We start from the raw sequence: 72,089 nt of genomic DNA, 5'->3' as shown, positions 1-72,089 counted from the left end.
TTATAGAAGCATGGTCTCAAACTCAAATCTGATTCCAAATACAGAGATGACCTGCTAGTTGTGCAGACAATCTTCACAATTTCAACAAGAGTGACAGGCTTAAGAAGAGATAAAATTCAACTAAACCACAAAATTAAACCTCGCTTATCTTGACGGCACCATTCATAATGTTCAATTAGAAAAAAGACCTTGTCTCTTTTTCCTAATGCAATTTTTTAAACGATTTTATTTATTTATCTTTAGAGGGGAAGAGGAGAGAATGAGAGAAATATCAATGTATGGTTGCCTCTCATGAGTCCCCTGCTGGGAACTGCCCGGCAACCCAGGCATGTGCCCTGACTGGGGATGGAACCGCGATCCTCTGGTTCACAGGCCCGCGCTCAATACATTGAGCTACACCAGCCAGGCCTAACGCAATTTTTATATGCTTCAGTCTTACTCTAAAACTGATCTTCCATCTCACTTCCAATGATATAAATGGTATATGAACAGCAACATAGTGTCTATCAACCTAGCCCCCAACCAATTTTTGAGAAACTACTCATTTTCCAGAATCCAAAGCATCCTTACAACTACACTGTATTCTGCATTAGATTTCTATGACTTCAGAGTGATAGTACCTGGGGCAAGCATGTTCAATTCTCCAGTGAGCCCTCCAGGTTTCTCCTGCCTCATTGAGGATGCCCAGGACATATCACTGTCATTAACTGCTCATTTCTGCTTCCTTTTTGCCCAGTGTGGAAGGTCAGAATCCCTACTCGTATTGTAGCTCAGTTCAGGAAATTAGAGATTTCCCCCTCCCCTCTTCTGAGGTAGCTCTGTAGATGTGTTCATATTACCATTCTAATCGGTAAATCACATTCTGTAGTGCTAATGATGATGCCATCAGGAAACAGAACCCCTTAATCCACTGACCATCCTACTCTGTTGGAGATGCACATGGAGGAAGACGTGAAAGGTGGAAGATCATATCATATAGTCATCAAGATCAACTGAATCAACTCAACAGGTCAGCAGAGTAACAGGCTTCACCACCACATCACCCACGTATCCAGTGAGGGTGTATAATGGATCATCTTGGGTCTCCAGAAACCACTTTTCTTCTAAGGAAAAAATGATGCCTGCCTTTCAAAACCAAAGTTCAGAAAAGACGACAAAATACGGGAACAGATATATAGGAACTAATGTTCTTTTAAAGATGTGCCGTCATTATAACCCTCATGGCTATAATTGTTCACCAGAGGCTAGTTCAAGATTTTTTTGCCACGCAGTTTAGATTTATAGTCACTCTTCAAACAGACATATGTTATTCTCCTGCATCACCTATCATGAAGATTTTACTGACGAAAACAGATAAAATCAAAAAGAATTTTAAAATATAGAGTAGAATATACCATACGAACACCAGATTATCCTAATGACTCAATTTTCAAACATACATTTTTTTACTTTCAAAATTAAGATGTTTTAAAATCCCCGTCTGAAGAAATCTGCCAGCTACCAGGCAGAGACATAGTACACATGTAGTCATTTCCTTATCGCTTCAATGAGTTACCTGCATTAGCAGGAATATTCTGAATTGAATTTTAACTTAAATTTGAAGTTTATAATCACAGTGTGAAATAGCTTCAAGAAGATTACACAACTCAGTAAAAATAAACACTAACTGTGTATAGAGAAGATGGATTGTCCCATGCCAGGTAATGCAATTAAAGTCAGTAGAAACTGCCAAATCTCTCAGAATACATTGGAAACTGTTCAAAATCTAGAAAAGGCTGATTTGAGCAATTTATGTATCAACAACTTTCATCACTGTGGCAACTAAAAGCTTCTGACTAATGGCCAAGAGAAGTTGCTTCACTTCTAAGAATATTTAACACAAGAGAAAATACAAAATTACATGTTTAACAAATTAAAAGTGCTGTCAAAATCTAGGAAATCTTCCATATGCTTCACAAACATTCTCAATTCTAAAAGTGAGGAAGTAAAAATCACAATGCTTTGTTTAACTACCAGTGGCTAAAAGTGACCCCCAAAAATCTTAGTAGTCAATGTGAAAAAAGGCTTAGACTTAAACCTTAATTCTATGCAAAAGAGAAGAAGGTGCTATATAACCTAGGATATACCAAAGATACAAAGTTTAATAAATTTGTGTGCATTTACTGTAATGGATCTTTTTACCCACTCCAAAAAAGCTGTTACTAAATATGAGTCACAATCACCTAGCAAATTTGAACACAGTATATAAGATGTTACGGGTGTTACTATATTTAACTTATATTTCAAAAGATGTGTTTGTATCCAAATACAGTATTCTTCAAAATAAATGATGGTTAGAAAAGTAACTCATACTCAACCAACATTTTACCACAAAACAAAAAACTCTGTCCTTGCTCCTATTAAACTTAACAATAAAAAGAATTAAAAAACTGGATTTTCACTCTAAGATGATGATTAAGACTTTCATTTACTTATTCAATAATGATTACACAGCATGGGTATAATAATGGGTATAATAACCCTGTGTATAATGCACACAGAAATGTGGGTGTGCATTATACACAGCCCAATATTGTATGCACTACATTCTGGGACCATTCTAAGCACTTTATAAACAATGTTATATGAAGAATGGATACAGAAGTTAGAAATGTTTACCTGAAGACAAGAACATGATAGCTCTTGTCAAATATCTAACCAGCTATAATGTGAGCGAGAGATTTATCTCGCCATTTATCTCGCCATTAAATAAAAAAGACACAGAACAAACAAGAGAGATATGGGCTCTTCAGAAAAACTCTGAGAGCTCTCCAATGGCAGAGTCTCTCTACAAAACTGTTATAACAACTAAATGGGAAAATATGTAGTAAAGAACTTTGCTGTAAACTATCACAGACACATTATAAGTGACTTCTTTGCAATATAGTGGGTCCTGATCAATAGAAATGTTTACAAAGATGTTGATCATGGGCTTTAGAGTCATAGCTACTAGTTTATTTCCCATCTTTACAACTTACCCTAAACGCAACTTTAGAAAAGTTTCCTTATAATAGGATAAAACTAACTGCTTTGCAGGTTATTGTAAGAATTAAATGTGATAATGTATGTAAACACCATAGTGCTGACACACTCAATAAACTGTATCTACAATTTAGATACAATTTAAACATGTGGAAGGAATCTCTACAGTGAATATAAAACTACATGATATGATGTGGTATGACTCTATGGCTCTGCTATGCATTGGTATGAGTACTCTTTTGTAATTTGAAAGAAAAAGCATTCTAAAAATATAAATAAAGTATCCAGGTTACTAAAAAGCATGACTAAAAATAACAATATAATGGGGAAATTATGCAGCTACTGGGAAAGGGTCTAAAGAAGTAGCACATCAAATACAAGCTGCTCTTCCTAGCAGACCTACAGGAGGATATGAGAATGTATATTGCAGGGGAAAAACAATTACCCTTCCCACATGTACGTGAACCTTGGTTACATTCATCAAAAATATAAAAATACCCTTATATCAACAATATAAGGGTAGCTAAGTACAATGAGAACATTTGGTATATTGAGGCAATTAAAGAAGTGAATTTCAGTGGACTAAGGAAACAAGTTTAGGGATACTTACGATTCCAATTACTTTGAACATAATTTGTATTTTAACAAACCAACTCCTAAATGTTGTTTTATAGAATACTGAAGCCCCATAATACTGCCACTCAGTATTATTTATGATCACTCAAGAAAATCAGTTCTAATATACCACACTATCATATTTGGTCATATTTGTCTGTCTCTTATTTGAAAAAAAAAACTATCCCTCAAAAAAATCTTTACATTGTTTTCAGGGACGTTTCTTTCAAAGGCAATGGCCATTAAAATAAAACAGTTAGTATGAAGTCCAAATGTGAAAAAGTTCTTAATAACTGACTAATAACCTGAAGCCACACTATACTTCCCACTAAAAGCTCTTCTCCAGTTAAAATATAACTACTATCAACAAATAATAATATGCTTGTTAGAACAGTAGTAAAATAATTCTATAAATTAAAGGTAGGACTAAAAACTGGGTGCAGTTTTCAGGAAATTTGGGGGAACTTGATTTATGACAAATGACAGATAGTGATATTATGACAATACCATTAAATTCAGAATATAAGCACAGTTGTTAGAAAATTATACAACCAACAGAATTCTTTATCTCAATTTTTGCCCTCATTTTAAATAAGAAACATAGAGTCCGATGGAATTAATGGAGCTTATTCCACAAGTGTTTCATTAAATTGTTATATTATTTTGAGAAGAGTTCCAAGTGTTCTAACTGAATGTATGAAAAAGTCATGTTCAGTTAAAAGCAGAGCTAGCGACATTATTTGCCAACTACACAGTTTAAATGGCCTATCAATGAAATTTTGAAAATATCAGTGTTTACATTTGTTTTCATAAAAAATTTACTGTTGTTTTAAAAGTTAACCCAATCGCAGTGTTTTCAGAACTAAAAAACAGAAAAAATATCAGCTGATGAATTAAGGTAAGGCAAAAAGCAGAAATACAGTCCTCGAATAACAAATGATACTATATTTGTCATATAGGCTATGATGATGTTCCTATGAAAAACCACAGTACTATTTTTAGTTGCAGTCATTAAGATGAAACACTACTATTAGCAATTGGCTATCTAAAACAAGCAAAAAACTCAAAACTCTACTCCAACAAAATTCTAGCTACCCAGAAGTCACTTTATTTGCTCTAAACGCCAAAAAATTTAAACTGTGTGGTTTTCAGAAAGCAAAGCATTCTATATTCCACCTTAAATGCAAAGTGTAGACACTGTGTATCAAACTAAGTTTCCTTAAAGCGTTTAAAAAAAAAAAAACTACTACTACGAAAGAGACAACCTGGCAAGCAGGAATCAACCAGTTGCAGTCAAGTTGGAATCTGTATCTAACTAACGAAGGCAGGTGGGCAACATGTGAGTCCAAATTCAAGATCCCAACGTGAGAGATGGGGAGAGAAAGAAATGTAGTTCCATAAGCAAAGGAAAAAAGCCAGGATGGATAAGAAGCAACCTAGTATTTCTCATAATCAAGAATCAACACACATTGAAGGCCTGTCTCAAACACAAACAAAACAGCTTCTCACTAGAAACTTTGAAGTGGGCAAGGAGAAAATATTCCTTTGCACCCACAACCAATCCCCTGACCACTGGCATGCTATTAGTGAATCCATCGTGATTTATGGGCCTTTAGCCCAGATGATAAACAAAGGAAAGAAAGGTTTGTTTGAGAAGAGCCTATGAATCCAGAGGCGCACCCTCGGCTCGACTCGGGGAAGGAGAGGTGGAAAGGGGCGAGCACTCCTCACCGTGATTATCTTTCTGCCCGATATTGTGCGTGCGGATGAGTGAGGACAGTCTTCTTACATCCCCCTTGAAGACGCACTCGTGCACTGGGTAGTGTGCGGGGCAAATGCCTCCATCTGCGGCGACGGCAACGGGGTTGGTGCCCGCTAGAAGAGTCTGGGACTGGGAGGTGGTGGTCACAGAGGAGTTATGCAGCTGCAGGGCCGGCGCGCCGGGTGGATTGGAGGAGGACGGAGCTGTCTTCAGTTGGAGCCGGTGATGATGGTTACTGAAGATCTTATGACAGGCTTTGCCGCCCTTGCCGCTGCCGCTCGTGCCGATCCTGCTTCCAGTAAAGGTGCCACCGAGGGCAGCCGCCGCTTCCTCATCCCCAGTCTCCAGCAAGTCCCCCTCTTCTTTGCTGGGCTTGTGGTCCCTCCGCAGTGAGCGGATCTTCTCTCCAGTCATCGCCGCCAGGGGCAGAAAGGGGGTCCGGGGGGCTCACCGCCGGCGACGGAGTAGGCGCTGCGGCGCCACAGGGCGATTAGAGCGGTGGCCAGGAGCCTCCAGCGCAGCATGAACTCCCACAGAGCCCCCGAGCCCAGGACAAACGCATCTCCCGGAGGAAAAAGAGCCGGCTCTCACCTAGGTACGAAGAAACGCGCGCTCGCTGGGGGGAGCTAGTGCTAAGATACCCACGACACCACGATCCCGGCCCCCGCCGCTCCAATAGCCACGACCGCCTCACCCCGAAAAACAGGGCACAGCCATCTTCCTCTGCCTTCTCTCGCGAGAGCTCCCCCGGGAGTGAGAAAAAAAAGGAAACACCGCGATAGGTGAGCAGCAGGCTCCCTCCCCCGCACTTCCTATTCCCAGGGAGTGGTGGAATGCCGTCACCTTCGAAGTATCGTATTTCCGCCTCCAGCTGGAATTTCTGAGCTAGGAGACTGGGACGCGTCACTCCCTGTGGTCGCGCTGCGAAAGTGGAAGTTCAAAAACCTTAGCCTGCGTTTGAATATTTTATGCATCTTATAAACAATGACTTAAACCTTCCGACCTCTAGGTTTCCAACAAATGAGTGCAGATTGACGTCCTTGTATACAGGATGTGATGTCACTGAGATGCACAAGACATTCATTCAAAAAACATTTACTAAACATCTACTTCGTGCCATACACTGAGCTAATAGATTTATAAAACGCTACCCCTGGCTCGAAGGAGCTCAGTAAAGGAAGACAGTAAAACAGTTGTGTTCTACATTTAACTAACCGAGGAATGAAGTGGATGCGGGGAGCTAGGTTGCACAAAAAAAAAAAAGGCAAATTTTAATGTTAGAATGTCAGGAAAGTAACCCTAAAAGACTTTGGGGGCTGAACTTGAAAAAAAGACTATTCAGCAGAAGGGAAGAGAGGTCACTCAAATATTTGTTGATGAATCAATTTCCGGCAGACATCAGAGTTTAAGAATGTGGAGTGGACGCTGAAGGATGGCACATACAATTGTGTAATTGGAATACCATTGGACTAGTTCATGGCCAGTCTTGACTCAGCGTAACGTACTGAAAGAACATAAATTTGACATTCATAATGCCTTGACAAAATAAAGTTGTGGGGAGCTGGAGCGGAGGGAAGTAAAATGTCCTGAATATCTTACCCATTTATTTCTCCGAAGTCCCATTTATTCTTAAATCTGCTTCTCTCAAATCTATTCGACCTTAAATTTTATCACCACCGATATCCCCGCCCCACCCTACCCACCCCGCAACCCTCCGCCAAAAAAAACCTCTCGGGACTGGCCTCTTTTCATCCTCTCCTACCAATCAGGTTTTCACCTTCCATCTTCTTTCAAACCTATTTAAATCAATCTTCCCTTCTTCCTTGTCTTTCTTTTTCGGTGCAGGGTGGGGGTCGTTCCAGTTATGTTCAAGCATTACCCAATCAGCACCTCAAAGGATCCTACTCAGAAAACATGAGACTGAACACGTATACATATATAATAGATATATACAAGAACCTGTTGTCTTTCCACAATAGCCAATATTTATTGTTAACTCTAAACCAGGCAGTATGCTTTATATATTATCTCCTTGTGATAAGTATAATTTTTAATCTTCATTTAACAGTTGAAAAAACTTGTCCAATGCCTCAAAACTGGAATTCAACGCAGTCAAGTATGAGCTCAGGGCTACAGGAGTAAGAAGGGATCAGAACATGCAGGATTTTGTATGTGATCTAAAAAGTTTAGACTTATCCAAAAAGAAATGGATAGACTTTTACGGATGGTAAACAGGAATAGCATGATGAATTTGCCTTTTAGAGAAGTCACTCACTTATACTTTTGTAAAGTGTGTATTGAGAATAGATTACAAGGGGGCTACTGTAGAGACAGGGAAAGTGAGAAAATAATGCATAAAACAAAAGTAACAATATGTTAATATTTGAATGTAAAAATCTGGACAATATATATATATAGTGTATATATATATTGTGTATATATATATATCACAATACAATATATATAAATATATTGTGTGTATATATATATATATATATATATATATCTCACACAGTGTTAACAGTGGTTATCTCTGAAAGATGAAATTGTTAAATCACATACTCCCTGCATTGCTTAAGTGTCTTTTTACAAAGAGAATTACAATTTACTAAGCAGAAAAATAATGTATTGATTTTTAAAGAAGTATGCAGTAATTCAGGTAATGAGAGATTATGAGATCATGAACCAAATGAGTCTACCATTGTATCTGTAACGTATCACTGGATCCAGAATTTACAAGCACTTTATTAGTGGTTGCCACCTGTGGAGAGGTGTGGAAACTCCTTCAAGTGATAAGAAAAGCAAACTTTTAATAAATAGAAGTTTTCCTTGCCCTGTAGATAGCTCAAAAGATGTTATCTCTAATAATCTCTTACGAGCAAGACCTCCAATTCAAATTTTTCTAGATAGTTAAGGCAGAAGTTTCTCCTGAGTCTGAGGTTACAGTTGCCTTTAGCTCAAAACAATCTGCATACCACAGAGCAGATGACTGCTGCTGGACCCCAGACTACACAATGGAGAGTTTGCAGAGAATTTTACCTGTGCACCGAAAGTCTAAGGGTTTGTTCCTGGTCAGAGCACATACCTAGGTTGCATGTTCGATCCCTGATCAGGGTACGTATGGGAGGCAACCAAGTGACATTTCTCACTCACACTAATGTTTCTCTCTCTCAAAAGAAAATCAATAAATATATTTTTAAAACATTTTTTAAAAACAGGATCACACTTAATCACCATAATGTATAGTCAACCCATATCCCAAAGATATGAGATTTTGCCAGTCATTTCAGCTTCACTTCCTACCACAATGTCAAATTCATTCTTCATTCTAAACAAAGCACTCTGCTGACAGTCCCTTCTCTCTCATGTCTCCTCCATACCTTTGCACATGCTGTTTCATGTGTCCCATACTCATTTCTATTTCATTCACCTTCTTCAGTCTGTCTCAAATTTGTTCAGATTTTATCTCTTCTTAGCATTGGAGTTTGTTTTTTATTTTTGAACTTGATAGAGAATTCAAGGATCTAAGAAATTACATCAAACTGATAGAGAATCAAGAGTTAAAGATTTTAGCCTTAATTATAGTTAATAGAATTAAGTGATCAATGCCCACGGAAAGCTGTTATTCCAGGAACTGGAATGCTTGAGCACGTGACCCCAGGAGGTCAATCTTTATGCCCCAGGGTACCTGAGCTATTGTGTTCCAAGGAGGGAACCCAGATGGAAAATCACCCCTGAGCTTCAATTGCTTTTTGATTAATCTTTTTTCTAAACCTCTTATCTACACTTTCTTCTCCTTATGAAAAGGTTGGCTTAAGATATTAAGCCAGTTTTGGAGGATAAGTAACTAGCCTCCTCAGATTGCTGGCATCTGAATAAAGCGTGTATTCAATCTTTGTCTCTATTTGTTGGTTCTGGTAGTGACAGGAAGCGTGAATGCCAACTTTTCCAGTTTCAAAGCTAAACTACTACATAAAAGTCAGCACATCCTATTTTGACTACAGGCCATAAACCACATAGTGTTAGCAATTGTTATGACTTTGCAACCAAAAGAAACCACAGATGTTTTTGTATCACATTACAATTGCTGCAGATAACTCAAAATACGATTCACATTCTTTACTACCTCAAAATTATGTTAATAACTATGCCAATCATTAGGTCTTGTTCTTTAATGAGTTAATAAAGAAGCACATATTCCACTATATCACAAATTTATTTTAAAATATTTCAGGCCCTGGCTGGTGTAGCTCAGTGGATTGAGCGCGGGCCTGCAAACCACACGATCGCGGTTTGAGTCCCAGTCAGGGCACATGCCTAGGTTGCAGGCCAGTTTCAGGTTCCTGGCGGGGGACGCAGGAGAGGCAACCATACATTGATTTCTCTCTCTCTCTCTCTCTCTCTCTCTCTCTCTCTCTCCTTCCCTTCCCCTCTAAGATAAATAAATAAAATCTTAAAAATATATATTTCAATAGCTTTTCAATAGACCATACTTCCATCGAATCCAAAGTATTATATGCATTTAACAGCACTATTCTGAAATCAGGTCCCTAGGTTTCACCATACTGCTAAAGAGCTCCAAACAAAGTTACTAACTTACTAAAAAGTTACTAACTTACTAAAAGGTTACTAAGTTAACTAACTACTAAGTTAGCAAAGTTACTAAGTTACTAACTCGTTCTTAGGAGTCTTTAATGACACCTTCCCTTCCCACCCTTCTCTCCTGTCAAACATCTATCATTCTGAGTAAGGCGTGCCTCCTTGGCCTTCTAATTTTCCGTCTTAAGTTTTGCATCCCTCTTTGATTCTTGTCTGCCTCAACTAGTCCTTTGAGCTAGTTGAGAACTGGAACTATGTTTATCACTGCCATATGCACAGTGCCTTACAGATAGTGAAGTAGTGAGTGCTTAATATCAATATTAAACAGTTGTAGCATTAATCAAACACTAGAACATAAAACCCTAAAGTATCTACAATGTACCAAGACAACTATAAACTAAGTGGCAAGATGCTAAATGAATTTAAATAATCCTAAGCTGACTACACTGAAGTTGACTACTACTCTTCTTGGATGCTTCTGTGAGGCCCAAGAGGAGCCATATCATTTGAATTTTCTTCATTTACAAATACCATAACCCAATTGACACTGGCCTAAATTAATGGTATTTATTGACATACATAACGGAAAGGTGAGGAGATATGTTTTCAAACGTGACCACCTCCAAACCACATGTGAGTTTCTCAGCAACTCTCAGCAAGCACCTCCTTGTTTGGAGTGTCCTCTGAAGGCCAGCCTCACTCAAGCACACAAGACAGCAGCCAGCAGCAAGAGGGACTCTGTGTCTCCCTTCTGATCCAGAAGGAGGACCCAAGACCACAAGTTTCGTGCTGGGCATCCATAAGAGGACCCTGTCCAAACCTTGTGCAGGAGCATGTTGATTGGCTAACTCCTGAGATGCTCGAAATAGATCCCCGAGGCAGAGGTTACCCTGATCAGCGTTGCCCAAGGAACACTCATTTATGAGCCTGTGGGGTGTGAGGCCACACCCTAAAACTACAAAACTATTTCATAATGAGAATGAGGTGAGGACGATGGAGAAACAAAGACATGAGAGGCCAGGAAAGGTACTGCACCCAGACATTTAAAACTAAAATAAAATAACTCAACTATAGAACTCAATTATTGAATTTACTAGGAAACATTCTGATCTTATAGGCTTCACTTATTAATTTTCCTCCTGGTGTGACAAAGAAACCAAATAATGATGTATTTGCCTTGAATAGCTGAAAGAGGTATGGTAAGTATGTTTTCAATTTTTTTCTAATGAGGATTTTGTTAAATGCCTTATTATTCACTAATACCCAACAATAATTAGAGGATTAAGCCTGGTTCTAAGAATGAATATTTCTGAATTTTGGCAGAAATATATGTATTTGTATTAACTTTAGATAAAGCACCTAATCCCTATTTTTGTGTCTTCATTTAATAAAAGTGATAGTATCACAGCATGAAATACAAAGTGTACTGTACAAAATAATAAAATCTCAGTGGTTATACTTTATAAATGCGTCAACAACCTTAAAACTAAGATAGGCAGCTGATACTCGATCCTTCTTACATTGTCTACTAATATATTTCTTTTTTAAGATTTTTATTTATTTTTATTGTTTTTAAAGATTTTATTTATTTATTTTTAGCGAGATGGGAAGGGAGGGAAACATCAATCTGTCTCTCCCATGGCCCCAACTGGGGGACCTGGCCTGCAAACCACACATGTGTCCTGACTGGGAATCAAACCAGCAACCCTTTGGTTCCCAAGCCCGAGCTTAATCCACTGAGCCACACAATCCAGGGCAGTATACTGATATATTTTTTAATGTAAACATTAGAGCAGGTTTAATCTCCACCTTTTTTTCTTTTTCTCTGAAGGTTTGTATTTCATATTTTCACAATAATCTAGAATAAGATGTCCTATACTCCATATTGTTTGAGCTAGGCCTAGTAGAGTTTTAGCTGGATAGTTGATACAGCTGTCCAGCTAATGAAATTATCATCTGGAACATCCCTTGACAACACTGCTGCCAGTGCATGGCCAAGCAAAAATAAAAAACCATGTAAATCAATACCTTCTTCACACATTTCACATCCATCTCCCCAGCTCTCAAGGTTTTCCTGTTTTCTCTAAAGCGGCACATTTCCTTTCTCAGAGGCAATGCTGGTCACTTTCCTGTCCTTTTACTATTTTTTATCAGTGATTATTAGTGAGTTAGTCAGATTTCTACTAAGTAAGCAAAGAAAATCAGAGAGACAGGTTGCCAAGGAAACCCCAGAACCAGAAGAACTGTGGAAGCTCCACAAGGAAGCGAGTCCTCTGAGACAGATAAAACACAGAAACACTTATGGAGGGTAGGGAAGAAGGAGGAAGGGGAGATGCCAGGAGCATAATGAGTACAAGTTATGAGATGAAAGGAAAAAAGACAAAATGCAACACTTACAGATGAAATGATTCTGAGATTGCCAACAAAGGCTTGGAACAGAAGATGGGACACAGGTATAAATGGGTTTTTCAATGAAAGAAGAGGTTAAAACACAGTAGGAAGATATATAAGAGATAAAATGGAATAGATGGATAAAGGTCGGTACTCAATATGTGCTATAGAGAACTTGTCTCCATCAGCAACCCCAGAGGCCAAATCTGTATATTACTTCCATTATTTTTAACTCCTTCCTGCCCTTAGCCCCACATTCAACCAGTAACCAAAATTGACCTTTATAACTCTGATATACCTCTAAAATTGATCTTTCGGTTTTGCACTGGCCATACTTGAGTTCAGGCTATTATTGCTTGAAACTGCCTCTGAACTATTGAGTCTCTATCTCCGATTTTCCATTAATGCATGTATATGCAGAGCAACCACATCCACTCACCCCTTGAATTGCCAGATTTTATCAAATAAAATTATAAAACACTTAGTTAAAATTGAATTTCAAGTTAAACAATTTTTTTCCATGACAGTTGACATCCAATATTTTACTAGTCTCAGATGTGCAGCATAGTGGTTAGATGATTATATACTCTACAAAAGGATCCCCCGATATTTTTACTACCTGCCTGGCACCATGTGTGGTTACTACAACATATTGACAATATTTCTGTGCTGTACTTTACATCCTGATGACTATTTTGTAACTACCAGTTTGTACTTCCTAATCCTTTCACTTTTTTCACCCAGTCCCTAGCGCCCCCCTACCATTTAGCAACCCTAAGCAGATTAAACAATTTTTAATATAAGTATATCCCAAATATTATATGAGACAACATAGCAAGTATCACAAATATCTATTCAATATCTGGGGCATACTTATACCAAAAAGTACTGGTTTTTAATCTGACATTCAATTTTAATTGGTCACTTTGTATTTCATCTAACAATCTTATTGACACTTTGATCACTTGTTTGTGTTATTTAAAGTTAACATATATACCTGCGAACCACACAATCGAGGTTCGATTCCCAGTCAGGGTACATGCCTGGGTTGCAGGCCAGTTCCCAGCAGGGGACACATGAGAAGCAACCATACATTGATATTTCTCTCCCTCTCTCCTTCCCTTCCCCTCTAAAAGATAAATAAAATTTTTTTAAAAAAATAAATAAATAAAGTTAACATATATAGTTAAAGTACAAAACCAAATGTATGAGAATAGTAATGCTAAATTCAGGATAATGGTTTCTATGGAACGTAAAGAAAGAAAAATGTCGTAACTAAAGAAAAATGTCGTTAGTTAGTTAGGCATATATCAAAAAGATCAAAGAACATCAAGAAGACAAAAATAATGACTACAGAAAAAAATCAGAACTTTAACTTGTTAAAGAAATTGTTAAAGATTTTGCTTGCCTTGGTTAGGTCATCAATTCAAATGAGACTGTGGCCAAGAAATCAAGAAAACCTCAGAAAGATGGAAAAATTAGGAAAAGTCACAAAGATCAAAGATGTGTCATTAGAGACCAAGGCTAAGATTATTCCCACCCTCATATTCTTCTTTAATATGTACATATGTGAAAAGTTAGACAGTGAGGAGGCTGATAGGAAAAAAAATGGATTCATTTGAAAAATGGTGTTGGGATGCTCACCATCCCAGGTCAAGTCTCCTTCCACTACTATTTGTCCCGTCTTTGTCGCCTTCTGCCTCCTCCAACCCCTCTTTTTCTCTGGTCATCATTATGCTGTTGTCTGGACCTATGAGTTTTGTGTGTGTCCTTTGTCCTTTAACCTTTTCCACCATATCCCCCAACATCCTCCCCTCTCAGAGCTGTCAGATTGTTCTCTGTATCTATAAGTCTGTTTCTATTTTTGTTTGTTTGTTTTGTTCATTAGATTCCACATATTAGTGAAACCATATGGCATCTTTCTCTGACTGGCTTATTTCAATTAGCTTAATATTCTCCAGGTGCATCCATGTTGTTGGTAAAGGTAAGATTTCCTTCTTTTTTTTACAACCAAGTAGTACTCCATTGTGTAAATGTACCACAACTTTTTTATCCACTCATATGCTGATGGGCACTTACTTGGGCTGCTTCCAAATCTTGGCTATTGTAAATAACACTGCAATACAATATACAGATGATGTAGCATGAAATTATACATCTGAAACCTGTATAATTTTACTAACTAATGTCACCACAATAAATTAAATAAAAAATTAAACCTAAAGAAGACAAATCACATGATTTTTCAATGTAATTCTTTTTCTATCTTTTTCAAGGTTCTTCGATGGGAGTCTACTATTTTAATATTTTTTATTGTTTCCTCTTTTTTTATTGTTGTTCATGTATAGTCATCTCCATTTTCCCACCACCACTTTCCCCCACAATTCACCCTCACTTCCCACCCTCAATCCTTTCCCTCTTTGGCTTTGTCCATGTGTCCTTTATACACGTCCCTCAATAGCCCTTTTCCTTTTTACCCCTATCTTTACCCTGTCCTCTCCCCTCTGGTTCCTGTTAGTTTGTTCTTTGTTTCCAAGTCTCTGGTTCTATTTTGCTTGCTTGTTTATTTTGTTGATTAGGTTCCATTAATAGGTGAGATAATATGGTATCTGTCTTTCACTGTCTGGCTTATTTCACTTAGCATAATGCTCTCCAGTTCCATCCATGCTGTCATGAAGGGTAGGAGCTCCTTCTTTCCTTCTGCAATGTAGTATTCCATTGTGTAAATGTACCATAATTTTTTGATCCACTCATTTACTAATGAGCACCTAGGTTGCTTCCAGCACTCAGCTATTATAAATTGTGCTGCTATGAACATTGGGGTGCATAAGTTCTTTTGAATTAATGTTTCAGAATTCTTGGCATATAACCCCAGCAGTGGAACTGGTAGGTGGAAAGGTAGTTCCATTTTTAGCTTTCTGAGGAAATTCCATAGTTTTCCACAGTGACTGTACCAGTCTGCCCAATACATTGTTGTTCCAGTCTACCCATCAGCAATGTAGTAGGGTGTCCTTTTCTCCACAACCTCACCAGCACCTATTGTTTGTTGATTTGTTTATGGTAGACATTCTGACTGTCGTGAAGTGGTATCTCACTGTGGCTTTAATTTGTAACTCTCTGATGGCTAGTGATGTGGAGCATCCTTTCATTTGTCTCTGGGCCCTCTGTATGTCCTCCCTGGAGAAGTGTCTGTTCAGGTCTTTTTCCCATTTTTTAGTTTGGTTTGTCTTCCTGGAATGGAGTCCTGTGAGTTCTTTATACACTTTGGAGATCAAACACTTTTCCAAATTATCATTTGCAAATATATTTTCCCACGCAGATTGTTCCCTATTCATTTTGCTGATAATTCTCTTTAGCATGCAGAAGACTTTTATGTTGATGAAGTCTCATTTGTTTATTCTTTCCTTTATGTCCCTTGCTCTGGGGGACACATCAGTGAAAATATTGTTGTTTAGAATATCTGAGATTTTCCTACCTATGTTTTCCTCTAGGACTTTTATGGTGTTATGACTTATATTTAAGTCTTTTATCAGTCTTGAGTTTATTTTTGTGTACGGTATATTTGTAGCATTTTTAAAATTTATTTATGTTTAGAGGGGAAGGGAAGGAGAGAGGGAGAGAAACATCAATGTATGGTTGCCTCTCACGTGTCCCCTGGGAACTGGCCTGCAACCCAGGCATGTGCCCTGACTGGGGATTGAACTGCAATCCTCTAGTTTGCAGGCCCACGCTCAATCCACTGAGCTACACCAGCCAGGGCTATAGCATTTTTTAAAGATTTTTTATTTATTATTTTTTTAGACAGAGGGGAAAGGAGAAACAGAGAAAAACATCAATGTGTGGCCTCTTGCATGCCCCTCACTGGGGACCTGGCCTACAAACCAAGCATGTGTCCTGACTGGGAATAAAAGCAGTGACCCTTTGGTTCTTACTCTGGCACTTAATTCACTGAGCCACACCAGCCAGTTGCATTAGTATCATTTTTTAAATTAAATTTATCCAGTAGCATTTTAAAACAATGTTTCAGACAATCACTTGTCTGTTTAATCTTTGGTTTCCTGATAGAAACCTAATTCAATACAATAAGAATGTTTTTTTAACATGCATAATTTCATTACAATTTTAATGTTTTTGATAAACAATTGTCATTTATTTAATATTTATCAAACATGTATATACCACTCACTTGTAGGACATATGAAAGAAAGAGTTCTCATGCTAGTAGAAGAATAAAAAAATAAACATTTTACATATAATGATGGATAAAATTTCACAAAGATTAAAATTTAGGGAAGTTGCAATAGATGGGGTGAGCAGAAACAGGACTATGCAATTCGTTTCATTACAAAATTTTTTTAAAAAACAAAATGCAGCATTCAAAACCCCCCAAATTTACTACTGATATTAATTTCTATGAGGGTTGTGTGTGTGTGTGTGTGTGTGTGTGTATGGTAATACACAAATCAAGAAATTTTTAAAAACCATTAAATGTTTAGAAACATTTAATATCTGAAGCCTTAAAATCTAACTGCATATAGTAGCTCCTCAAAAATCTACAACCTGCATTTTGGAAAAAAAATTCCCTCTACAATCTTATCAGCTATACAATAATCTGTACAGTTTTTATACTGGAGCTAATATTGAGTTGCGCTTGAATTTACATTCTTAGCAAAACAGTTGCCTGATGACTCACATGCTCCACAGGCATCATTATAGGATAGCCTTTTATTCTTCATCTTCATATTTTTCCTCTTTCACATCATCTCCCTCTTCTTTCGCCTCCTCATCTTCTGGTTCTTTCTTCTCTTTGAGCCTGTTGTTCTGCCTGGGCTGGCTTTCTCCCACTTCAGTTTTGTCATTGGCATGGTATAGAGTAATATCCTTTTCATATTTCTAATTTATTGAATATAAAATATATTTTATACAGCTTTTCATTCTAATGGTGCTTATCTTTGGCTAACTGTTCAGACCATATTTCACCCTTTTTTTTTTGCAGTATCCCCAGTGAATGAGCCAGGGTGTCCACTTTTAATCTTTGGGCAATGTTCAGAACAAAACTGGAAGACAGAGAAAGGCCTTTTAGGAGCATTGGGATCTTTTATTCTTTCCTTTCTTATCACCCTTGGGAGGCACATAGTTTCTCATCTGCCCGTCATAGCAAACTTGATCACTCTTTAATTATATCTTCGAACTTTGACTTTTCCTTTGCAGATGTTTCATCCACCAACCACGAGAACAAATGTCAGAGACTTTCAGGGATTCAAAGATGTTATTTTATTGGCCAAGTTTAACCTGTGCAGGGGCAATCCCTCAAAGTGTCTGGAGACATGGTGCCCGCAGGGGGCTTGTCCGGGATTCTCGCCTAGCGCTTACAGCTAAGTCCTTATATATAGGCCATCAAGCAAGCGTTTGCACAGAAGCAGATTATTGGCTTACAAAGCCCACACGCGGGAAAAGGGTGGGGTCTGACTCAACTGAAAGGGAAATTTTGAAACTAAACAGATACAATCAACTTACAGGGTGTCTGCTAGGGTTTCAGGCTCCTTGGGGCTGAGACCATTTTTCTTGTTCCCAACAGCAGACATGGTCTTCCATCTCTCCAAACATTTCTTAGAGAATTCAAAAAAGTTGAGAGAAAAATCTACGTGATTTTTCTTGTGCTCTTCTTGGATAGTTTGCATGAGGAAGGCATGCAATGACACCTTGCCTCTTGGCTTGTTGAGATCTTCTTTAGCCATGGGGACAGGCAACATCTACCTGGTTTTCCTCAAAGTCCCACCGAGATGCTTCCCTCACTGGGCTCTGAAGTGAACTGCCAATATGCGCATTTTAATTTACTGGTTAACTGACCCTTTAACATATACCTGTGCTATAGCTCTAAATCTGACACTATCTCTATGACTTAAGGAAATATTTTTATTCCTTCTGAACCAAATTTACTCATATGTTTGTTGTTGATGTTCAATACAGGATCAGATTTGCAAGATTTGTTTTAGGTCTAAAAACCTTATGATCTAGATAGACAAAGAGAGTGTGACCTGGTGGTTGTCAGAGGGGAGGCGGTTTGGTGAAAGAGGTGAAGGGATTAAGAAGTACAAATGAATAGTTACAAAATAGTCACAGAGATGTAAGAAAAGCATATGGGAAATAGTAATTAATTGTGTGATAACTATGTTGGTGCTGGTTGGGATACTGGAAATAGGGAAACATTAGGTAAAGTACATGATTCCCTAATCACTAAGCTGTACACCTGAAACAATGCAAAATAAAAAGAAAATGAAAAATAGTTATTGGAGGAGAGTGCTATGGATACCCCAGACCACTAGAATGATAAAGAGTGTCCTAGAGCAAATTACGCCTGAAACACTGCTGGAAGCAAAAATGACAAAACTGGAGTTGTCCTACTGCAGGCACATCATGGGATGCCAGGGTTCTTTGGAAATGACAACGATGCTGGAAGAAATAGCAGGCAGCAGTGTTGAGGGCAAGAGTAACTAGCCAGAACATAGCTGTAAGGAAGCAAAAGGTGTTTTACTAACTAACGCAAAGAGGCTCCGGGACACGACCGAAGAGCAGGGTGTGTTCCAGGATGTGGTTTAAGAGCAAAGGTTAGTCAGGCAGATAGCCATCTGGACAGTCACTAGGGAGGGAAATTTTGCCCCTGTGCACGAGCTCAACTGACCAATCAGGTAAAGGAGCACGAGCCAGTGCACGAGCTAACTCACCAATAATCAGTAACCCTATTGTGCCCCTGAGCCAACCGCTAACCGCCACATCTGCTTCTGTATCCAGCTTGCTTGCGCGCCTCCATAAAACCCTAAGCCTGTAAGCGTTTGGCGCGACTCTCATTTGCAGCCCTCACGGGCACCATGTCTCCGGACACTTTGGAGAGTTCGCCCCTGCGCAGGTTAAACTTGGCCAATAAAGTAACATCTTTGGAACCCCGAAAGTCTCCGACATTTGTTCTCGCGGTTGGTGAATGCAACAAGCAGGAAAAGAAGAAGACCTAATATGAAATGGATTGACTGCACAGAAGATGCCATAGATGAGTCTACAGGATCTGGGTAGGATTGTTGAGGACAGGACATCACGATTTCACAGGGTCCCTAGGACTGAGTGCTGACTCAATGGTGTATAAGACACACAGAGATACTAGAAATTCTGTCATATGTGTGTTTGTAGTAAGTATGTATTTTTAACATTTGCTTTTTAGATTTTTCCTTTTTAAAATATTTGTTTCCTTTTTTCTTTTCTTTAATTTTTTAAAGCATCTTATTGATTATGCTATTACACTTGGCTCAATTTTTCTCCTTTTGCTGCCTCCACCCAGCACTCCCTAGTCCGTAAGGCAATAACCATATCATCTTTCATGTCCATGGGTCATGCATATGTTTCTTGGATATTACATTTCCTACACTGTACTCTACATCCCCATGGCTATTCTGTAACCACCTATTTGTACTTATAATCACCTCATTTCATCACCGATTCCCCCACACACCCCTCCCATCTGTTAACCATCAAAATATTCTACTTATCTATGATTCTCTCTCTGTTTTTGAGAACTTCTCCTTGAAACAGAAAGTTGGCATTTGTGCTTCCTGTCACTACCAGAACCAGTAAGTAGAGACAAGGATTTAACTTTTCATCTCAAGCCAACCTTTTTTATAAGGAGAAGAAAGGGTAGGCAAGAAATTTAGGGGGAAAAAGTTAATAGGATAAGAGTTGCAATCCAGCCAGTGATTTTCCTAGTATTCTTTTTCTGCTGATCAACAATTCTTTATCTGGTTCCCTCCCTGACACACAATGGCTTGGATGCCATCTCTATTGATTGCAGACCCCTTGGGGCACAAAGGTTGAATTGGTTGTTGACCTTCTAGAGTCAAGTAGGTCATCCATTCCAGTTCCTGGAGTGGATAATGGCTTTCCAAATGCATTAATCACTTAGGCCTATCAGCTATACATAAAGCTAAAATCTTTAACTCTCTAGTTCCCCTATTACGATAATCTGAGTTTTTTTGTTGCTTGTTTTGTTTTTCTGCATCTAGTATAACATTTATATACAAGAAGGAAGAGCTATAGTATTAAATTAGTAATACTGATTAGGAATGGAAAGTTCCCAATGCTAGAAACGGAATAGTCTGAGGGAAACAAACATCCCTGTCAACCAAAGAAGCCTTCACACATACCATTATAATATTTTCTTAAACTAATAATATGTTTTTTTCTTCATCTACTATCATTTGCACTTTATGATAAGTTTGGCCAGATAATAAAGACTCTACTATTTCATGATTCGCTGAGACAGAGAGTACTGAAACATGGAGAATTACTCCTCTTAGAACATATTCTCTATGATATAAAATTGTCAGCAAACACTGGCTTGTATGGCTCAATTGGCCAATTGTCATCCTGAAAACTAATAGGTTGCCATTTCAATTTCCAGTCATTGCACATGCCTATTGCAGGACCCATCCCCAGTCAGGGCGTGTGCAAGAGGCAACCAACTGATTGATGCTTCTCCCTCACATTGATGTTTCTCTCCATCTCTTTCTCTTTCCCCTCCTCTTTCTCTAGAATCAATAAAAGAAAAATAAATAAATAAAAATAAAACTGTCAGCAAGAAAGTCAAGAGATTTCCTTTCTTTCTTTTTTTAAAATATATTTTATTGATTATACCATTACAGTTAGTTGTTCTATTCCCCCTCTTCATTCCCCTCCACCCGCACCCTCCCTCCCCCACTATTCTCCCCCCCTTAGTTTATAACCACGTGTCTCAAGTTCTTTAGATTCTATATTTCCTCCACTATTCTCGCCCTCCCCCTATCTATTTTCTACCTACTATCTATGCTATTTTCTTCTCCCCCCTTCTCCTCCTCCCACCCCCCTGTTGCTAACCCTCCATGTGTTCTTCATTTCTATGGTTCCACTCCTGATCTAGCTGTCCTCTTGGTTTGCTTTTGTTTTAGGTGTGGTTGTTAATAACTGTATGTTTGCTGTCCTTTCACTGTTCATATTTTTCATCTCCTTTTTCTTATATAAGTCCCTTTAGCATTTCATATAATAAGGGTTTGGTGATGATGAACTCCTTGAACTTGACCTTATCTGAGAAGCACTTTATCTGACCTTCCATTCTAAATGAAAGTTTTGCTGGATAAAGCAATCTTGGCTGTAGGTCTTTGGATTTCATGACTGGGAATACTTCTTTCCAGCCCCTTCTTGCCTGTAAGGTCTCTTGAGAAATCCGCTGACAGTCTGATGGGTACTCCTTTGTAGGTGACTGTCCCCTTATCCCTTGCTGCTTCTAGGATTCTCTCCTTCATTTTAGTCTTGGCTAATGTAATTATGATGTGCCTTGGTGTGTTCCTTCTTGGGTCCAACTTCTTTGAGACTCTCTGAGCTTCCTGGATTTCCTGGAAGTCTATTTCCTTTGCCAGACTGGGGAAGTTCTCCTTCATTATTTGTTCAAATACGTTTTCCACTCGTGGCTATTTCTTTCTCCCTTCTGGTACCCCTATAATCCGGATGTTGGAACGTTTAAAGATGTCCTGGAGGTTCCTAAGCCTCTCCTCATTTTTTTGAATTCTCATTTCTTCATTCCTTTCTGGTTGGATGTTTCATTCTTCCTTCTGGTCCATTCCATTGATTTGAGTCCCAGTTTCCTTTCCATCGCTATTGGATTCCTGGACATCTCCCTTCATTTCAATTAGTTTAGCCTTCATATGTTCCTCTAATTTGTGACTGTACTCTACCAATTCTGTGAGCATCCTGATAAATAGTGTCTTACTTAAATTGGGCTTCTGAGAGGCTGGCAATCTGTTGGTCGCTTAGAGTTATTGGCTCTGGGACTTTTGAGTTCTTCTTGCACCATCTTTTGGGCTGTTCGTGCCTGTTAAGTAGCAGGATTGGAGCCCTAGGTTTTCACCAGAGCAGGGCAACTAAGTCGCTGGGTTGTGACGTTCTATGTGGGGGCGGGGTCAAAGAGGAACAATGGCTTCCCTCCGCCGTCTGCTGCTGCGACCCCCACCAGCACCGCAGCCACCACCGTCACCAGGGCCACGCGCCCCGCTCCACGGCACGCAAGTGTGCCACCGCTGTCAGCCCTCCACCACTGGGTTCACCCCCTGGGGCCTGCGCGGTCCGTCTCGCTGTGCGCGAATGTGCGACCTTGGTCAGTCTGTTCCACACCCCGACTAGATCCAGGCTGCCTGCGCTCCTAGGTCTGTCCTGCCCAACCCAGCTCCACTGCTGGCTCCACCTCTCTTACCGTCCTCGTTGAACGGTTCGTAGCTGTCGGACTTCCGTATAATTCCGTTTTCTGGTCTCTGGGTGTGTCCTAGCTCTCCAAAACTTTTGTTGTATTCAAACTTGGTTGTGGGAGAAGGCACAGTGTTTTCACCTATGCCTCCATCTTGGCGGAAGTCCTCAAGAGATTTTCAATTGCTTTATTACCAGCTGAACAAGAGCATTGAACAATGTCTTGATAGTTCAAATGACCTAGTTTCGGTTGACAATACTCTTACACCTAATCTCTGTAGTGATTTATGAGCTGTGCAAAAATATATCATCCACTTTCTCCACTGGACTACATAATCTATGTGTAGTATATCTGTGCAAATATAGTGACTATCAAAAAGTAGCTTGCTGACCAAAGTGCTACCCACTCAATCTAATTGCCCCATACACTTTCTCTGGCCTGCCATGAGCTTCTAAAGACCTATTTTTGAGAACTGTCAAGTATTCCTATTTTCCTCACTTTACAGAAGAGGAAATGAGACTTACAGAGGTTCAAAAAATCTAGTCCTTAAGGTCACAAAGGTAGCAGGTGAGTTTCAGATTCAAGCATTCTGGCTCCAAAACGCAGGTGCTTAACCCTTATTCAAAAATGCCCGAGTCAGTACTTTGTCACATTTTTCAGTCATTTGTGGATCCTTTTATATCACTGTGGAATGCAGCATGGTGATTTCTGGGTTGCTTTCTCCTTTTGAATGTCTAAAGCTCTGCTCTGTTCTCAGATAAGATATCCACTGTATGTTAGCATGAGTGTGTCACTTGTCTTTTTTGCACCTTATCTTCAAAACAAAAGTAGCCCTGGCTGGTGTAGCTCAGTGGATTGAGCACAGGCCTGTGAACAAAAAAAACAAACAAACAAAAAACAAAACAAAAAAAAACAACAAAAACAAAACAATTGTGCTAGAAGCTCACTCCTAAGTGTCTTTCTTGATATTAAATTTAATAATTCCCTCCATGGTACTTAGACTTTTATTCTCAAAATATACCACTTTTGTTGAAACCTCTCACAGAAACCTTAGCGTGTAAAGGAATTTGTTGAGAGGTCCTGTGGGAGAATCTCTCACACACTAGGCTGTCACCAGAGCCCTACAGTCAGAACTCTATTTTATAATGTAGCCCAATGGTTGGAACAGCCACCACCTTAACTTCCTCTTTTCCTCCATTAAGGACTTCCTTCATCTTTGTGCAGACAATCTACACGTGGCTCAACATAGCTGCCTGAGCACAGGATTGCAATTCTTTGTTCTCCTTGTGCAAATCTTTTTTGGTGACAGAGCACCTAGTTGACTTTTTTTTTATGGCTGACACTTCCAATTATGTCATATCAAACCAAATTCAGTTTCTTTTCGTTATTTTTAAAAGTCGTTTTCATGGGCAAGTGAAAACAGGCATCATAACTGATATCTGAAGGGCTTTGGCCCAATGTAGTGATCTACAAAACCCACAGATTAAGGACTTGTGCTGTAAAGTCTTCTGCTGTGCTCCAAATTCCCTTCCCATAATTTCATTGGCAAAAGTCTAATGAGAAGCAAAACTTTTTTTTTGAGGTAAAATAAAATCATTGCCTATGTTTATGCTTGACACTAATGACATCACATGAACAATGCTACCAGGTTCTTAAATTTTTTGTTATTATTAGTGTTGAGAAGGTAATATATGACCATGGTATAAAACTGGAACACAAAAGCAAATAAAATGGGGGGGGATGCTGGATGGAGGGGGAAAGAGGGGGCAAATTGGAACAACTGTAATAACATAATCAAAGAGATATAATTTTAAAAAGCAAATAAAATGTAAACACAATTACTTTTTCTACTGCACATCCATGGCCTCTACTACCAGAGTAATTTTTAGACATATTAATCCATATATACATGTCTAAAATGAATGCAACATGGTATGTACTCTTGAAAAAGTAGATGAATAACATAAGCATTGCTTCCACATTGCTTTGAAGTTCTCAGAAATTAGAGATCACAACACACCAGCTCATAAAAGCCTTCTGCTTCTTGGTCATCCTGCAGACTGACTGACCAGTCTCATGAATGGATACTTAAGCTGTTTTCCATTACTTTGCTGTTAAAAATGGCAAAAATAGGTTTAAAGAACATCCTTGCTCATCTTCACATACACGTAGGAATACATTTGAAGGATAAAGTCCTATAAGTAAAATTGCTGAGTCCTAAGAATCCTTAATATATAATACTATGCTATCATCTAATAAAGTTTCTGAAATTCGTGAGAGTAAAAAAGAGCGTTTATATTAGTGCCATCTTTTAAAGGATCCTTTATTACCATAACACTAAATAAAATGTCCATATTTGTGCAACTCAGAGTTTGTCCACAAATATTACAAGGTAAACTAATTAGGACTGTTTTAGACCCTCCTGGTGCCTAAGCATCATATCATATAAACATACTCATGTACAGTTATATATCACTTGAGATAAGTTTCGGTTGACAACATGTAAGATTTTTAACAGAAGAATATCAGTTTAATGTATATTAATGTATATTAATGTTTTGGAATCCATCTTTTTTCCCCTAGGTGAAAGCATCTTGCCTTGCCTCTAAAAGATTGCTGACATTGTGCTCTTGAAGCTAATTTGAAAAGTAAATTACTTCAGTCCCTCCTGTAAAAATTTAAGAACTATTTATTTTTTCTTCTCTTTTTTCTTAATTAGTTTAACAAAATTTTGGACCTTTAGCAAAGGCTTTGCAGCAAGAGAAATATTCCTGAATTCCCTAGTTTTAGAAAATATTCGCAATAGTAAATAGGTCAAGTCTGTATTGTCTAGGGAACAAGGAGATTTTTGTTGTATGTTTTAAAAAGCAATCCTGTGAGAGCAGGGCTCTGGCTGCAGGTGAGTGAACATAGTTACAAGGGACTGTTTCCTTTTTCCTACAAGTCAATTGTGTCTTTGAAAGCGATTTTTGATAAGGATTTGAGGCTCCAATAAGTTTTTAGAAGCCAGACTTTTTCACCGGGGAGTTTTTCTGGGTACTTCAAAAGAAGATAACAATGCTTGAAAAAAGGGTCAAGTTTGAATAGCTGTTAGGAGGCTGTTAGAAGTGTGCTTGGAGACTCTTTCGTTTGTTTCAATCATGGCAAGTATTGGATGGGCAAGTACTGGGTGGGTCATTACGGAATTTACGGTGTACCTTGAAAGGCCTTTAGCTAGAGAAAATCCAAGCTACAAACTTGACAGATTTGGCCACGGTTTCTGTAAACAATCCCCACTACAATGCTGGCGTCCATCAGCATCACCCTAAGGACAAAGGGTGCTGGGGCTAGGGGGTTGCGTGATGGCGAGATCAAGGGCAAAGGTTGCAGTGAGAGGAGGCTATTTGTGTGGCCTATATGCAGATTACTGGGTTTCAACATTAAGCCAGCTTTTCTCTACGTTTTCCGGGAACCTCTGGTCTGACGTCACAAAAACGTCTGTGGGGTTCAGAGGAACAAGCAAGGCCACTTCCCCAGGGCACGGACTTCTGAATCTCACCTGCAGGGACAAACCACGTGGGAACGTGGCCTCCCGCAGGGAACAACGATCTACACCAGGAAGGGCGGATCCGGGGATGCTCCGAGCAACGCCTCCACTTTCAGCCTATGAGAAGCGGGCACCGCGGCAGACTTTTCACTCATTGGGTCGTGCTGGCTCCGCCCCGAGAGGATCTCGTCCCTCCCGCTCAAGTCTCAGCCTGAGTCTCAGCGTCCGGCTGTTGTCTGCTCCTGTCCCGTAGCCCGCGTTCCTTTTGCAGTCTTCCGCCTGTTTCTTCTGAGTCTCTTTCGAGCCCTCACGCACCAAGTTTCCTAGTTTTATTATTCTCGTTCTCTTCCTCTCTTCTTCCTTCGCAGCTTAGCATGCAGAAAAAAGACGTCTCCCCTCACGGTTTCCTGCCTAGCTTCCAACATTTCGCCACGCAGGCCATCCATGCGGGCCAGGAACCAGAGCAATGGAGCTCCCGAGCTGTGGTGACCCCCGTCTGCTTGTCCACCACGTTCAAACAAGGGGCTCCCGGCAAGCACTCGGTGAGCTGGGACTCTCTGGGGCGGTCCAGAGTTGGGCGGGAAAAGAGATGGTTTCCAAATTGAAAAGGCACCCAAGTAATTTATAAAATGGCAAACACATCGGGAAGGCACCCGGAAGGATTTTTGCTACACCTGTAATCCTCCTTGCAATAAAGCTTTTTATTGCATGGTCCAGTGATCATATTTCTTTTGATAAGCAAGACTAGAAGGAACAATCTGTCCAACTTGCCATCTAGATTTGGACTGAAATTCATGTGATTCTGGCAAATTTGCAGTTCATAACTGAGGGTCATAATTTCCTTGATTACTTTTAGCAATAACTGATGAAAATACAGTGAGTCAGATAAAAATTAAGGGTTCCATAACTCAGAATCAAGATCATTCCCAAAGCTGTATTCAATTATTAATAGTTGCTGAGTACTTGCTATGTGCTAAGTACATACTTACCTGTGCTATATCATGTGTCTTACATGTGTTGTCTCAGATAATCCTGACCACAGCCCTAGTTTGAACTAGGTTTTCATTTTTCTTATGAAAACACTTGAGATTTAAATACAAGTAGCCCAAGGCCACAGGGCTAATAAGTGGTGGAACTGGAATTCCAGCCCTGTTCTGGAACCCTGCTTTCTACATTGTGCTTTACTCAATAATGCTAACAATAATCTAAATCATTTAAGCAGTGTGGCTTAGTGATTAAAAGCACCGATCATATAGTCAACCCTGCACTAGGTTTGAATTCTGACACGACCTCTTCTGAGCTGGGTGACCTTGAGCAAAGTTACTTAACCTATTCAAGCCTCAGGTCGATTCTGTGTAAATGGGGTTAGTAACAGTACCTACCACGTAAGTTGTTGATGTGTATGTTAACTGCATGGTGCATTATAAGTGCTCAGTAGTTTGGTATTGCATAGTGTTCACATTTACAATTTTTTCATTTGATCCTCAAAACAACCCGGTTAGAGGTAGGACAGGTATTAATGCACTTTTTATAGAAAAGAAACTGACCCAGAGTGATAGATAAATGACCTGTAAGGTTTATGAGAGAGCCCTCTTTGTTAATCATGTACCTTTTCCCATTTGTATAGCATGCTTGATAGATCTTGGAGTATTAAAAGTTTCTGAGGTTCAGAAAAAAGTTAGTTAAATGAAATTTGTAGGTCCTAAACCTTGATTAAACTTTAAAAACCTCTTTTGTGTGTATGTTATATTAAGTTGAAGAAAATTCTTTTAGACTTAACCCTTTGTTTTGCCAGGTAGAGTTCTAAGGGCATTTCTACAATTGTTTTAGGATGCTTCTGGCTACTGTATTTTGAAGTTGGGACGTGTACACACACCCTGTCTTCCAAGCATGTGGCTTGTTCCTGGTGCAGGGTTCTGTGAATGTGTGGCTGCTGGAGCTTCATCGCCAAATTTAACCACGTAGCTGTGGTGTGAATCAATGTTTTCAGAAAGCCAGCAGGGATGTTAAAACCCATAAACTCCTCTTGATACCGTTACAAAATAAGAGCACTAAAGAGAATTTGAGGAGCTGAATGAGAAGCATCTAATTCTCCAGTTCCATTTGGAAAGTTATTGAAGGGGTCAGCGGTTTAGAGGTTAGGAATATGCTTCTAAAATATACTTCTCCCCTGGCCCCCCTGCCGCCCTCCCACCCCCTGCAACAAAGTTAAATCTCTACAGTGACTATTTGCAGAAGCATGGGGTACCTTTCTGTGGCAGTAGTCACATGAATTCAGACAGGTTTTTTTCCCCCCCTATCTGGTGAGTACAACTGCAGGTCACATCAGGTAGATGATGGTGTGGAGAGATGAGACTATCTGGAGCCCTATAAAATACATCTACTCAGTTTGTCAAAAACAAACAAACAAATGTACCAAACAACAAAACAAATATATTCTGGGAACTCCTGATTAGGAAATGAAGGTGTAAAGCATGGTTGTGTTTGTTATGTGCCGTAGTAGGCAGGGCAATTGTGGGGGGAGGCTGGAGGTGAGGACTGGAGGGCAGAAAATGATAAGATTTTTCCTCAATGTACAAATTCTGGGTTTGAGTTCTGGCTGTGACACTCTCTGTAAGATCTTTCTTTACTTTCCTCAATACAGATCACGAGGATTAAATAAATGACTGGATGAACACAGTCAGCATGGTGCCACACAAGTAAATGAACAATGCAAAATTTTAAATAGTAACGTGTAGAGCTGCTTTGCCAAGAATGACTCTGTTTTTCAAGTCACTTCTGTGGAGAATAATCTGATCCTTGAGCATTTGTAGAATCCATTCATAGCTTCGTTGGAAACTAAACAGAACTTGCATCACTTCTTAGGAAATGAAGTACAGGTTAGAATTAGCTTAACTCTTGTCTCAGATGAGTCCCTTTTCTTGATGTCCCCAGGTTAATGGGTAAGAAGGTAATGCCATAATAATGCTAGTGGTAAGGTATTTTATTCCCATATACAGATATTGAGTTTGACTCTGGGAGATGTTAAGTAACTTACCTTTTGGCTTGTGGCTCCTAAGTGACAGATAAAGAATTCTAATTCAGTTTGGCTGACTTCAGAGCCTCTCCACACCACTGCACTGTTATGCTTTTAATGGCAAGGCATGTCATAAATAAATAATAAACATTTATTTTGGTAGAATGAACCCATAGTTGTGGAGTAGTCTCTGTTATGACCCTGACAGTAAACTTAAATTTCTTACAATGAATTCTGACTTCTTTTCTTCAGGGTTTTGAATACAGCCGTTCTGGAAACCCCACCAGGAATTGCTTGGAAAAAGCTGTGGCGGCACTGGACGGGGCGAAGTACAGTAAGTGATTTCCTATTCAAAGTTTGTGAAGCCTGGAATCTATTCTTATATGTATGGATAAAATCCCAGAAGCACAGAATGTAGTACTGGAATGGAAAAAGGATGAGATAGTTCAAAACTGCTATTTTATTAAAACACTGAATTATTTGCCCAAGGTCCCGCAGCTGCTAAACCAGGCACATGTATAATTATTCGGTAAAAATAAATATGGATAGAGGCAAAATGGCAGAATTTTCCATTTGATATTCATGAAGTTATTCTTATCTGAAGCTGTCAGTATCAACAGATAAAAATTAACTAAGTTTTACAACACTACTTAAGAGAACATAAGCTTTCTTATATTCTGGTTCATTTACCTGAGTATCTGTGCCTAAGAATGGCAGCAAGATACATTCATACTAGGCAGGTGCCATTGATAGTGTGCTTTGAGAGGTTAGGGGTTAATCCTTGAATCTTGTATTTTTTTTTATAAGGGAGTGGATTGCTATTAAATCATTTTGTATGTTTTATATATAAGTAATACTAAATGAGCCAAAATAGTGAATAGAAAAATAAGAGTCTTAGGAGTTTCCTCACAGCAAAGAGTGTAGGAATTAGAAATATTAATAATGCAAGTTATTGGGTTTGGGATTTTGGGAAGGGGGTTAGTTTTCCCTTGGATGAGGTTAAACACAAAACTGCAGAAATTCAGTGCTGTGTGGGGAACACTGCTTTCTGCAGTGGGTATGAAGACTAAGTGTTCACGTGTCAGACACTTTTTTTGAGTGAGATCCAGAAAACATGGTTATTTTCACCTGGGTTTTGAAATCTAGCCTTTTATGTCAATTATTTATTGGACCATAGATCTGCATAGTACAAGACTGCAATTCTAACCTAAAATTTTCTGAGCTTTCACAATAATTTTATTTTTCAAATTAATTAAATTATCCCTTCTGCCAGTCACGGGGGATTTTTATTTGTTTCTTCAATATTTTATTTATTTATTTTTAGACAGAAGGGAGGGGTGGGAGAGAAGGAGAGAAACATCGATGTGTGGTTGCATCTAGTGCACCCTACTGGGGACCTGGCCTACAACCCAGACATGTGCCCTGACTGGGAAAAGAACCAGCAACCCTTTGGTTCATAGGCTGGTGCTCAATCCACTGAGCCACACCAGCTAGGCCCATCACNATATGAAGACTAAGTGTTCACGTGTCAGACACTTTTTTTGAGTGAAATTCAGAAAACATGGTTATTTTCACCTGGGTTTTGAAATCTAGCCTTATTATGTCAATTATTTATTGGACCATAGATCTGCATAGTACAAGACTGCAATTCTAACCTAAAATTTTCTGAGCTTTCACAATAATTTTATTTTTCAAGTTAATTAAATTATCCCTTCTGCCAGTCACGGGGGATTTTTATTTGTTTCTTCAATATTTTATTTATTTATTTTTAGACAGAAGGGAGGGGTGGGAGAGAAGGAGAGAAACATCGATGTGTGGTTGCATCTAGTGCACCCTACTGGGGACCTGGCCTACAACCCAGACATGTGCCCTGACTGGGAAAAGAACCAGCAACCCTTTGGTTCATAGGCTGGTGCTCAATCCACTGAGCCACACCAGCTAGGCCCATCACAGGCGATTTTTTAATATCAAGGTGTTCTATCGATATTTTTTACAGCGTTTAATGTGCACAATGCCAGCTATTTTTTATTATTTATTTTTATTATGTTTTTTCAACATGAAATCACATTTGTTTAAAAAGATTCTACATTAAAAATTAAAAATAAAATTGATTAAATTTATCAGATATACCTCGGGTCTGATTTTGAGTTCTGTTAAATGATTTGCTCAGTTATATATCTATATTGTTGATGAACCATATCTTAGCTCTATTCCTCAAGTTTGAAATTTCTTTAGAGCCTGATATGTTTAAACTGCAATTTAAATGGCAATTGGTCTTTTATCTCAGAATCTTTAAAAATATTTTTTTAAATTTATTTTTAGAGAGAGGGGAAGGGAAGAAGAAAGAACAGAAGAGAAACATCAATGTGTGGTTGCCTCTCATATGTCCCCTACTGGGGACATGGCCTGCAACCCAGGCATGTACCCCAAATGGGAATCATACCAGCGACCCTTTGCTTCACAGGCCCATGCTCAATCAATCCACTGAGCTACACTGGCCAGGGGTTATCTCAGAATTTCATTTAAAAAATTATTTACTTAAAGTGTTTCAGAGAAATGTTTTAACCAAAGCAAGATTATATATATAATTATAATTATATAATTATAATTATACAATTATATAGATTATATAATTATATATATATGTATAATTATATATATGTATAATTATATAGATATTTTGTCTTAGAAGTGGAAAAGGGGCTTTGCAATGGTATTCATCAGGGGACTTCTGGTGAATGACTGTGATGACTGTCCTATTAGCAGAGAGAGGGACATAAAGTAATGCAAGTGAATACTGTCGGTGTTTGTTACTTATTGGCCTGACCTTTTGGTGTGCTCTAACTTGGATTTTATTTTAGGTTTGGCCTTTGCTTCGGGTTTAGCAGCCACTGTGACTATTACCCATCTCTTAAAAGCAGGAGACGAAATTATATGTATGGATGATGTATACGGAGGTAGGTGACCTCTCAAATTTGTGTTGTGTCAACTGATATTTAAAGATAATAAAGTGGGTCCTTAATTATATTAACAATGTTGCCCAGATTATTGATTATTTATTATCTTTTGAAACTATATAATGTTTCCCAGCTGTCTCAGACCTGGTCAAAAAGGAGCGTCAATGCTTAGGTCCATGCTGTGGAACAGCTTACAAGAGAGACTGAGTAATAATAATTTTATTTAAGCTGTTGGAATGAGGATGTAGGGCTTGATCAACTTTTAGACATATTCTGCTCTAGGGAAGACTGTTTGAAGGGAGAATGTTCTAGTATAATTTCAATTTTTAAAATATATTTTATTGATTATGCCATTACAGTTGTCCCATTCCCCCCCTTTAGTTTATGTCCATGTGTCACAAGTTCTTTAGATTCTATATTTCCTGTACTATTCTTGCCCTCCCCACTGTCTATTTTCTATCTACTGTCTATGCTACTTATTCTCTCCTCCCTTCTCCTCCTACTCCCCTGTTGCTAACCCTCCATGTGATCTCCATTTCTATGGTTCTGTTCCTAATCTAGCTGTCCTCTTGGTTTACTTTTGTTTTAGGTGTGGTTAATAACTGTTGAGTTTGCTGTCCTTTCACTGTTCATATTTTTTATCTTCTTTTTCTTAGATAAGTCCCTTTAGCATTTCATATAATAAGGGCTTGGTGAAGATGAACTCCTTGAACTTGACCTTATCTGAGAAGCACTTTATCTGTCCTTCCATTCTAAATGAAAGTTTTGCTGGATAAAGCAATCTTGGCTGTAGGTCTTTGGATTTCATGACTTGGAATACTTCTTTCCAGCCCCTTCTTGCCTGTAAGGTCTCTTTAGAAATCCGCTGACAGTCTGATGGGTACTCCTTTGTAGGTAACTGTCCTTTTGTCTCTTGCTGCTTCTAGGATTCTCTCTTTCATTTTAATCTTGGCTAATTTAATTATGATGTGCCTTGGTGTGTTCTTTCTTGGGTCCAACTTCTTTGGGACTCTCTGAGCTTCCTGGATTTCCTGGAAGTCTATTTCCTTTGCCAGACTGGGGAAGTTCTCCTTTATTATTTATTCAAATAAGTTTTCTACTTGTTGCTGTTCCTTTTCCCCTTCTAGTACCCCTATAATTCGGATGTTGGAACATTTAAAGATGTCCTGGAGGTTCCTAAGCCTCTCCTCATTTTTTTGAATTCTTGTTTCTTCATTCTTTTCTGGTTGGTCATTTTTTTTCTTCCTTCTGGTCCACTCCCTTGATTTGAGTCCCAGTTTCCTTTCCATCACTATTGGTTCCCTGTGCATTTTGCTTTATTTCACTTAGTGTAGCCTTTATTTTTTCATCTAATATGTGACTAAAATCAACCAGTTCTGTGAGCATCCTGATCACCAGTATTTTGAACTCTGTATCCGATAGGTTGTCTGTCTCTTGGTCACTTAGAAGTATTGGCTCTGGGGCTTTGAGCTGTTCTGCTTGAGCCATAATGTTTTGGTCTTTTCATGCCTGTTACATATGAGGGGTGGAGCCTTAGGTGTTCACTAGGGCAGGGCGACCCAGTCACTGGGTTGTGACGCTGTATGTGAGGGCAGAGTCAGAGAGGGGCAATGGTGTTTGTTCCACTCTCACTCAGATTTCGGTCCCCTCTGCTGTTTCCCCCAAGCAAACTGGGCTCCCCTGGGGCTGGCTCCCGGGTGTGTGGGCCTGTGCACCCTCCAGGACCCTGTGGGTCTCCAACAAACTCTCTGTGAGCCTGGGAGCTTCTCCCGGCCTCTCGACCCTGAAAGTTTTTCCAATTGGTGCTTTTAGGCTTTAATTCCTTTCGCTGGGGCCCTAGCTTGTGCAGTCAGTTTCACTGCTCGCTCCTTTGCCTGGTTTATCTATGTGCGAAAGTGTGACTGCAGTCAGCCTACTGCCTTATGCACTCACGGGGTCGGCCCATTGCCACCACATGCCTGGGATCTGCCAACGGCCGCCTGTGCACCCGGGTTGCTCTGGCCACTTTTTCCTGCACGAACCCGTTCCGCCAGCCACTGACTCCACCACTCTTACTGGTCTGGCTGAATGGTTCGTTACTGTCGGACTTCTGTATAGTTCAATTTTCTGTGTTTTGGTTGCGTTTTTGTTACTAAAACTTTGTTGTCTTTAAACTTGGTTGTGCGAAGAGGCACAGTGTTTCCACCTACACGTCCATCTTGGCTGGAAGTCTAATTTAAATTTTTTACCAGCATTGGAGATTAACTGTTGCAACCCAGGTCACTCTCAAAATGGCTTAACTCTACCCATCCCTTTCCCCTTTCCCCCTTTTGGTTTTAGGGAATGTTTTGCAAATCTTTTGAAAGTTATGTACCCCTTCCTCGAAAAAGTTTATTTAAGATGACATCCCACGTGAGATGGATGTCACGTTGGATGTCAAGGGGCCAACTCCTTGAAGTGGGTCAATTGATCCAAATTTAAGAACTTTCTTTTTTTAAAAAAAATTATTGTTCAAGTACAGTTTTCTGTCTTTTACTCCCATCCTAGCCCACCCCCCCCAGTGCTCCCCACCTCCCTCCCATTTCCACCCCCCTTAGTTGTTGTCCATGTGTCCTTTATACTAGTTCCTGTAAGAACTTTCATTCTAAGAAGTTTAATTGCTCATTAAAATGGCGAGCAGGTAGGTAAAGAAGATAGATTGCTTTACCTTTAAGCAAGACTCATTTTTGTGTTTAAAACAATAGCAACCTTTCTTTTGCAAATTTATGTGTATATTCCTAATGCTTCCAGATAATTAAAATGTGATTTGTAGAATATTATTATCCTATTTGAAAAAGACTTAAATCTGTCAGGGGCTCACAGATCAGAAATTACAAGTGGCTGTATATTTTATCTTAGGTCTCTATTATAGTTTGTTGAATTAAAACGATAAAATCTTAAACCTTTTGTTACTTTTATAATGCATTATAAAAACCTCATGGCGAAAACAGCACAAAATCTTGAAACTTGCTGTTGATTTGCAACAGTTATTTATACTAGTTTTTAATCTTGTGTTATTTAAGTTCAGTCTCTATATAACATCAGAAATTCAGTGTAAAAGTTCAGAGTATTTGTTCTTGCTTAACTATTAATAATAGCAGATTTCCCTTTAAATTTTGCACACATAAAAATCAAATTCCATAAAAGAAATTATACTGAGATGAATTAATTATTCTCTTTCACTATAACCTCTAGTTTGATTTACATCATTTTTCTATTAAAGCTTTCAGAACCATGTAACACAAATATTGAGAAAGTACAAAGAATAATAAACAGTTTTTTTCTATTATCAAAGTATAATCAGATTAAAATTCATTTTGAACAATTCATTGACCTTGGTTCATTTATTTTAGATTTGAGTACTAGGAAGAAATTGTTAAAAAAGATACTGATGTATTGTGGAGCATGTCCCTTAATATTTGAAGAGTAGAGATTGTGTGTGTTTGAGAAACATTTTCTGCTTTATGCCACTTGCTGTAGATATCAAGTATGTTTTATTTGACTCTTTTAAAAAAATTATTAATTAAGTAATTTATTTATTTTAGATTTTATTTATTTATCTTTAGAAGGGAAGTTAAAGAGAGAGGGAGAGAAATATCAATGTATGGTTGCTTCTCATGCATCCCGTGCTGGGAACTGACCTGCAACCCAGGCATGTGCCCTGACTGGGAATCAAACCGCGATCCTTTGGTTCGCAGGCCCGCGCTCAGTCCACTGAGTTACACCAGCCAGGGCTGTTTTATTTGACTATTGAACTTAAAAAAAAAAAAGCCAAGCCTTATATTTTTTACAATAATATATAATAGCCAAACTATTTAAGCAAAGTAGAATTGCTCTTAGTTGTATTTTTCTTGGCCATTGACACTTCCTTATATTTTTAAGGTGATTTTATTTATAAGGTATAATCATTACAGTTCTTTTTTTTGAAAATTATTTTTTTTATTTATTTTTAGAGAGAGGGTAATGGAGGGAGAGAGCAGAGAAACGTCAGTGATATGTGAGGGAAACGTGGATCCATTGTCTTTCGCATATGCCTAACTGGGAATCTGGCCCACAACTCAGGCATGTGCCCTGACTGGGAATCAAACCAGCAACCTTTCAGTTTGCAGGCTGGCACTCAGTCCCCTGAGCCACACCAACCAGGGCTCACTAACATTCTTAATGATTATAAGGAATGAATATTCTTAACACAGTGTCCTTTTTATTTCATCTGATTCTCTTCTGCCTCAGGTACAAACAGGTACTTCAATAAGGTAGCATCTGAATTTGGATTAAAGATTTCTTTTGTTGATTGTTCTGAAATCAAACTACTAGAGGAAGCCATTACACCAAAAACCAAGGTACTCAGTTTTCAGTTTTGTCTTTTTCCCTGTGGTGCTTTGTTTTCATCATTTCTGTTACACAGGGGACATAATTTTTTGAATAACAAATTTTATTAGAAGCCATTGGGAACCATCAACAGGAATAAAATAGGTCTGGTGTCTCCTTAGTATTACAGCATAACGATCAGGTGCATAAATTTCAGAGTGGGTTTCAAAGTCTAATTCTGCATTGTAGTTGGTATGTGATTACTGGCAAAGAATTTAAACAAAGTCTCAATTTCTTCGTTTACAAAATGGGGGTAATTGTACCTGCTCTACAGAAAGGTGGTTGTGTGAATTAAATGAGATGAAGCATATGAAATGCTTAGTACAGTTCCCTGTACTAAGTGATAACTGTTAAAAAAATTTCTTTGCAGCACACAATTCTTAACTGCATTACCAAGCTAGTATTGGTAACAGAAGTCATCACAGAAATTGGGTTACAGAAAAGGAAGCTTGCCAAGCCCCCTGAACCCTAAGTATAGTGGCTTTTTAAGGCTTCTTTGGGATACTTCAGCAAAATAATAGAAGTAAAGAATGGGCCACTAGCAATCTTTAGCCTCCATCCTTGGGAAGCTTGTATGCCACCGGAAGGTGTTTTGTGCCTTAGTGAATGGCATATGTGGTATTCTTTCTTGGGACCTCATTTAAATTCTGCGTGGGTGAAAGAAGGACCAGTTCTTTTGTAAGTCAGCCCTTTCCAACTTTTTGCTAATGATTAAAAGCTTTGAATTGTACTCAAGATTATATTGCAGCGACTGCTAAAAATTGAAAGTTCTTTTCACACAAATATGTTAAAGATTAACACCAGGGTGAACTTTGAATGAATAAGGTTTATTTTCAAAGGGACTTTTTTTTTTAATCTTTCTTGGAAGAAAAGATACTTGTTAAAATAGTTGGTGTGTCTTTCTAAGGAAGGAAAGCAAATAGCATATTAATTCTTGTCAACAGAACTTTATGTAGTGTCTCTTTAGCAACTTGAATTAATATTTTTCCCCTTGAAAAAGTAGATTTCTTGTGTGTGAATCTACTTTGTACTCATTTGCTTATTTTTATTTTAGTTGTTATTATTACTTTTAAAGATTTTATTTATTGTTAAAGAGAGGGGAAGGGAGGGAGAAAGAGGGAGAGAGAAACATTGATATATGAGAGGAACATCAGTGGGTTGTCTTTCACCACCCCCAACCAGGTACTTGGCCTGCAACCCAGGCATGTACCCTGACCAGGAATTGAACTGGTGACCTTTTGATTTGCAGGCTGACACCCAACCAACTGAGCCACACCAATCAGGGCTAATTATTATTATTTATTATTATGTTTAATAATGAGTGGGAATAATAAATATTGGCCCAGAAATAATTTTTATAGATTCTTTAATAATTCAATTCTTTTACAATATATATTACTTTAACTACCTTATTTTTTCCACAGTAAATCCCTAGAGTTTTTGCCCATTTATATGTAATAAAAAAAGAAATATTAACTCTTAAGAAACCAATAGATAATGTCATTCATTCAATAAGTGCCACCTTGCTTAACACATAGACTTCTTTTTTCTTTTTCAATAGCTATCCAGCATCCACTGTGTGCCTGAATTGTGCTGGAGTTTGCAGTATAGAGATATGCGATATTCTCTCTTTCTTAAGTGAGCTGTAGCCAGGTTTTGTGTTGTGTATGTGTTACTTTTCTCCTTTACTCGAAAACCCAAGTTCTTCAAGTCCTGGGCACTCATTTTATAATTTCTAGTGCATCTGGCATTATTTAAGTTAATATTAAGGATATTTTTGGCATCATAGAGGGTAATGTTCTTTTAAAAGATTCTAGGTAATAAAAATACCTTAAACAATACATGTTTTCTTTGACAATAAAATTTGCACACACTGAATTATGTCTTTGGAAGACATCCTCTTTTGTTATTGATCTGCATACTCTTCTGCTTTTATGCATGTTATCTCATTTGATCCTTACAACAGCTCTCTCAGGTAAATATTACCAACCCCATTGTACAGACCAAGAGTTTGAGGACTATAGAGGGCAAGTTACTTAGCTGTGACCTCTCAGAAACTTATGGGGGCTCAGATTCAGCTTGGAACCTTTCAACTTCATCATCCAGGCTCTCCTGATGTAGCCTCTCAGACAGTTACAAGGTATGGGATGTATGTTTGTACAGTGTTTTTCATAAACTCTTGTCATTTACTGAATTATTTTAGCTTGTTTGGGTTGAAACCCCCACAAACCCTAACTTGAAGATAATTGACATTGAAGCCTGTGCACATATTGTCCATAAGCATGGAGACGTTATTTTGGTTGTGGACAACACTTTTATGTCAGCATATTTCCAGGTAAATGCAAATAAAATTGTTGGATGATTGGTGGACTACGCAGACAACTGTAATTGGGTTAAAGAGATATTGACCAATGGGAGAAAAGACCCAATTCTAATTCTAATTCTACTCAATAACTATGATTAGATATTATGAGTGTGAAAGTGATTTTAATGTGAACAGGTCCTTCTTTTCCTTAGCTTAATATCTTGTGTGGGACTTTGTGTGTTTTAAATGTTGTCTTAATTAAAGCTTTTAGGCTTTCTTACGATGTGTGAACTCTCCAAAGATGTGGCCTTATTTTGTGATTGTATCTGTCAGTGCTTTGCACATGTAGAGACTTGATTGTTTATGTGCTGGTTACAAGTTGGTAATATTATTTTTTCAGTCATCCCTGATATGGTCTTATCTGACCAACCTTCCAAATGAAAGGAAAAGAGAGTCTGTACTCAGTGACATCTCAGTGTATGTCACACATATTACTTCTTCATTTCTCTCCCTTCTTTCTAAGTTTCTCTTCCCTCAGCACCTATGGATTATGCATGACCTTTGCATAGCCCTTTGCCTTATTTGTATTACGAATTTCTACCGTGTGTTTCACATTGTAGCTATAGGTATTTAGAGTGCTCCTTTTAAACTATCTTTTCTTTTTCCGACTATGCCTCTACATACATCTATCCCCACTCCCAAAGCTTCCCATTTATTTTTCATTTCTTTCATTTTTTTCCTCCTATTTTTTCCAGATTCTTCTTCCTTTCTGTTCTATTTTGCTGCTTTTTGTAGATAGTCTTGGGATCTCTGTAACTGAATTGTTGTCTGTCCCACCCCCTCCTCAGTTTCCTTCTCTTTCCTCTGTGCACCCTAACTTTGTTTCCTTTCCTCATTAGGAGTTACCTTCTCCCTGCTCTTTCCTTCCTGCCTGTATGTACGTTGTGGTCCTTCTTATTAAACTTCCTGTAGTTCACCTTTATTACAGAGTTCCTGAAACCTGGGTTCATTTTCTTCAGCTCTTCAGTTAGGCCCGTGTTTACAAGCTCAGTTGTTTACATTTCCCTCGTGGCGTTTCCAGTGCGTGAAGTCCACTCAGGCTTCTGCCTTTGGGTTACTTACTGGCTGCAATTTATAAGCCTGTTCTTCACCTGCCTTCGTTTTATTCAGAAGGCATTACCATGCTTTATTCTCCTTCCCTAAAATACTCTTCCTGGGTAAATTGCATTCAGATAGCTTCATGGGCTACTTATCTTCATGATATATGTGGTTGGGGATTGGTTTCAAGGACCCCTATGGACACCAAAATCCATATTTGTATATAACTTATGCGCTTCCTCTTGTATACTTTAATTCATCTCTAAGTCATTTAAAATACCTAATACAATGAAAATGCCATGTAAGTAGTTGTTATACTGTATTGTTTAGTGAATATTGGCAAGAAAAAAAGTCTGTACATGTTCAGTACAAATGCAACCAATTCAGGCCTAACTACATAGTACCTGTCAGCAACAGTTCAACTTTTTTCCCAAACATTTTCCATCCATGTTGGGTTGAATCTGTGGTTGTGGGCCACTGCAATAGAATTGACTGTATCTTGAGCTGCTTCGTGTATGATCTTGTAGCAGAAACCTGATAAGGTAGCCTGTTTCTGAGTGAAGATCTCCTGGCATTAGCTGTTTGTCACAGGTGATGTTCATTCTTAGATTCTTTGTCTCAGTTTCTTAGCCCATGTACCACTGACTGTAGGCCAGTTGATACAGCATAGGATTGAAAAGGCTGAGATACAGAGTCCTGTAAGAGATGCCATGAATTGTTATAGCTTGTTACTCATCAGGCTTGGCCCTTTTTCTCCTATTACTATTATTAAATAGGTCCAGTTTTTCTACCTTCCTGAAGCCCCCATCACATTGCTCATGACAGAGATGACAGTTTGCTTTATTGCAGTCTGGATTTATTCCAGTTGAAGTAATCAGAGTCACATTGTTTCTAGGCAAACACATTGTTTCTAGGCAAAAGATTCCACAAAGTACATCTTTTGAAATGGTCCTCTCACTGTTTTATCTTCATTAAAACTGGGTATATTCTCTTTCTTGCCTGACTTTTGTCTTCTGGATCTCCTATGGGTGTCACAAAGGCAAAATGGGCAGAGTTTCAAGCGTAAAGTTTCAGAGTAGGGCCTCTGGATTCAGGTAATTTCGGTGTGAGTTCTAGCTCTGAGTAATCTGTTTTGTTTGTCTTTGTTCCTTTTCTTCATCTCTATAGAGTCATAAAAGTACTGATTTCATTGAGTTAGATGAAATACAGGATCTGATACAAGTAATGCTTCTTTTTTATTACAAAACCTTTTAAAAAATTTATTTATTTATTTTGAAAAATAGGGGGAGGGAGGAAGAAAGAAAGGTAGAGAAACATTGATATGAGAGAGCTCCATCTATCGGTTGCCTCTCACCTGCCCCCAACTGGGGACTTGGCCCGCAGTCCAGGCATCCACTGGGAATCGAACCGGCAACTTCTCGGTTCCCAGGCTGGCACTCAATCCACTGACCCACACCAGCCAGGGATACAAAATCTTTTATTACAAAATCATAAGCATGTAATCCTGTAACAGAACAATATCACACTCAAGCACACCATATGACATTTTAGGTGAAATGTTCAAATTGTTGTCCATCTCATGTGAGACATTCGTGTGCCCTACCAGCCACGCTCAGGCAACCATTACTTCTGCTGGACCCTGCATTTTGCACAGTGCTTCACTGGCTTACGCAAAACATTTTACATGGTTCTTGGCACATAATGAGATCAGCAGAGGTTAGTTCTTTCGACCATAGAGTTTACAGAATATTTGTCCCGGAAGGGACCTTAGACATCATCTAGTTTGACTCCATCACTTATTTTAAAGAAAATATAAATGGAAAGATGTTGATAGTATATTGTTTAGTGATAAGGTGATTGCAGCAAAGACATTAAGACTAAAGGGTTAATCTGCAGGACTGAATCATAAGAATGCCAACATTTCTGCTGTAGGTAATAAATTTAGGGGCAGTCAGCAACTCTCTAAAGAAACAGTTTCAGAAGACCTGCTGACCTGAGTTTATCTGCTATTCCTAAAAAATTTGTGCCATTGGATTGGCTGTTGGGTCCGATACTTTATATTTTTATTTGGGGGAGGGTAGAAAGGGAATGATTATATCAGAGATCCTGGAACATTTTAAGGTGTACATATTTTTTAAAAATTAGAATAAGAATGGTAGTCGTAATAGCAAATAGGCGAGTAATGAAGCATATTTTCAAGTGACTTCTTATTTAAAATAAAAACATTTGTTCTTTTCAGCGACCTTTGGCTCTGGGAGCTGATATGTGTATGTATTCAGCAACAAAATACATGAATGGTAAGATATGCAGAATCTGTACTTCGAATGTTCTCTTCCACGGCTGGATGAAAGCAGCAGAGGGCTTGCATTTTGATCTTTTTCTTCTATTATTATTCAGGTTTTCTCTGTGACCCTTCTAGAAAGTAAAAAATTATACTTTGATTAAATATGAGATTTTATTTATGGCAAACGAAAGTGTGCTCATGATTTATAAGCAGAAGATTCAAACTTACTCTAAGAGATTATGCTTTTATCCTGCTTACAGCTTAAAAAATATTTACTTTTTATATGATTTTTAGTTTATCATTTCAAGTATAACTTTTGCTATTGTCAAATTGTATAAAGTTTATTTAAACTTACTCTATAGGGTTTTTTTCCTCAGAGTCTTTTCAAGTGAAAGTCATATTTTAGAAATTATAAATTGGTGAAAAAACATGCATTGTTTTGAACAGTTTTTGTTTTGTTTTAGGCCACAGCGATGTTGTAATGGGTTTAGTGTCTGTTAATTCTGAAAGCCTCCATGACAGGCTTCGATTCTTGCAAAATTGTAAGTATTAAAAGGTCTGGATTATTTTATGCTCTCAAAGGGGCTATATTTAATATTTGTGTTTCCACTAAATATTGTGAAAGGATAGCATTCTACTAATTTGGAAAGAAATGACAAATAGAGGTAAAAAATTAGTGGGAAAATTGGGTTATAAGGATATGGCTAAATCATTACAGGACTTTACAACATGACACACAGGATGAGTTGTTATTTTTCAAATCCATGTTAATTTTGATTATAATGTACAGCCCAAGTGAATTTTTAGTTTCAAGACTTAATGAGGATATTTTCTTTAAAAAAAAAACCACCCAAACATTTGACATAATGGTTTTCTTATACTATATTTTTATATCTGGAATTGTATTGAATATTCAATAGCACTTGAGATATAAACTTGTACTTTTCAACAGATGTCTGTGCATCACTTCCTGTTTAGATTTTTTAGTTATTTCAGTATAGATAAGAGTTATTTAGAGAGACTTTGATCAATTATTGCAGTTTGACAGACACATAAGATACAAACATAATTAGGGATACAAATGCCCTTCTAAGAAATCAGTATTAAAATGACAAAGGAGGGAAAACCAAACCTAATGCTTGGTGGATTTCATGCATTATGAAAAAGTAGGAGTGTGCCCCATGTCCTGGCAGCACGTAAGGTCACAGGCTGCTTTAGACGGAAGCTAAATGCAAGGTCAGTAGAACGTTCAGTAATTGGAGGAGCTGAGCGGCTTTTTCCCTCTATATCGTAATACTTTTTCAAAGAAATACAATTTTCAGCTATGTGCAGGGTGTCATCTTATTTCATAGAAAGGACTATTTATGTTCACCTCTGAAAAGTTGCTCTATTGATACATAGGTTCAAGATAGTCATTTTCCCCCTCATTTTAAAGCCCATTTCTCAGCATATTTTATCCTTCACTTTCATGCTTCTGATTTACTATATTAATCCCTCCCCCCATCCCCAATCCCTCCCCGCCCCCCAAAAGGAAAACTCCTGGATTGGGTTTTGTAGCTGGCTTCTCCGAGACACTATAATGAAAAAGAGGGGTCGGAGAAATGTGTGGGTTCTTACCTTCACACTAACCCAGGATATGTTTATTTTTCAGCTCTTGGAGCAGTCCCCTCTCCTTTTGACTGTTACCTCTGCATTCGAGGCCTGAAGACTCTACAAGTCCGAATGCAGAAACATTTTGAAAATGGAATGGCAGTTGCCCAGTTTCTGGAATCAAATCCTCTGGTGGAAAAGGTTATTTATCCTGGTATGTTAATCTGATTTCTAAGCACATATTCTTGGGATTGTAAGGATTATCCTGAGCATCCCGTGTCTATAACATTTATTTGCGAGTTAGGTGCCTCGTATGTTTTTATGCCCTTCACTAATGGTGGCACACTGCCGTGTGCCAGGCTCTGTGATGGGCCTGGTGGTGAAGAGGGTATACCTGGTCTCTGGCCTTGTACTGCCTATAGGGTAGTGGATGCTCGGATGTTAAGAAATTAGTCTTACGCATTAGGTTAGCAATTTTCAACCTGTTTCATCTCATGGCACAGATAAACGATTACTAAAATTGTGCAGCACACCAAAAAAATATATCTTTTGCCAATCTGACAAAAAATAGGTACAATTTTGATTCATTCACATTGGGTCACTATTGTTGTGTTGGCTGTTGTCATTTTTTATTTGACAATCTAAGGGAAAAAAGAGGTCAGTGCCTCTTACTAAATAATCAGGTATGGGTAAAGCATGTTTAAAAAATTCTTGCAGCAACACTGGTTGGAAATCGCTACATCAGATATTCCTGTGATGGTCTTTAGCTTGCCGGTTTCTTGTACCTATTTCAAGATTGCAACATTGTAGTTTCCAGTTGATTTGCATATAACCTTGCTAGTCTACTATTCTACATTAGCTCTTTTTAAAAAAAAAAATTATTTATTTGTCTTTAGAAGGGAAGGGAAGGAGAGAGGGAGAAAAATATCAGTGTATGGATGCTTCTCATGCATCCCCTGCTGGGAACTGGGGCCTGCTGGGAACTGGGGCCTGCTGGGAACTGGCCTGCAACCCAGGCATGTGCCCTGATGGGGAATCGAACCTCGATCTTTTTGTTCATAGGACCGTGCTCAATCCACTGAGCTACACCAGCCAGGGCTATGTTAGCTCTTTTATTTGACTTAGGTTGGAACATGATACATCTCAATTTGTGACTTGACACTTAGTTCCAAAATTCCCCCAAAGCTCTCTTACTTCCTTTTTGAATTCCTTCACATCTCACAACCTTTAGAAACACTCATGTGGAATTACCAGACTTACATGTTACTGTTCGAATTTGTTTTACCAGTCTTTTAAACTGTGGTGGTCTAAAGTAAATAGTTACTTTAATATCTTTTAGGTATCTAGCCACATAATCTTGGGTATACAGGAGAAACAAACCTGATCCCTACCTTCAAATAATTGGAATAAGCCAAGACAGAAATATGGGACAGGGCAAAAGTAGTTTTATAGCAGTGAGTTTCATGTAGTTTTACATGAAGCAATTTATTCTTATTATTTATTAATTATTGTATTATTTTCCATGTGAACAACTGTGAACCTTCTTTTGCCTCCCCCTGTACACAGGAGATTACATACCCTCTATGTACTGTAGCTAAAGAAGTGTATACTTTGAGTGAAGGAAGGGAAGAACGTTTGGGGCTGTGACCTGAAGAATAGGTAACACTTGTTTACAAGGCTTGGACAAGCTGTTTCAGATTCATTTGTTAAATTCTAATTGCCAGCTGTGGATCAAGCTTTGTACTAGTCACTGGAATCCAGTGATCAACAAACCATTGATTTCTCATGGAACTAGGCTGGTGAATATGACGGACACTAAGGAAGACAAGCAGAAGGATATACTTGACAAAGGGCAGGGCAGTCAGTGTGGAGAATGTTCTGGGTTATGGAACAGCAGGAGAAAAGGTCCTGAGAGGAACAAGCATTTGGTACGGCTGGTGTAAAGGAGGCTGGGGTGGCCAGAGCGTGGAGGGCGTGGGAAAGACGGGTCCCGAGGAAGCTAGAGAGGGGAGACAGGAGCCAGAGCTGGCAGCTGGCAGTGACCATCATGCAAAGTTCATCGTTAGGCTTATTTGTGGTTTACTTAAGCCAGCAGTGGTTTTTCCCCGTGTTCTGAAATTACATGTTTGATTCTAAAATGAGGCTTTATCACAGGGCTGCCCTCTCACCCGCAGTATGAGCTGGCCCTGCGTCAGTGCACTGGGTGCCCCGGGATGGTCACCTTTTACATTAAGGGTGCTCTTCAGCATGCCGAGACTTTTCTCAAAAACCTGAAGGTAAACTTTCTTCTTTTTCCATTTAAAGTCATTTTTACTTACGAATTACAGTTGACATGCATTAGTATATTAGTTTCTGGGGCACACCCCAGTGATTAGATATTACATAACCTACTAAGTGATCAAACCAATTAATCTCTCACCCATCTGACACCGTACATAGTAATTGGAATATTATTGACTATATTTCCTGTGCTATACTTCAGATTTCCATGACTCTTCTGTAACAACCAATTGGTTTTTAAATTGTTGAGGAAAGACATAGCAGTTCATTATCTCTAAATTAATGGCTTGGAACCTGCAGGTCACACCCACCAATCTCTCCATCATGACATGAATTGGGTTAGAAAACGACTTTGGTATGGCAGCAGATACCTGAATATGTTAACTTATTTAACTCTCCAGATATGGCTATCAATGTGAGAGAGATGCAATGTTCTATTGCATTGGTTTCAAATTTATTCAAAAGTAAACCCCCTTTCCAAAGGAAATATTATATGAGACCTCAAAGTAGTGTGTTTAATGCACTTGTCTATGCTGAAATCTAGCCTAAGAATGGCTTTGCCTCCCAGGCTGCATCTGCCTGGGGTGAGGGAAGGGAGGTGTGCGTCTAAATTTCACAGTGGCAGGATGTTCTCAGGGGCCCTGAGGGAGAGAGAGGGCTATGACACCATGTGCTGAGGTTGCACTGACCTCATGCAGTGAACTTGGAGTGTTAAGTACTCTGGGTCTAAAGAATAGGATGCTACCAGGTGAGTCAAAGCCCTACTGATGTCTAAAATTTGTTTACTTCTAAAATCAGAAAGATGGTAGTGTATATTTAATTGAATATGACTGTGAGAGAAATTTTGAAATAGTTATAGAACTCTACAATACTCTAACACTAAATACAAAAACTGAGTTCTTTTTTTCTTCTATTCCGGGGGGGAGTTAAATGGATATATTAACTTAATAAATGGTACATACCAATGAGTAAGTGTTTAGACACTCAAATATTTCTACTTAAAGGGTAACCACAGAGGTAGGTCTCAAATGTAGCAATTCTGAAGTTTTAGAACTCATATTCAGGATCACTTGATTATAGGGCCAAATTAGGAAGGTATAGGAGATTTGCCTTTATGATTTTTTAATGTTTTAAAAGTTTACACATGGTATGTCTAATTAATGAAATTGTTATGGATTTTATTCTCATTTTTTCTCTTTCTTGCCGAATTTACAGTTTCTTCATAATCGCTATGTTCCACCCTCTGTTCCAGGGCCATTTTGTGAAAAACATTTATTTTTAGTTTTTTGCATTTTTATTTTAGTAGAAAATCTAAATTAATATTTTCTTTGCCATAGTTATTTACCCTGGCTGAGAGCTTGGGTGGATATGAGAGTCTTGCTGAGCTTCCGTAAGTATATTTTTCTTTCTCTTCCTATTTTAACTTTGATGTGAGCTTTAATGATCATTTGGAAAAGGAGTATGATAATACCAGAAGTAGTTCAAGATACTTAATGATCAGGACAGTGGGGTACTATCTGATGAGGACAGATTCTACCTCCACAGAATGGAGACACCGATGAAATCTGAAGGAGGCTGCTGATCAGTGTCCTCCCAAACTTTGCTTCTACCCCTGTTCTGTCTGAAGGAGATTCCAGCGGTAGTTGTCTGGTGGGCTTTCTGGTCTTTGGCCCAGGGCTCCTTGTTTCATCGCATTCCGCCCTGGAAGGGAGGTTGGAGACTGCTGGAAGGGCTGATTTCCAGGCTCCCTGGCAAACGAGGAATGTGTCTCTGATGAAACACCTCTATGCCTTGATTGTCAGATAGCACCACATATGTTTTTTTTCTGTTCAACCTCAAGTGGCTCCATGTTTGCAAGGTAAACCCAAAATCCACTTCTTACTCCTGGACCTTCACCATCTGACCCAGTCTGTTAATTTAGTTTTATTAAAGCACCAGAGGATATGAGAATATGAAGCAGCCTAAGATTAGGCAGTACAGCCCATTATTTTACTGACAAGGAAATATATTCAGAAAGTTTTGCCGATGATTACTCAAATGTCACATGGGAACATGTTAACAGCTTCACTCTTGAGGCTTTGCAGTGAGGGGAGCCAAAAGCAGCCTGGATCTGGATTTGAGGTCTGTTCTATCAACTACTTAAACTTGAACTTCAGTTTTTTTAATCTGTAAAATGTGTTTAATTAAACTAGTGATTATTATATATTGAGTACTTGTCCCTTCAAGCATTCCTGAATTATGTCTCGGCTTCATTATATGTTACTGTGACCATACATTATAATTATTGCAGGGGGTCAGTCAACAGCATTACCTAATCATTTTTTAAAGGATTTTGTTTATTTATTTTTAGAGAGAGGGGAAGAGAGGGAAAGAGAGGAAGGGAAACAGCTGTGTGTGAGAGAAATATCGATTGGTTGCCTCTCACATGCCCCCACTAGGGACCTGGCCTGCAACCTGGGCTTGTGCAGGGATTGAACCAGTGACTTTTCAGTTTGTGCACCAGTGCTTACCCCCCTGAGCCACACCAGTCAGGCCACCTAATAATCTCTAACTGCACTAAATGCACATGGTATGTTTTTGTATTTTCATTTCTATAAACATTTTCTGGAATAACTGTGTTCTGGAAGCATTGTATAGAGGGATTACCAAAATTTAGGCACATTTTCTGCAATCTCACAGTAGTTTACCACTTCTGGGGAGAGTTGGGAAACTTCACAAAGTTAAAAAAAATATGATAACCAAATAATGATTCAAGTAACTAAGATAACTTTGATGGGTTTTGTTTGTCTTTCAAGGAAATGCCTGCTAGCAAGTCTGGGTGCACAAGAGGGCACACTCAGCATAGGAAATTGCATTATTTTTCATAGTAATGAACTGTGTGTTACTTTAAGGCCAGTTTTTAAAATAAACCTTCCCAGATTTGTTTAGGGATTTGGTTTAAAGTTGCTTGGTCCTCAGGAGCTCCAGCGAGGCCATAACCCCGATGCCGGTAGACAAATGAATTTAGGTCAGAGCTTGTCTGTTCTATCGCCCTCCTTCTGTGTCTCCTGACTTGGCTGCAGCTAGTGTAGCGTTGCCGTAAGGGAGGGAGGAAGCAGAGCCACTGTGCACTGGGCTGGTCTCCCAGCCTGAAAACATGTATTAATTTTGTGACCTTAGAAAATTTACCTACCTTCTCTCAACCTCAGTTTTCTCAATTGTAAAATGTGGATAATACTGGGCCCAGCTCTTAGGGTTGTTGTGACAACATGAAGAAAAGTAATTCCTAAGCTAGTGCCTTGACTCATATTAAGTGCCCAATAAAATGTTGACTACCATTATGGATTATTTTTTATTAGCCACCTCCTACATTAGTACATTCCAAGTACTTGCAAGTGCTTGTTATATGTTCCTTTTATTAATGACTATGACAAACTTTTGAGATAGATATTATATACAATATTCATCCATTAAAAGTGAATTAATGCACATAAATGGCCTAGAGTACCTGTCTCACATTAAACACACAATAAGTGATAGCTACTGTTGTGCCGGAGGAGGAAGTCTACTGTCATGGACAGGGTAAGTTTTACAAGTCCACATAGCCAGTATGTGGAGGGGCTGAGGTTCGTATCCAAGTCATGTGGTCTCGGGCCTAAGTTGTTTCTACCTGTGTGTGCTTATTTTAAAGGGATTAAGAGCCTGAAAAGGCTGAACCTTTTAAGGAGGATGTTTGTGCTAAAACTTCATTAGAGTGATCAAATAAATCCATTTATTTTGACCGTGACTGAGATTTTCTTTCCATGGGTCTGAAGTGAGATGGGAGAAAGCAGCTTAGGTGTTGATTTTGCTGACAGCGTGCAGGGACGGGCTGAGTGTTGGAGGTGATGCATGTGTCAGGGCTCAGAAAGACTGTGAGCTTCTCTGTGACAACTCAGCCCACAGAGATTTCTCCCTCCTCTGAACTCTGACAGTCCTTGTTGTCATATGGATTTGGCATTTGCTGTTAACTATTCTGTTTTGTGAATTATCATAGTCTTTAGCTCTTGCTTTGTCATCTAAGGTAAAGGAAATGTCTCATTCTTCTTGGTTTCCCAGTTCCATTGTGCCTGACCCATGGTAGGGGCTCTACCTTAACACCTGGGTCATGTGCCAGAATTCCTAACGCACACTAGCTGTTACTAGTGACCTTGGGTTGCCTTTTCCATATGTGCCTCAGAAGGCCCAATTCTGGATTGATCCATTGATTCAGAGAAAATTAATTCTGGCCAGCTTTTGGCCTAAGAGGTCCCTGGTAAGTCCAGCTGGTTGGTCATAGGGTATATGATTTCTGACCAAGGCTTCATTCAGGTAATGTGTTAACATGCACACCCAATGGGCTGTCTTTTCCTCCTGCATGGGGTACCTGGCTGGCACCTTCAGTGGACTGAGTGTACCTTACTGATGGTATAAAAATGATAAAAGATCTTGGATTTCAGTTAAAATAATGACTAGAAAAGATAATATTAACAATTTCTTATTTTTGTCTGTGGAAAATTATAGGCACATGAAAAATTTGATACTTAAAGTAGAAAAAATTTAAAGATAACTGCAACTTAGGAGACAAGACTATGCCTCCACTGATAGAATATAGTGATCAAAAATTTGCTCACTCTTCCTTCCAGGGCAATTATGACCCATGCATCAGTGCCTAAGAGCCACAGAGATATCCTTGGGATTAGTGACACGCTGGTTCGACTCTCTGTGGGCTTGGAGGACAAAGAAGACCTATTGGAAGATATAGATCAAGCTTTGAAGGCAGCAGTAAGTTTTAGTACTTTAGTGTTTGTGGGTGCATGTGTGTGAGGGTATGTAATTACACTTGGGGGTAGGGATCACTGTATTTATAAAGAGAGGGTTTGCAATGAATGCTTAAAAGTATTCTCTTCTCTTCCTACAATAAACACGGTGTATAAATATGCAGGGAACTCGGTCGAAGTCCAGATTTAAAAGGTGATAGTATTCAGGAAAGAGTCCTTAGAGAGGAGGTGAAGTTATTGCCAGCATGTTTAATAACCTACTTTCCTTGTGCACTGTCATTACAGCACCCTTCCAATGCACATTGAGCCTAGCACGTTGAACTGCTGTGAGAAGTTGCTTCCTGAGAGATCATCAAATCTGGATAATTCAAGGGACCATGAATGAACTTCTGCAGAATTTTCAAGTGAAAATTTTAAGGCACCTCATTACCTTTCACAGCTATAATCCTCCAGGGATCATCCCTGTTGAAAACAGTTTCCTCTTATTGTCATTGACAAGTGAATTCTGTTAGTATCTTTTTGTTAATTTTGGTACCCATTTGCCTCTTAAGGAGGTAAAATTTGGGTTGCTTTTGGGGATTGTGCTCTTTTTTTCTCATAGCTTAAGATTTGTATTGATCATGTTTACAGTATGGTGATAATTCACTTTTGGTGTTTTCTCAAGAATTTAAATTATTAAATGAATGTTTTTAAATCAAGTGTGATTTTTCACATTGTTGAAGATGGCTCTTCAAGCAGTGGTTTGCTCCTAATTGTGATAAGCCAAAAATCAAATGCTTGTAAAGTTTATTGTGAAATTCTACAGATTTAAGGTTGTGTGCACTATTTTTAAAAATAATTATAATTATTAAATGCATTCTATTGTGATATTTCTACATCATGCAAATTAATTGTATTCCTGGGCCCTTTCAAAGATTTTATTTATTTATTTTTAGACATAGGGGAAAGGAGGGAAACAGCAGTCTATTTATTGGTGGCTGGTGGCTTCTTGCACATCTAAAGCAGGGGGCCTGGCCTGTAACCCAGCATGTACCTTGACTGGGATTTGAACTGGCTACCTTTCAGTTTGTGGGGTGATGGCCAATCCACTGATTCATAAGAATCAGGACTAGGGCCTTTTTAATTCTCAGTTCTCAGAGGCCTCAGCCACCCCTACCCTAAGTTAATTTTTACAAATTCAGTTGTATAACTATTATACTCAAAAAGTGTTTGCAAATATAGCTGTAAATTCTATACATAGTAGGTCAAAATCCACTTTTGTAGAGAGAATGCCTTTTAGGCTTTTTTGTGAAGTAGATGTGAGGCTAAATAAATTCTTAATAGAGAATCTTATAATTTAAGTGCATAGCAAATTATTGTCAATAACTCATAGGTCAAATAATTCCATTTTAAAAGTTGTTTTATACTAAAAGCTTTCAGTTATTTGTTTGCTATTACTATTTGTTCCAGTTTTAAAAAGAGCATATTGAACTTGATTAATAATAGTGCTGCATAAGAGGGGAATTCATACTAATGCACACGCTGAATTATGTGTTTTGCCCACACTCTGAATTATATCTGTGGAGTGTGGAAATTCTGTCTGTAGGTAGCAGCGTTTGAAGCAGATCATATCTCACAATGGTTTCTGGTGGGCCTGATTTCTTGCCATCTATGGACCTTAGGGCTGTGGAAATAAACAAAGACCAGCCAAATGAGAGAAGCAGAGGCATTTATTCTGAGCTTGTAAGGGACTCAGCTACTGTTACTTGTGTTTTGGCAGAGACTCAAAGGCAAGCGCGGAACATAAGGAATTATAGAAATGGTAATATCTGTTGATGGATGAGAGACTAAAATTTCCGTTTGAAACTATCAGATGACTCTCAAACGGGGAACATTAAATCACTGTTAGAAATGCTAAAAAAAAAAAAAAAACCCCACTAACCACGAAAGGCAGACAGAGGAGTGGAAAAGCTATATTGTGTAAAAAATGGAAGGCTTCAGATACACCCTGATCAGACTTCTGCTGGCATTTGGGAAGTCGTAGGCAGGCTAGTTTGAGGAGGGGCATCCTATGTGATTGGTTACGGATGCATATTTGGCTTTCTGGAGTTGAGGGTTGATCCTTGTTCAAAAGCAAGGACAAAACTTAGGGAAGCTGTGAATTATTAACCAAGTCCTGGCCCTTAGGGGCTGATTGTTACGAAAATGATTTAGCTTCCTGGGTTGTCGATAGACATAGCAATAGGTTTCTAGGAAGTCTGATTTCTTCCTGGGTTGTTTATTGTAGATGAAGGTGTTGGTTTTCTGAGTAGGTTGCTTTAGATTGTGGGTCAAAGTTCTAGTTTTATATATGGTCTATCCATTGTCCACTTGCATATCCAGTCTCAGAGGTTCCAGTGAGCAGTAAGTAGCTACTATTCTCTTAGTGTTCTCCAGAGAAACAGAACCAATAGGATATATGTGTACATGTATGTGTATTCAATACATATACACATGTATATATGTGTGTGTGTATATATATATATATAGAGAGAGAGAGATTTTTTAAAGGAATTGGCTTGTGACTATAGGGGCTGGGAAGACTCAAATCTATGGGGAAGGCTGAAAATTCATGTTAAGAGTTGTTGCAGTCTTAAGGCAGAATTGCTTTTCCTTTGGGAATCCTTAAGCTTTGCTCTAAGGCCTTCAATTGATGAGATGAGGCCCCAACACACTATACAGACTTGTCTCCTTTATTCAAAGTCTACTGATTTACGTGTTAATCACATCTAAAAGAGGCCTTCACAGCAACCTCTAGACTGGTGTTTGAACAAATAGCTCGGGTACCATCGCCTAGCCAAGGTGATGACACAAAAAGGTAACCGTCACAACCATGTTCTCGGCACTGTTCCTTCCCGCCTGAGAAAGCACCATTATGTTAGTTAGGATTTATGAAGTTTATCTGCAGCTTTTGGTTATCTTCAGGCATGTGTCTCTCCATTAGCATAGTTCACACAAAGATGATGATGCGGTTTTTAAGTGCGGCACCACCCATTTACAGTGCGTCTGCCTTTGTGGAGGGAACATAACTGGACTGCCGTGTTCTACTCAGGGTACATGAAGTTACAGGATGCTATTTTAACTGAGTTGCTTTTTATGGCTCTTTTTCAAAATTCCATTCTACCCTTGTCTTTTACTCTGTGTACTGTTGAAATTCTGAATGGAATTAATATTTTACACCAAAGTCAGTGTTTATTATTTTAAGTAACACACAACATCATGTTTATTTTGTACGGAGAGGTGACATTTAAGAGAAAAGCTTATGGAGCCAGGAAAATACAACAAGCTCATTTTTCTGGTGACTCAATTTGTGCGTGTATTTTTTTATACCTGAGCTAATTAATAGCTGACTTCTGGCCACTTTCCAAGTTACAATAAAATAAGTGGGGCTGTCTCCTCCTTGTCCTTTTTTGTTAGTTTTTTTAGTGACGTCTATTATAGGTGAAGTGGAGAAGATGTTCCATTATTTTGGAATTTTGTGCCAAAACTACTAGCTCTGAGATGTAAGGGGTAAAATACAAATGTAACAATAAAATTTGGAATATTATTTTATTAAAATTAGAACATCTTTTTTTATTTTTTAACAACAGTAGGTGAAATGACCTGAATTCCACAGAGGACCAAGGAAACAGTTGGAAGCTACAAATTTATTTTACACAAAGATGGAAATTAATGCCCTATATTTTTTTTTAAGATTATTTATTTATTTATCTTTAGAGGGGAAGGGAAGGAGAGAGGGAGAGAAATATCAATGTATGGTTGCCTCTGCCAGGGACACACAATGTATTATGTGTCCCCTGCCAGGAACTGGCCTGCAACCCAGGCATGTGCCCTGACTGGGAATCGAACTGCGATCCTCTGGTTCGCAGGCCCACGCTCAATCCACTGAGCTACACCAGCCAGGGCTTAATGCCCTATATTTTTATGACATGAAAGTAATATGACTACTTTATTCAGGTGGACCTGAAGAAAATTTCAGGGAAAAGGAAATAAAGCTTATAAAATGCACTTCAGAAATAAAAGAGAACAAAAATGTTTCACAATAAGTCTCTCTTAGGTTAATATCAAGAAAAATTCAAAAGGTGGTAAGTATGATTAAATTAAAAGTCATCAAGAGATAACAAAACTATTATTATTCAAAATGAGAAACATTGTCTTAGAAATGATCCAAAGGCAAGTAAATAATAAAAAACTTTCCATCATGGACACTGTTTGCTTTGTAATATAACTACAAACTAAGAAGAAAACACAATAAACATATAATAACTTTTAGGATAGAAATAGAAAATGAAAGAAAAGATTGCTAGTTGTATATCTTTAGTATCCACTTTTGATTCAATAGTGACCTGCCGCTACCAAAATCAATTCAAATGTGTTCCCTTGAGAACTATATCAGATGCTGCAAAAGCTCTTGGTCTTTCGAGGAGTGAGCCTCCGACAGAAGCCATGCAGCCTAACACGGGATCAGAGGCTTCTGAGTTCATTACTGGTTTTACAACACTTTCTATTTCCTCTCTTCAATTAGAAAAAAGTCCAGACCTAATTTTTACAAATTGGCTCAATGTTCTCATACCAACCTGTTGAATAAGAAGGTTAAAATATAATCCATCCTCTACAGAGAAGGAAAGGAAGATTCTGAGTGGTTATGCGACTGCACCATGTCACACAGCTAATAAAAATGACTGGCAAAACCAGGCATAGACTCTGAGCCTTCTTTCCCATTTCATTGTTCCCGTGTACCATTCTTAATCTAGATCAGAGAATTTTTAAGCAGACTAGAAAGCTGCTTTCTTAAAATTGTGTGAGTTCTTGTTAGGTGATCAAGGTCATCATAATGAAAACCCTGTTTTCTAGTTTGGAAAGGGAATGAGATAGTGACTCTATAAGATGGACATATGTTTTACTTATATGGCTTATTTTATTTATATGGCTTATTTTCTTCTGAAGAATAATCCAGCAAAGTCTAGTCTTGTTCTGTTCCTCAAGGGTTGGCCTCTCACATGCATATCCTACAGAGTAGGGGCAAGGAGGATGGCCTTTCACAGTTCTGGATTGTTTAGTCACTGGTTATGGACTGGGGCCGGGGAGGGGCAGGGAAGGTGGTGGTGGTTGGTGGGAATTTGGGGACCCCCACCTGGTGAACTCCATCTAGCTAGCTGATGGCAATTTTTCTGTAGAAGCGTGCATGGGTGCCCTGACCTGGTAAAGGGGACCAAATGCCAGTGTAGCATCTGCTGTGTGCTACAGCATTCACTGTAAGTAACAAGCCATGCCTCGTCCATTTACAGCTAACAGCTGCCAAGCTAATCCAAAAAATAAACATGGTTACAGTGTAATTATTAGACTGTGATGAAATCCCTTCCTCCCTCCCTCCTTTCCTTCCTTCCTTCCTTCCTTCCTTCCTTCCTTCCTTCCTTCCCATTGTTTTCTTTTTGCAAAAATTATTTTGTTCTATAGAATTAGGAATTTGGAGGGAGATTTGAAAAAAAAAAGGCTTCCATTATAGGAAAATGGAGACCAAATTGTGTTAGTTCAGAACCCAGCACAGGTGCTCCAGCTCTGTTCTGAGCAACATTATTTAAATGCTGTAAGCTTTGATATCTTTCATGCTCAGGAAAATGAGATAATAACAATGTTTGTGTCTTCGAGTTGTTATGAGAATTAGTGACATGTAATGCGTGCAAAGAACTCATGCAGCAGGTGCCTAGTCATTGTTAGCTGTCCCCGTGGCTCAGTAATACACGCTGGGAAATTTCTGTCTGTATGCCTTTGGCTTCTTTCTCTTAATTATACATACAGTGTTTTGAATATTGGAAGCGTGACAAGTAAAAACTACCCATCCACCTTCTGTTGTGTTTTAATTTAGAGCACTCTGCTATGGTCACGTGGTAGAACGCTGGTTATCCTGGTTGAAGGAAAGTGGGATGCGGTTTTCACTTTAGCTCACTGCAAGCTGCTGCAACCAACTGGTGTGAGGATTTTCTGTTAGTCCACTATGAGAAAGAATGCCAGAGGACCTGGCTGGCCCATACGTGGTGGCTAATACAATGATCTCCAAATATTTGAAGATATAAAGCAAGTTCGAAAGTTTAATCACCACCAAAAAGCAGTAATGATAATTGTAATATGGTAGAAAAGTGTGAAATGGTTCTTGTTTTAAAGGGACCAAAGAGGGAAATTAACTGTGATAAATTCTTCATTATGGATGAGCTTTTGGCATAGGGAAAATATTAACTTCCAGGCATCCTCTTACATTTTTTGATTCTTGAAAATTAAATAGCTTTTCCCAAAGGCAAAATAACCAAGTTGCAATGAGTGATTTGGTGAAGCAATCTGAGAGACCACCTCTTGTGTTGGCTCCCTGGCACCCATTTGACCTTCTTCGGGCAACATATACCCTGTGGGAAGCTTCCCCGCGTCTATTATCCATCACTGGTCTTTTGGAGAGCTCTAGCGGTGAGCTCAGATTAAACCTAAACTAATCAACACACCTGTCTCCTTTCCAGTGATGGTTCTAGGTAAACACCTGATCTAAGCCAGACCACTTTCAGTGAGGCCAAGAACTGTTACGAGAATAACCAGAAAACATGCATTTTCATTCCCTTTTATTTGAGTCTGGAAGTATGTAAGGTGGAGCGGCTGCAGCCACCTCTGCACCACAAGGGCAACACCTGTGAAGGAAACCATGGAGAAACATCTCTGGGACAGGGACAGAAAGGGGGCCTGGGGATGTCTTTAAGATGTGGCTCTAGTTATCTTGGAGGCCAGATCTATGAGAGCACACGTCAGTTACACGAGCCAGTACATTTCTTCTTTCTCCTACTGCGCCCTCCACCTCTTTCTTTTTCAGTTAAACCAGTTTTTCTTTTGTTGTCTTGTTACTGCTGCTCTTATTAGCTTAAAGTGTCCCCTCTGATATTAAAGAAAAAAATTACTTAAAGCGAGTAATGAAATTTTACTTATCTTTGTATTTTTGTTTTTACAGGTTATACATAAAAATATTACCATATCTACAGGCTTAATATTAAAGTTCTCCAGAGTAACAAAACAAAGAGGGTGTGTGTGTGTGTGTGTGTGTGTGTGTGTGTCTCACTGGACTAAAATCAAGAAATGATTAGCCAGGCCATGTTCTCCCTGAAGGATCTGGGGGAGAATCTATTTCCTTCCTCATTTGGGTGGTTTGGGAGAATTCAGTTCCTTCTGTTTGTAGGACTGAGATTCCCATTGTCTTTGCTGGCTGTTAGAGGCTGCCCTATTCCTTGGCTCATGGCCTCCTTTCTCCATCTTCAAAGTCTGGAACAGTGTGAGTCCCTCTCTTGCTTTAGATTTCTCCTCTTCTATTTATTATTATTTTTTACCATGTCTCTCTGATTTAGTTAGAAAGGATTCTTTACTTTTAAAAGATCAGATGATTAGGGCGAAGTTGAATAATAATCCCAGATGATCTCCTATCTGAAGGCCCTTGACCTTAATCATGTCTGCAAAATTCCTTTTACCTGTGTAAAGTTACATAATCATGGGTTCTGAAGATTCGGACAAGAACATCTTTGGTAGGGGGGGCAGCATTATTCTGCCTCCCACAAATTTCCCATTTTACCATTTTCTTATTTAATGGAAATTTATGATAAACAAAAACAAGGCGGAAAATTTGTAGAAGCAGCACCTTGGTTTCCTGTGTTTAGACACAAATTTTAAATTAGCAAGTCTGAAACAATAAGCTTGGTCTTTTAACTTGGATGCCAGAGGCCAGATTTTCTAAATGCATGGAAGAAATAACTACATAGGGAGAGGAAAAATTAGAACTTTCAGATCTGGATTGTCCTCCATTCATAGTCTGCTGGGAGAATGTGTTATTAGCAATATAGAAGGGGAGAAAAATAGTTCCGATCACAGTTTTAATATAATTACAGCCATGTGCTGCTTAAAGATGAGGATACATTCTGAGAAATTCATCATTAGGTGATTTCATCATGCAAACATCATAGACTGTATTTACACACACCTAGATGGTAGTGTACAACACACCTGGGCTGTATGGCACAGCCTGTTGCTCTTAGGTTACAAACCTGTACAGCATGTCACTGTACAAAACAATAAGAGGTGAAACTGAGCACAAGAGGAAATGATGCCATTAAGAGATATTGGAAACACAGTCTGTTTGAGGTTGCTGCTGGTGTAACATGGTGTACTGTTTTACAGCAAACTTTCTATAAGTGGAAAGAGTACGCTATAAAATAATATAAAAAGTATATTATGTTAAATACATAAACCAGTAACATAGTCATTTATTGTCATTATCAAGTATTATGTACTGTACCTAGTTGTACGTGCTGTGCTCGTATACGACCAGCAATGCCACAGTTTCGTTTACACCCTCATGACCACAGACACGTGAGTAATGCCTGCACCTGGACGTGACAGCATCGCTGGTTTTTCAGCTCCACTATCATCTCAGGGACCACTGCTGTTCTGTGGTCCCTCAGCATGTGCACGTGACTGTTTACAAACTATAATTATATTAACTTACGAGATCACATATTTTGTAAGACTGAAGTATACTTCAGATTATTTTTAACATACTATCTCTAGAGTACATTATACTCTTTTTCAAATACAGAATAGGGTTACGAGTATGGACGTTGGAGCCATATGGCTTGAATTTTGAATCCTGGTGTATTTTCCACAAGCAACTTTAGGCAAATTACTTAAGCTCTATTTCTTCATTGCTAAAACAGGGATAATAATGGCACCTATTTCCCAGGATTATTTTGAAAAATAACTGATAAAATACTTACTTGTAAAGTGCTTGGCACAATGTCTGGCATGCAACCAAGCACTCACTGCATAGTGATAATTAGTCATAGTGACAAATGTTTTTGAAGTTGCTAGAAATTGTGATAATGTGTTTTCTTGATTATTTGTTTTTTTAAAAGGTGTATCAATAATCCTTGGTAAACCTTCAAGTACTTCTACTCTAATGCCCAGCATTTCATGAACATAGTGTCAGAAACAGGAAGTTACAATTCACTCAGAGCAGAAATGGGGGTATTCCTTAACAAAAATGTCCCTAATTTCAGAGGAAACAACTCACTGATGGGACATTTTTCCCTGAAGTTCTCAGCAATCATATTCAACAAGATTATAGAGTCAGTAAGTTTGTGTCCAGATAAACATATCCTCCTCAGTTGCCAGGAGAAATTACTCTAGAAATCTTTTTTTCTTTTTCCTTCTTCCTTGTTTTAATCATCCTCCCAGATAATTGATTTAAGACATCACATTTGATATATAAAAGGGAAAGTCAAATAACTATAATATTCACAAAGTCTACTAAGTTGATTTATACAAAGTAATTACAACAAATATTAATCCCCTTTGTACAAATTCCCTCAAAAATGTCTAAGATGATGATTTGTAAATGTAAGGTAATATACCAATGTCATATTCTCTGTTCTTAATTCTCACTTTTATTTCCTCAAACCCAAGTTTTATCAATACCTTGGATATTTTTAATTTTTTTTACCCAGCGTTAGTTCTACCTTTCACACATCTTATCATTCATGAGGCTAGCCGAGACTTGCTAACTGAGCAGCGGCAGGGTTCTAAGTAAAAGCATAAAATGCCTCTTCAGACCTTGGCCCAGAATTGACATAGCATCACTTTCGATGCATTCTAGTGACCAAAGCAAATTGCAAGGGTAGCCCACATTCAAGGAGTGAAGGAGTGGGGAAATAGACGCCACCCTTTTCATGGGATGAGCTAAAAGTCACATTACAAGGGTATGGATACAGGGAATGGGTAAATGATTGGGGGCCTTTGGCAATTAATACATCACAATCATTGAGGGCGTTGTCTAGAGTGTCCTCTGAGCAATACATAGAACCTATTGGGAACCTATTGGGTACCATCACTGGTCAGGGTGGAGCTTATTAAGATACACTGAGGAGGGATAGTAAATAAATCTTTCCAACCCAGAGAGGCCTAACAGGTAAGTTCCCAAAAGGAGACTAACATATGGTGCTGTGAACCTTAAGAAACAAAAGACACCTACTAAGAAAGTCTCCTGGTGGAAAACTGGGCACCAATTTTTAAAACCAGAGCCTAGCAACCACTTCTGCACAGGCGCGTCTCATGCAAACTGTACTTCTGGAGACACCTCTGCTGCCTGCCGGCCTCAGCACTGAGCTGCCTCCTGCACTGCTTTCCCGCCATCTGAGCCAGCCCTCAGAAAGGAGTTTCTGGAGTGTGATTTCAAAGTAGGACTGAGGCTTTCAAATGCCAATTGAAGTTGTGAAGTTCTGACCAATCAGAGTGTCTCTATTATGACCAATCAGGCACCAGGGGTGGGAACTGCTGTCTATATAAGCCAGCTCCCTTAGAGTGTGGGGAGCACACTTTCCACCAAAGACTGTTTTCCGAGTTGGAGGGAGAACACCAAAGACCGCAGGGCTGCCTAGTCCTCGCTGACCGCTGGAGCAGCCTCACTGCTGCGCTGTTTTCACAGCCTCGCCACTTTAAAATTGAATGTTGCGTGGCCTGCTGTTCTCACGGCTGTGCTGTAGTACTGCGGAGCTGTTGCATAGCAGTACTGTTTTCATAACCACGCTGTATTACTGTTGGGCTCTTTGCACTAAGTAAAGTTTCCTTTTTCACTACACCCCAAAATGGGGATTGGATTCCTGTTGGTATTTGGATTGGTGCCAGTGACCATCGGTTGATGGCATGTATTTATAATTCAGATTCTATTTATTAGAAAAAACTTACTTGTATTACGAGGGTCTTGACACTGGTACCAGTCTTTCTACATCCACTTCATCAATGGAGAAAAACAGCATTGTGAAAAATGACCACTAATTATAAATCCTCTATAAACTAACAAACACCAAATTCATTCTGTATTACTTAAAAAGTATTAATTAAATAGTTAGGCTAACAAAATATACACTGCTTGTGACTTCATCTCCTGTACTTTGAAATGATGCCTATGTATATAGAACATCAGATAAGGCATCATTCAGATAGAATTCGGGCCTCTCCATTTTTATTTTTTTTATCCTGAAAAAGCTTCACCCTATTTATTTCAGAGATTTGTTGTTGTTGTTGTTGTTGTTGTGACTTTCCTGGTCCTCTCCTACTTCCAATTCCTTTGACAGTTTCCTGCCTGGTACTTTTCAACCAATTCATTCTAAGACCTAAAGAAATAAATACACGTTTACTAATTTCTGATTTTTTGCGAACATCATCTAAAACACTATGATTGCTCCTGAGAATATATTCATAGGGAAAAAGCTAGGGGCGAGTGAATGGTGAATTTTGTGTGTAATGTAGTGAGTAAGAAATGGGTTTATAAAACATAAAATAGTGATTTTTTATGAGTAGTCAGTTTTGGCGTCTGCACTGATTTTACTCAACGTGTGTGGTGTTGAAGATGAGCTTCTTCCCTCAGAGCACAGTTCCTTCTCTCCATCTGACCCGCGGTAAAGGGGGGATCTGGTGTTTCTGCTGCCACTGGAAGGGAAGTCACACTGTGCTTTAGTAATTTTGGCTTTTGCTGGAGAATCACAATGATGTGGGAGAAAATCTATTTGACAGTTTACTGGGGAGATACATTATCACTGCAGCTGATAAGGGTAGTGACTCATGAAGAAGAGAGAAATGATTTTAAACCATTTTTAAAAATCACATTTTGTGTGCTTTCTTTATCCTAAAAGAACTTCTTTAAACATTTCTTGAAGGTATAGGAAGGAAAAGACTCACCTAACCTGTCTTGTATATTTCTGTAATTAAGATCCCATTTATATTCTCTGGACATGCATTATAATTTGTCTTCTTTTGTTTTGTATCCCAGAGTCTATTTAGAGAGTGAGTGATGGTGGGAAGCTAAAATGACCATTTGTCCTGGGGAGGTTTTATTCAAAAAGGGTTTGAAATTTAAACTTTTTATACTGTTTCAAAATGTAACAATGCCATCTATACAGAACTGAATATTTAAAATAAACCGCAATTTTATAACCTTACACTTTCGCATTTCTTTACTTTTTAAGACATTGAGAGACTCAGAATCTAAATATCTTTTCATCTGCAAGGACTACTTTTCTTTGAATCAGAATTTTTTTCACTTATTTTTATTACTATCTGTGAACTAATCCACCCTTTACAAGCCTGCTCAAGCCATTCCCCTATAATTCATTCCCGGTCTTTTAGCTGGAAATAATTTTTCTCTTCTGTGATCCCTTATTACTTGGATTACATATATACATTTTATGCTTTCATTCTAACTGTAGGCCTTAGGTGAGCAAGGGCCTTGTCTTTTTCTAAATACCTACTTAGGTATTTAGAAATTAAAAAAATAGTTGTCTTTAAATGAAGGTCTATGATTACTCTATTTCATGAGAGGTATCTTTTATTAATTTAATTCTCTCTCTCTATCTATTCATCTCTCCCTGTTTCTCTCAGTCTGTTTTTCCTTTCTCTTCCTCACTTTCCTCTGTCTCAGGGCCAGCTGGAACTAAAACTAGGGCAGAATGCTTACATGATATGAAGCTAGTTTTCCTGAGCTCAGAGTAGTTTTTAGAGTAGAATGCGATATTTGTTAAGCATAAATCAGTCTTTGCGGAATTGGGTTCGGTGTACTATCTATTTTCAAATGTTTCAATTACCATGGCCTCTCTAATATCAGTCTGAGTCAGGTTGAAAGCACAAGAGATTTCTACTGAAGTAGATAATTATTCCTCCAGACCTACTCTGGGCTACTTGTAATGTGCTTAGTGACATCTTTATTTTTATCCTCACCCAAGACACTTTTTTCTCATCGCTTTTAGAGAGAGAGGAAGGGAGAGTAGAAGAGGGAGAGAGAAACATCAATGTCAGAGAGAAGCATCAGATGGTTGCCTCCCACATGCACCCACACAGGGTGTTGAATGTGAAACCTAGGTACGTGCCCTGACCAGGAATCGAACCACAACCCTTTGATTACAGGACAACACTTCAACCAAATGAGAGCCACAGCAGCCAGCCTAGGTCAATGACATCTTCACTACAGTGGCAGACAAAAACATTACCTGGAGTTCTTAACCGTCAACAAGCAGACGTATAATTACACTCTACATTATATTTGGCAACATCACTACCACATGTTTTCATTCAGGTTATCTTTAGAATTTTTATTTCTCTACCTTTACTCAACTTTTTGGGGTCTGTCTTCAGTTAGCAAAGATGCCTGTAGGAAATTTGGATTGCAGAATGTGTTGATCCCGAGTTGGGTTACTTAAGACAGTAACTTAACACAGTTCTTGGTTCTATAGCTGACATTTCCTCAGGCTCTCTAAGGGCCAAAATAATAAGTAGTTGGGTGAATTTTTCACCTCCAGAGTGGATAGCCATTTCCCTTTGGACAAACAAGTTAATTTTTCTTGCAGAAACCTGAAAAAGCTTTAAGAATTGTAGATATCAGATCATTGAGAATGTTCATAAAGTGGTATGTAAAGGGGATCAAAGTGGGCATTATTTAACAGTCTGTGAAAGGAGCAGTTAGATTAATCTGGCCTCTTCGCCCATGCTAGCTCATTAGGCCCCTATACCTCTTCACTCCTGCAGGACCCTGGTGATTTTGTCTCTGGAGAAAGTGAAAAGACAAGGTTTTTATAAAAACAGAATGTGAACTAGATTCACTGGATCAACATTTGCTGATCCTGAAATTGATGGCCAAGGAGCACTAGATATGTGAGTAAAGCTTTCAACATGAAATGTCAAAACAAAACAACAGAAAACAAGAAAATCATTAGAGGAAGCAGAGATAATGCAGAGAACAGTAAAAACACCAAAACACTACAGACATTATCTTTAGATAGATAATAAAACTATATCATTCATTAACTAATAACAAAATAATATAGAATAAAATAACTTTATTTCTTGAGGTTTAACATCTTATTACCATAAATTCCAGAATAAATAGAAAGGAGTTATCAATGAGATATTACTGGGAAATACCCTAGAATCAAAAACCTGTGACTCCAGATTGAAAAAGTTTCTAGCACAAGAAAGTTTCAATGGCTAATCATCATGGCATTAAAATACCAGAAAAACAAACAAACAAACAAAAGCTCTAAAATATTCTACAGAGAAAATAGTTTACTTTCAAAGGATGGCATCCAAAAATAGCATAATGTCAGACATCTCAACAGAAATTTGAAAGTCAAAAGACATTTTATGTATAACAGATTATTCATTAGGTTTCATAGTGGAACAAAACCATTGTCAGATAGGTAAACTCCCAAACCTTCACCTCCTACACCTTCTTCCTAAAGAAGATACTGACAAATACATCTTCAACAAAATAAGGGAGTCAACCAAGGCAAAGAAACATATAAGATTCTGGATTTAGGAACCAGCAGATCCTAACCAAGAGAGGTGAAGGAAATTTTTAAGATGCCAGTGAAAGGGCCTCCCAGATAATGGATGGCTGGAGGAATAGCCCGGATTGGAGCAGGACATCATCAGTTAGCAGCAGGGCCGTCTATGCAAAACATGCGGAACTGAGAGGTTATCTGGCAGTATGGACTGAATTGAGAATTTTATTGCAAGGCATTTTATAGAGCTGCTGGAGTGTGTTGAAAATAAAACAAATAAAAATATGAGGCTATCATCAACTTCTAGAAACACAAATTTATAAAGGAAGTAAATGTAATCATAATACAGTGACTCACCAGTGGTGAAATTGTAATAATGAAACTTCTAAATTTGGGTTTCAATGAGAGATAGAGAGAATAGGAATATAATAATTGGCAGGAGTAGAAGGCACAGAAGGTGAGTAAAATCATTTACCATATTAGAAAGTTAGTAACCTTTAAAGATATGAGTTAAGAGATAGTGAGACATACATGCTATTTAAAGTTTTGAAAGCTCCCAGGAAAATCTGATAAGAATATTGAAGAAGTAAAAGGAAGGAGGCCAGCCAAAAATAGAAAATAAATAAATAAAAAGGAACTTAAAACTGCAAACAGGACAAGAAAATAAATAAAAAGGAACTTAAAACTGCAAACAGGACAAGGAAAGTGGCAGGCTACATTAGAATTAATTAAAAAGAATCTATTGGGGAAAATTTCTGTGTATAGTTGATTCCTGCTGATTTCAAATCGGTTCCACTTAAAAGAAATGGGGGTAGAAATTTAGCAATTATTCCTAGAATTCTAGGAATAATTCCCAGATCCTAGGATCCTAAGATTCCTAGATCCTAGAAATCCTTTCAGACTTTATCATTTGTTCTTTAAGAATATTTCACATTAAAATAATGTATTTTAAGTCTATTGCCTTAAAGAAAATATTGTATATNCAAAAATAGAAAATAAATAAATAAAAAGGAACTTAAAACTGCAAACAAGACAAGAAAAGTGGCAGGCTACATTAGAATTAATTAAAAGAATCTATTGGGGAAAATTTCTGTGTATAGTTGATTCCTGCTGATTTCAAATCGGTTCCACTTAAAAGAAATGGGGGTAGAAATTTAGCAATTATTCCTAGAATTCTAGGAATAATTCCCAGATCCTAGGATCCTAAGATTCCTAGATCCTAGAAATCCTTTCAGATTTTATCATTTGTTCTTTAAGAATACTTCACATTAAAATAATGTATTTTAAGTCTATTGCCTTAAAGAAAATATTGTATATTATATTTTGTTTTATAACCAGGAGTTACCATATTTTGTCATGTATCATGCTCACTTTTTGCCCAAAATTTGGAGGGAAAAATAAGGATGCATATTACACATGGGTAGTACTACTTCTATGCCTATATAAATGTTTTTAAATTTTAATTTATGCCTGTGCATTAAAAGTGTAACTCTAGGAAGCAATAATGATATCCATATGCAAAATAATACCTTGGAAAATGATAATTGATTTTGTTTCTAAACATAAATAAATAAATAACTGAATTAAAAAATTAAAACAAAAGTTTTTTTGAAAGTTTGCACCAAAAACACGAGTGCACATTATACATGGGAGTGTATTTATTATACACAGCAAAATACAGTATTATATGAAGAACTAAGTAGTAACACAATAGTAGGGTTGAAGGCTGTCCAAGTTACTATTTTGTTCATTTTATTAGTTAGCTTATTCAATCTTAGCACTGTCTTTCAGTTGCAAGTTGTACAATTGCTCTTGGGTCACGGTTGAGTAAATGGCATGCCAACACCAAGGACAGCTCTTTATGAAGCAGTTTAATTGACATATTCCCCCTTTTCCCTCACTGGCTGAATCAGGAACTGTTTCCAGTACTAGAAATGAAGTGCAGTCCATTGCGCATGGCTAGATGGCTGGAGGGGGCTGTGACATCTGTGTGTGCTACTCTGCAAAGTGGAGGCAATTACTCCAGGCGGAGAAGGGCTTTACAGTTGCTGTGTGAAGCTGACGGCAAGCATTTTGAAGCACCCACCTGAAAGGGTTCTTTTCTTCAGCAGGGCTGCTGCTCAGAGGGGATGTTCGCGTAGGATCGTGTCTTTCCCCTGGAATCGGACCGTGGAGTGCTGTGCTGTGCTCTCCTGGGTCACCGCATTTCACCGAACATTAAATAAAGTCTGCTTTTAGGAGCGCATCACTGCTTTTCCGTAGCTTCCCTCAGAACTAAGCCTTGTTAAAATGAAACCACTTTTTAAGAAACCTGCCCTAGTTAAACCTGTAAGAGCATTGGGAGCAAGCTGAACTTAGGATGCTGCTGTTAAGCAAGTGACTGCTGAAATGCTAAAAAAGGAAGCAGACACCAAGAGCCAGCCAGGGGCTCCCCTAGGCAGGGAAAGGGTTCCAGGAGCAAAACATTCCTACTACAGAAGTTTGGTTTGTGAGTGTCGAAAAAATGCTCTCTTCTGGAAGTTAAAAGGTTTGGGGGAAATAAATAAAATCCTAAATTATGTAGACTTGTGCTCCATAAGAGACTGTGGGAAGTCCTGGTTCACACTTGGGGTCTGTTTGATATGGAAGCAGTATCGGATCATCTAATACAGGGGTCCTCAAACCCCGGGTCTTGGCTGGTACCAGTAAATATAGCCTATAAGGAATTGGCCCGCAAGCAAAGTTCACTTGAGCTCCGCCTCCTGTCTATCCCCCGCCCCCACCTCCCACCCCATGTCTTCCACAAAACTGGTCTGTTGTGCCAAAAAAGGGTGGGGACCACTGGACTTTAATAACAAGAAACTGGCTTAAAATTGAGGTTCCAGTGAGCAATGTAGTTTGAGTTTCCTTGCTGCAGAGGCAGCCCGAAGGACCACCGGCCTGGGGTCAATAGTTTACCTCTGTTTACATACCTTTTTCATTCAAGGACACAATGAGTCAAGTTTGGGGCCTAAGTACCAGTTTGTCCGTTTGCCTTCACAATATTCTAGTGCATTCTACCCTCTTCCCTTACTGCTTTATTCCTGAAATTTATTTGCTGTATGGGATATTAACCTTAAACTAGAAAACATTTTATTATTTTCAGATTGTTTCAGATATATTATTCTTTCCTCTATAATTAGATTGTTCACTTTTTTTTGATGACAAGGCACACACTATTTTTTTTAAATTTTGTTACTGCTTAGTATGCATGACACCTGGTAGGAGTTCAGTAGTTAGGGGGTCCCAAATTGAAACACTTTGACAGTTAGAGTGGAAGCTATTTGTTGTTATGCTGAGGCATTCGGTGCAAACTAGGACATGAGTTCAGTTTATTAATATATATTTGTAAAATGGAATTAATTTCTGCAATGATCTCTCCTACACATGAGTTAGGCAACACTTTTGGGGCCAAGAGACCAAAGAAAGAGGCTTACATATGAGGTGCTTCTTGGGAGGCTACAAGACAGTGTGGATATCCTCTGAGCCAGGTGGCAGGCATCTGGGCCATAGGGGAGGTACTGGTCAGTTTCTGAGGACATTTAAGGGAAGCTATCTCTCTTCTGGCCCAGATCTAATGGGATCTAACAGGAGGGTCCAGCAGTGGTCACGGTCACAGTCATGTCATAAAACAATTGTTCTTTGACATCGCAATTCTTAACTTTATACCTTTTCTTATCTTGGGAAACTTCCTACTGGGGCTTTAACAACTTCTCTGGCTTTAAAGCCTTTTTGCTAAGATTGTGCCTCCTGAAACCACATGACTCATGTCTTGTTTCCTTCTATGAGCCAATTCATGTTTCCCTACACCTCTGATTTGTTTAGCAGTACATAGCAGTGTTTCTCCTTGACCAAGCTCTTGAAAATAGACTTTTCAAGAAGTCCTCCTAGTCTATAGTTTCAAATTATGTTCCCGTTCCTGCATATTAGTTATTTAACTGTCTCTGTCTTTACTAGGCTTGTCATTTGGGATAGGAGAAAATAGTTCCTGCTTATTAGGACCTGATTATATTCTAAGGACCTTGCTCCTTATCTCTAATTATCATAAAGTAGTGCACTCTTCCAAAGCTTCTGTGAAATATTAGCTCTTTTGGTGTTATTCAATGTTATGTGAAAAATGCTTTCCTTGATCCAGTAAATTTGAAACATACTATGTTGAAGTTAAAGAGGTTTCGCTCCTGCAGCAAATCTTTGTCTTGAATAAGCACGGATGCCTTGTCAGTTTCCAAGAGAAGCAAGTCCATAGTTAGTGTGTGCTGAACCATGGAAATCATACTCCACCTCCCCCCTTGACCCTTCTTTACTCCAGTGCCAAGGAGCACCAGTTGTGTCTAATTTTTCAAGGAAAACACTTCCGAATAATCTAAATTAGTATCATGTATTGCCTTCTGAGATTGAAATAGGCTTTATTACAAGAGAATTATGCAAGGCAGGCTGTTTTCTGATTGAAACCACATAGCTAGAAATCTTGTACTATTTTGTTATCCCTATCTGGGACCTCTACAAATAATAAAATGACTTGCTGGGAATAAATACATTCACAATTTTGTAACAAGAAGTGTTTACCCCATGTACTGACACGTAGCAGACTTTAAAGGATTCCCAGTGATTGCAGAAATAACCCCCCAACTCCCTTTGCTAAGGATCTAGTGATGTCCGTTATCTGTTGTAGCAGAGAAATAGTTCCCATTCTCTCTCTGTCTTTGTTCTGTTCTGTGCGTCCCATGTGGGTCTTGTCTCACATAACATAATCTCTCAGTTTCCTTCTTTAGGGCTCCTATGACCAAGCTAGTCTGGTTACACACTTACTCAAAGTGCAGTCTTCAAGTGTCAGGGCTATATGAACAGTCTTTTACACAAAGATATACCTTCTTCTAATATTTTCAGTGAACCTCTGGCTGCCTTTAATTTGCATTAATATATAAAAGTGATTTTCTGATGTTACGAGTTTCTGTCCCCCCTGTTATGGGGGATTTATTTTAAATTTGCTTTGGTGAATTCCGCTTAGATTCTGAGTCAAAAACTGTCCCTGCTGCTCCTGTGTAAAATCACTGATGTCATGAGATTAAAAAGTCTTGCCAACAATAGTTCTGTAGTTTTTCTTAAGTCTATTCAGTCTCTACATTAACTTATCAAATGTAATGAAATCCTCAGATGTGTTATGTCTGTTCTAGGCATGAAAGGAATAAAGATAAATAAAACATTTTGGGTCCAGTATTGTGTAGTTATAGGTAAGTATAGTATCTTTTTTTTCAAGTGTGGTTGCTAGGTCACTTAAGAAAAAAAATATGGACAAATCTGATGACAATTTATAGACCAAATGAAAAAGATATGATTTGGAAACTTTGATTTCAATAATATTTATCATAGTTTAAATTTTATATTTGATGGGCTCTCATACTCATATAATTACGTTGATAGAAGATACTTTATTAAGAAAAGGGACTTTCGTGTGACTGGCACTTGCTCCCAGTAAACATCATTTTGAAGTACAATACTGACCAGGCTATATCAGCTAAGCTAAAGGCTATGTGCTTTTGAGAGATATTGCCCAACTGTCTTCTGTGGGTGTTGTGTATTACTATGTACTCACACTAGCAAGCAATGGAAGTGTCTCTTTCCCCAACACTTGCCAACACAGGGACTTATCAATTTTTTTATTATTTGATAGATGATAAATGCTATCTCATTATAGTTTTAATATGCATATAGTGATGGTGTTTCTAAACATCTTTTACTTCTCCCTTTACACTAGCTTTCTTTCCTATTTTCCTATTAGGTGAGAAACACCTTGGCCAATATTTTCTGTCCAATTAATGGCATTATTTTTCTGCATTCACACCAAACAGCAACAATAAATATAGATTTATAGAGTCAGGTGATTTATTTTTAAGATGAAAGGGCCAACACGTGATTTTCAGCATATGGGTGATTTATATTTTTATTATAAATTTTTAACCCTGGTTAAATGAGTAAATTATATCTCACAATGATTTCTTTTTATGCTATAAAATGACAGAATTATTCAGTATTGTATCTATTGTCAAATATTTTTACAGGGATATAAAATATTTTTAGAGGGATATAAACATTTTATAATTTTACTTTCTATGATGCTATAATTGGAGATAAAATAGATAAAATAGTCTTGCTTTTCTATCTTTATTTCATACTTCGTAACTGACAGACTTCATTGCCCAAAGCTCTTTGGCAACCAAATATACAAATAATGTCTCCAGGTCAAAGTAAATCAAATTGAGCTCCTGAGCCAATTATCCGGATCTGTCCATCTGCTGCTTGCTCTCCCTGCCAGATCTGGGCAATGGTTCCAGTTACCCTGAAGGCAGGAGCAAGAATTCCGTTCGTTGGTTCACTGCGTGAAGATCAGTACACCCCAAACACCCCACGCCTTTGAGTCTGCTAACCAAGGGCCTTGATCACACTGGTGGCTTTTACACTGAAATAAGAGGCCATTGCTTATTAGTTAGGCATGCCTTAAGGCAATGAACAGTATGAACTTCTTCTGAGAGGAATACATAGTGCTTTGAACACAAAAGACAGATACTTGTATAAATGTTTGATTTATCAAGAAAGTTTTTGCAAGCAGGTAGTCATTTCAAAATGTTCATTTAGTAAACATTTTAACTTATAAATGCACATTTAATTCATCAATCTTTTGTGTAGGGCCAGTGCCTTTTCTTCATTTATTTAATATTTATTAAACTCTTAACTATCACAAGTGTTAGAGATGAAACGATAAGTAAGATAACAATCGCCATCTGTATATGCGTGCGTAGGCGTGCAGTGGGAGTATGTGGGGTCTGAGGGTGCTCCTGTAG

At 38.4% G+C, this 72,089-nt stretch overlaps 2 protein-coding genes and 1 pseudogene across 3 annotated transcripts in view; 1 reads left to right on the top strand and 2 right to left on the bottom strand.

Moving 5' to 3' along the window:
- ANKRD13C (ankyrin repeat domain 13C) overlaps positions 1 to 6,288 on the bottom strand; it is an 86,633-nt gene extending 80,345 nt beyond the window's left edge. The window contains exons 1-2 of one of the 2 annotated variants that reach the window (XM_037042588.1): positions 5,990 to 6,288; positions 5,368 to 5,869 (exon numbers count right to left, since the gene is read on the bottom strand). In XM_037042588.1, coding sequence (XP_036898483.1) covers positions 5,368 to 5,812 — 445 coding nt within the window. In that variant the 5' untranslated portion in view covers positions 5,813 to 5,869; positions 5,990 to 6,288. Of the gene's footprint in view, positions 1 to 5,367 lie in introns of both variants that reach the window. The other variant, XM_037042580.1, reaches the window with a different exon arrangement.
- Positions 6,289 to 17,113: 10,825 nt separating this feature from the next.
- On the bottom strand, positions 17,114 to 18,126 carry LOC118985578 (high mobility group protein B2-like; annotated as a pseudogene).
- Positions 18,127 to 26,350: 8,224 nt separating this feature from the next.
- On the top strand, positions 26,351 to 51,693 carry CTH (cystathionine gamma-lyase). Its single transcript, XM_037042513.1, has 12 exons — positions 26,351 to 26,714; positions 29,441 to 29,522; positions 32,050 to 32,145; positions 36,394 to 36,503; positions 38,735 to 38,866; positions 42,174 to 42,231; positions 42,683 to 42,760; positions 43,870 to 44,022; positions 45,963 to 46,084; positions 47,426 to 47,478; positions 50,732 to 50,870; positions 51,152 to 51,693. Exons 1-12 carry the CDS (start codon positions 26,547 to 26,549, stop codon positions 51,170 to 51,172), a joined length of 1,212 nt encoding a protein of 403 aa, XP_036898408.1. The 5' UTR covers positions 26,351 to 26,546; the 3' UTR covers positions 51,173 to 51,693.
- The last annotated feature ends 20,396 nt before the right edge of the window (positions 51,694 to 72,089 follow it).

This window comes from Sturnira hondurensis, unplaced genomic scaffold, assembly GCF_014824575.4.
Source record: "Sturnira hondurensis isolate 20B ecotype Veracruz unplaced genomic scaffold, ASM1482457v3 Scaffold0000648, whole genome shotgun sequence".
Lineage (NCBI taxonomy): Eukaryota > Metazoa > Chordata > Mammalia > Chiroptera > Phyllostomidae > Sturnira > Sturnira hondurensis.
Note: the sequence above shows the minus strand (reverse complement) of the source record. Positions and strands in the feature narration are given on the sequence as shown.

Coding starts and splice junctions, on each gene's coding strand:
- CTH (XM_037042513.1), top strand. CDS start 26,547: ATGCAGAAAAAAGACGTCTCCCCTCACGGTTTCCTGCCTAGCTTCCAA. Junction 32,146..36,393: donor TATGGATGATGTATACGGAG/GTAGGTGACCTC, acceptor CTTCTGCCTCAG/GTACAAACAGGTACTTCAAT. Junction 36,504..38,734: donor CCATTACACCAAAAACCAAG/GTACTCAGTTTT, acceptor GAATTATTTTAG/CTTGTTTGGGTTGAAACCCC.